We start from the raw sequence: 72,089 nt of genomic DNA, 5'->3' as shown, positions 1-72,089 counted from the left end.
CTTACCTTGAAGTGAACCGTTGAGTGTAAAAGGGGCCCAAGGACCAGCACAATAAAGGTTAAGCCCAGTCTCTGGTCCCTGCTCGTCCTTCCCTGGGGCTCATCTGGCCTCCAGACCCCTGAGCTAGCCTGTTTTTAAATGTCCTGTAGCCTCTTGCATCCCATGTAAACGTATTCTTTATTCCTGAAGTGTATAAACTGTACTAAAGTGTAAAAATGTGTTTGTGTACAATATAAAGCATACAGGACACCTGCAAGCTCATATTGAACCCCCAAAATAACCACAACATATAAGCATATAAGTGTCACCGAGGAGTGCTACTGAGCATGGCGATATATATTTAAAACCAGAGACAGAACATGAAACACAGACAGAGCTCAGTGCACATCCAGTGAAACTTATACACGGTACAGTGCCTAAATATATATGTATAGATATCTATTTAAAAAATGGTCTTTTAGTTTAACATTTTGTCCAAAGTGTTGTAAGCCCCTGAGCCACTACACGGCAGACCACATCTCAAGGGTCCTTAACACTAATATAAATTCTTAATAACCTGTGTATTACCAGGAAGAATGATTTATAATAAATCTGTCAAAATTAGTTGCATAGTTCTAAGTCTGATTGAAGCTTTTATTAACCTGTACATTACCAGAACCATGCAGCTAATTTTAACAGATTTATTGTAAATAATTCTTCCTGGTAATACACAGGTTATTAAGAATTTATATTAGTGTTAGGGACCCTTGAGATGTGGCCTGCCGTGTAGTGGCTCAGGGGCTTACAACACTTTGGCCAAAATGTTAAACTAAAAGACCATTTTTTAAAATAGATATCTATACATATATATTTAGGCACTGTACCGTGTAAAAGTTTCACTGGATGTGCACTGAGCTCTGTCTGTGTTTCATGTTCGGTCTCTGGTTTTAAATATATATCGCCATGCTCAGTAGCACTCCTCTGTGACACTTATATGCATATATATATATATATATATATATATATATATATATATATATATATATATATATATATTTATATATATATATATATATATATATATATATATATATATATATATATATATATATATATGTTGTGGTTATTTTGGGGGTTCAATATGAGCTTTCAGGTGTCCTGTATGTTTTACAATTCTTGTTCAGCTGGTCTTAGCTGATTGGAGAGTGGCTCTTCCTATCTTGTTGAAGCTCACCCCCTCCCACATTTAAATGGTTAAAAGCTCAATTATAGCATCTCCCACTCTCAGGGGAAATTGCTTGCTTGCAGTATGATTGTGACAAATCTAAGACAGAGTGCTTTTCCTGGTAATGTACAGGTTAATAAAAGCTTCAATCAGACTTAGAACTATGCAACTAATTTTGACAGATTTATTATAAATCATTCTTCCTGGTAATACACAGGTTATTAAGAATTTATATTAGTGTTAGGGACCCTTGAGATGTGGTCTGCCGTGTAGTGGCTCAGGGGCTTACAACACTTTGGCCAAAATGTTAAACTAAAAGACCATTTTTTTTAATAGATATCTATATATATATATTTAGGCACTGTACCGTGTATGTTTCACTCGATGCGCACTGAGCTCTGTCTGTGTTTCATGTTCTGTCTCTGGTTTTAAATGTATAATATAAAGCACAGATAAGGTCTCTGTACATGTGGGGCTGAGAAACCCTTTGTGCAGCGCACATGTCCGGAGAACTGGCAAGTGCAGGTGCTGGAGGGCGAGGTGGAGGGACAAAGAAGAGAGTGGCTGGGGGTCGAGGTCGGTAGAGGGAGCCATCAACCCAAAAATCAGAGCATTTGCAGGTTGCAAGCCAGTGGGAGATATCCTGTTACCTCGGGGAAGCCATTGCCAAGCTCCCTCTGCTAGGCGCTGCTCCCATTGACCTGTTTGTATTTACCTCCAAAGCGTTTAACTCTCTCAGCTCCAACTCCATCCCAGATTGGCCAATGCAGAAATGCCCTTGCATCCGAATTGGTTCCTGAGCAGCATCCATGCTGTAATTGGTCGCCATCCTTTCTACCATGATTTCCTATGATAGTGGGGAATCTATGTAAGGGAAACCTGAGCAGCATATCGGAGCTCTTTCTGATCCTGACGTGGAGGTTAACTAAGCAGTGTGCTCCGAGGATGTGCTAAGACACCTGAAAATGGGGCTGGGAGACTAACGAAGCAGGAAATTCAAAAGTGCTTTTGTGCTATGGACTGTGTATTGCCGGAGAAACGGAGAGCAGGATTGAAGCGGGAGATTTGAAAGGGCTCTGGCGTGAAGTGTACCAGAGAGATCTGGACGGTTCCTACCGCAACGTAGTATAGAAGCAATCTCTGGGTAAGCCTTCAATGTGGTGTGCACAAGGGCATAACTACACTACTACAAAACCCTGCAAGGGGGCCCAAGAGTGGAGGGGGGCATGGAGTGGGTGCTGGAAGTTTGGCCCTATAGGTCCGCTCACATTTTTTTAACAAAAACCTTTGCACCAAATCGAATATTACTACAAAAACAGTGAAATGTTTGTGGGCTGAATTTTGACACATACACCCATTTTTAATGCTGTTCCTTAATATTATGTGTTCTATTGTAGTTTCTTTTTAATTACCTGAATTGAGGGTTCCCTAGGAATGGTCAGTTTTGGTAAGGAGACCATTAACTGGTATCTTCTGTTGCTGTCCTGGCATTTTTAAAGTGATAATATGGCTGGCAATGAATAAAGATAATGGGCCTCATGCAGAGAACAGCGCTAATAGCAATCTCGCCATTTTCCGGCGAAAATCGCGCTAAAAACAGCCGAAAATGGCGAGATTTGAAAAAAGCGCCATTTTTTTTTTCCCTTTGAAATTCGCCGCGCGGCTGGAGAGTTTCTAATCTCTCCAGTTTTTTTTTCTGCCGTATGCAGAGAGCCGCGATCGCCATCTAGTGGCTGTTCGCGCCAAAAAAATGGCGCGATTTTCAACATTTTTCCTCTCCACCAAGCAGCTGGCGCTCCGCGGCCGGTGGAGGGGGAAAAAAAAAAAAAAGCGATGTTTTTCCCCACTAGTTTCAACAGCGCTTATAGCGCTGGTTGAAACTCTCCATATGCAGAAAGGCTTGTAAATGCAGTTTTCTGCCCTTTCTGCATATGGAGAAAAAAACTCTCCAAAAAAGCTAAAAATTTTCCCCCTCTCCAATTCTAAAATTCGCTGCTCTCTGCATGAGTCCCAATGTTAGGTACCGAAGCAACCAACATCCTTTCTCATTGGCTCCCATTGCTGGTGGCTATATTATTATGTCCCAGCTATTCATGGAGAACTGGTTAAAAAACTGGTAGTATCCCAGAGTTCAAATTTATACTCATACGCTTTGCAATTCCCTATTGGGTACGACACATTAAATCAATCAGTGCAGTTTTGCACTTTAAAGGATCCAATCGTTTGTAGAAGTGTCCTGAAAAAAAGTGCCTCTCTGACATTGAAAGGGTTAAACAGGGAAACTAGACACCCTTCTCCATATGTTAATGGTATGTGTATGTCAAAACCATTAGAAGTGCAGCAGTTTATAGGAAGCACAAATATACAAGAGATGGATAATCCCACACTGCTTGAAAAAGCCAAAAAACAACAACAAAACAGCTGTTCTGTTGTTTCTATTTTGGAAACTAAAAAGAAGAAGGTTTAGAAGCTCTATAGTATATATGAGTGAAATTGAAAGGCTAAAGTCTGCATTTATTATGTGTGTATTGTGTGTAAGTGGTGAAAGGAAATAGCTTCAGCTTCATTCAAAACTCACCTGCTCAGGCTCGTAGTGAAATGCAGCTGCTGATTGAATAGTATACTAGTAGAGAGTAAAGACAGGTTGGATTGGTGGTTTCTGTATGTCACTGGTGTTAACACAACTGGAAATGACCTACTGGTATACTCTTTGAGAATTGACACAGGTCAGATGGTTGAGTCTGTATTCCAACCTAGTATATACCCAACAGCGCTATCGCCTGCTAGAGATAGATAGTGACTGATTCTGTCTACTCTCACTGCGTGTCTCTTCCAGACTGATGCAGCCCAATAGGACTAACACAATGGCTCCCATTCAGAAGCAGGGACCCCTGCTGTGTTAATTCTGATGGCCAATTCCCCTCTGCTATGCACTTTGTCGTGAACATGCCACGTTTGGTCTGCAGTTCACCAGTACATGTGTTGCGGCAGGTTGCAGGTGAAGCATAGCTATATCTGTAGTATATACCCAACACAGGTAAGTTACAGGTAAGTGTTAAAAAAACTGAAACCAATTTACTGGTATACTAGTTGAGAGCAGACACACTTGTCAGATGGTGGTACAATATCTTTATGCCAACCCAGTAGAGTATATACTCAACTCAGTTAACCTAAAAACGTTAACCCAACTGGAAGCTACTCTAGCCTCGATAAGTGACTCATCGAGCTTTTTGAGCACTTCCAGTACAATTTGGCAAGGTTGCTATTCAGAAAGCTCAGACGACCTGCCAAAGTCGTACGGGAAGTGCTTCTCCCAGAGTGGTCTCGCTCCTGCTCAAACACATCGCGAGAGCTCAAGAAGAAATCCAACTCGAATTTTTGTTTTACAAATTACCCTATTCTATTACCTCCGATGAGATCATTGAGGCACTCACCTTGCGCGCTACTCGCACATTTGATCTCACCTTCCTTGGGGAGAGATTTGTGGTAGGACAGAAGAAAAAAATATTTTTATTGCACCGGATTGAAGCCGGGAATCTCTGGATCGGCTAACTGCAAAGGCAATAAGGGGTTAAATAATAGTGCCCGGTTGATTGTGGGTAGTGGGGTGAAGGTGGTATTTGGCCCATGTTTAGGCCTTGCAGCAGGGTTGCGGGAGTAGTTAACCCCTTCATTACCTTAGCGGTTCCTACCGCTAAGGTAATGAAGGATTTAACTCCTCCCGCTACCCACACGGTAGGCATAAACACCCACCATGGGGCAAATACCACCTTCACCCACCCACGCTACCCACAATAAACATTAAAACACAATACTAGCCAATACGCACATTCATTGCCAGTGTGGTTACCTATGCCCTCAATTTGGAGCAAAGATAACCCCAATAGTTAATGGTATTTATTTCTGTATGGTCCATTCAGTATGCTGGTATTCAGCTAGATAGTAGTCCTCACAGTAGCTGTTCTAAGCCCTAGTCAAATCATGGGAAGGGGATAAGAGGACCCTGCGCTTCTATTCTATTGAAATCCGGTGGCTAATTAGTACACAACATTCAAACACTCAACACAATATTGCTTGTTCTCTGTCGGTAACAAAGCCGATCGAAGGAGCTGGTAGAGTGTTTGAGTGCACTCGAAAATCATATGATACTAACGTAATGACATCAGGGTGATGACCGACGCACGTTCGCGTCAGATGACGCTTTCTCAGAGGTCTATAAATAAATACCTTTGAACACTAACAAGTAACACTAACAATAGTAATGATACTTAGTTACTTGGTGACAATAATACTAACTTTCTACCTATACTGTTTTGCTGAATAATTCCTCATAAATACAGCCCATTACAAACAGCATGGTATGCAGGAACTTTTATATTAACCCTATAACTGTTACCGCCAATTGTGACAACTACTGGACTAAAACATCACAATATATATATATACAGTATATATATATATATATATAGAGAGAGAGAGAGAGAGAGAGAGAGAGAGAGAGAGAGAGAGAGAGAGAGAGAGAGAGAGAGAGAGAGAGAGAGAGAGAGAGAGAGAGAGAGAGAGAGAGAGAGAGAGAGAGAGAGAGAGAGAGAGAGAGAGAGAGCAGACACCATATATAATACAAGATTGAGTAATGCTTAACCAATATCTAAAAAGCAAATATTCAAGATATAATCTAACACAGATTGCTTAATATATATGCTACCTTTATATTGATCCCAACAAGAACAATATAATAAAAGAACTGCTGCATCAATAATTTTATGCTAACCTGATATTAAACTACTTCAGGGATGGCATCTTATGTCTATACAAGCCCTGATTGCTATATAGTATGTACACAGCATTTACGTTTATACACTAAAAAGAAACACAACACTTTAAAGACTACCTTCGTGCTATTCACTATGTATATATTATTGTCACTAATTTGTTTGTGTTTTTTTTATAAAACTTCTGACTATATTTTAAAACATACCTAATAAAGGATACATATTAATAAATCTATCATTACAAATGTATTGTAAAAGAGAGTGCAGCATACAGAGATCTGTGTTCTTTTTGCGGAATACCGTGATAACACAAATAACAAACCGTTCGAGGTGGCAGTGATTTTATGAAAGCTACTAGAATAGGCCCCATTGACTGGCACTGTATACAGGTTGAGAGTTGACCCAGAAAAAAATGTGTGTGGTGCTCTCAAGACAATCCGTGTTGTAGAAAAATATAGATTTGAATGGAAAACAACCCTTAGTACATAATGTAATGAAATGTCTTAAAGGATGCAGCCCGGTTGAAATTTTATCCCACAAAGCAAGGCAGTAAGGATAATATCAATAACACCTGCAAAACATCCTTTTTGGCAGACACAATAAGTATAGACAGCATGGAATAAACTCACTTGGGAATCTTCATCCACCATAAGCAGCAAGTCCAAATGTATCCAGTGTCCCAGAGTTGAATGTGCATCCGTTGAAGGAAGATCTTCAAACAGAAATGGAGGGAGGAAAAACGAAGCACTGATATCCAGCTATGAAAGCAGCAATGAAACCAGCAGGAGTACGTTCCCAAATAAAAGCTATTTAATGGATCAGAAAAGGATACAAGACACACCAACGCGTTTCAGACCTCTACAGTCTAGAGGTCCGAAACGCGTTGGTGTGTCTTGTAACCTTTTCTGGTCCATTAAATAGCTTTTATTTGGGAACGTACTCCTGCTGGTTTCATTGCTGCTTTCATAGCTGGATATCAGTGCTTCGTTTTTTCCTCCCTCCATTTCTGTTTGAGAGTTGACCCAGGGCAGAACGCGTCATCTCTCTGTTCACCTTATATTAGCAATAAATACACTATAAAGGGTTAATCGCAATTGGAACTGATTGACTTGTGTACTCTAGGTAGGACAATAATAGAGACGGAGTGACTTGTGTGTGTGTCTCTCTCTCTGCCCTTCTGCAATTTGCTCTGTATTTCTCTCACTGCCCCTCTACATTCTTGCAATATCTTGCAATTCTCTGTCTTTGTCGCTTTCTGCTCCTGCTGTCTCTTTAATTAGTTTTATTTAAGGTTTAGCTACTGTAAGGAATCCACTACTGGCTTTGACTATTGCCTTGCAGACATGTGCAGTTGCAGGCTTCCTCTGGCAATCTATGGCACAGGTGCTGCCTCTCATTGCAGCTTCTGCCCTGTGCTACTTCATTGGAGGAATTCTCACACACCCTCCTCCTGTGATTGGATCTCCGCCCTTTATATTCTAGGCGTTGGCTCTGAACCAGCGCCGAGCATAAATTATTCCTACCTCTATGTTACTGTCTCTGCCACAAACCACCCCAGGCCTCTCTCCTAGCGTTCTTACCTTCCAAGTTCCTGAGTATCCAGAGGCCTGGTCCTGGACGTCTGTGCTGAAGCGTTGTTGCCAGCACTGGCCTGCTGCTATCTCCTTGCAGTGGCCTACCCTGGACGTCTGTGCTGAAGCGTTGATGCCAGCACTGGTACTGCTGCATTCCCTCCTAGCAGTAGCTACCCTTCCTGTCCTGTGGCCTGCCGCTATTCTCCTGTAGTGGCCTATCCTGGACGTCTGTGCTGAAGCGTGTTGCCAGCACCGGTACCTGCTGCATTCCCTCCTAGCAGTGGCTACCCTTCCTTTCCTGCGGCCTGCTGCTATCTCCTTGCAGTGGCCTGCCCTGGACGTCTGTGCTGAAGCGTTGATGCCAGCACTGGCCTGCTGCTATTCTCCTGCAGTGGCCTACCCGGGACGTCTGTGCTGAAGCGTGTTGCCAGCACCGGTACCTGCTGCATTCCCTCCTAGCAGTGGCTACCCTTCCTTTCCTGCGGCTTGCTGCGATCCTCTTGCAGTGACCTGCCTTGGACTTCTGCGCTGAAGCGTTGGTTCTACCCGACGCTGCCCTGCGGTGAACTTCGGCCAGCCTGCTGTCTCCTCCTGCTGAGATCGGCGTCATGGGCCGAGGCCGCTCCTCGCGCAGAAGCCACCCCCGCGCTCACGCTCCTAAGCTGAAGCGGGGAAATCCTGACTACCTGTTGCCGAACTCCTGCTTCCATAACGACGATGCTGCCTTCTCCAATCCTGACCCTGCGATGTACGACTACGAACTGCGCACTCCGGATCAGTCTGCGTGGACTCAGGTCGGTGATTATATAACCCCACCTCAGCCCCGCGGTCCGGTCCCGGTTTGTGGCGAGCATCGGCGTAACAGTATGCTCGGCCCGTTAAAACCGGACCGCGCCGTGGCGGGGTATGGCAATTTTCCAACTGAAGTTATGTCCCGTCCTGCGTATCAGTCCCACTATGAAGGCCAGTATTTGTGTGAAGTACTACCCCTGGTTGATGAACTGTGGACGTATGAAGGTTTAACCCCTTTGCAAAGACAATGCCGTTGTGATCTCTTTATTAAGGCTTACTGCATCCTGAACTTAAAACAGTCTCTAGCTGCTTGTATTCGCTCTCCTGATTCCCCTTTAACCTGGGATAACGTGTACCCTTTGGAACTGGCCGACGCCCAAGAGGCAATCTATGCCCTGGCCTCATCACTGGACATTCATCTAGTAGAACAGAGCGCCCTCCTCATGTTGGCTCAGTCTCAAGATACACTCCATGTATTTTCCTCAACACTAGACACTCACATAATAGAACAGGATCCCCTCCTTGCCAGCTATGCTGCTGCTTGGCAGATTCTCTGTGCTACCAGTCCTGTTACTAAACCTGTGGGGTTACCTCTCTCTCCTAAGAATGGTCAAACCATTTCTCTGTCGCTGCCCGCTAAGGAAGAAGCTGCCACGCTCCCTAATCCTGAGTTAACCTCCCTAAATTCTGTCCCTGAGGTTATTTCGGTCTTAACCCCTGCTAGTCAGGCTTATGCGTTCCCCACTGTAAATCCCTGCAGTCCCCAGGTCAGTGTGTCTTCCCTAGCACCAGAGAATGAGTCCTGTTTGCCCTCTTTTCCTAAACCAAAAATTCTAAGCTCTGTTTCCGAGGTTTTTTCTGTATTAACCCCTGCTAGTCTGCTCTGTGAGGTTCCTACTGTTAACCCTAGTATTCCGCAGTCTAATGATAGGTCCCTAGGGCAAGAGGCAGAACCCCCTATGACCCCACTCTCGGAGACTAGCTTCTATTTCTCTGATTCTCAGGTACAGAGTAATTTAACCCTTGGGGTTTTTCCTATGTTAACCCCTGCAGGTCAGCCCTGTGAATCTTCCTTGGTAGATCCCTTTAGTTCGTCAGTCAGGGATACCTCCTTAGCCTCAGAGGATCAACCCCTTTTGTCCTCTGACTCGGCTAAAATTCTCGGGGTTATGCCCCCTGAACTTTCGGCAATAATACTGGCTCCAGTAAAAAGTACTCTGGAGCCGTTTGTTTCTCTAAACCTGTTCGCAGAATCCCTACTCCTAGGTATTTCACTCACCCCGTCTGTCACTCAGAGAGCTGAGACCCCTGCTTCTGAGCATAGACGCCTTTTCGTGGAATCTGTTGTCGTTTCTGATGTCCCAGACACTCCTTCCCAAATACCCACTTCAGAGACCAGCACAGGCGTGGTTACCCCACTTGCACTGTCTGAGTTCTCCTCTTCTCAAATCCTAGGGTTTAAAGCGAACAGTATATATTATGCTCCTTTCCAAGTGACCCCTACTGAGATCAGCGTATCTGCTGTTGCTCCCTCAGTACCATTAAAGTTAGGGCCCTTCTTTTTGAAGGATCAGGCTTTCAAGTTTGAGACTCCCTTTATCCCTGACTTTGTAAATCTGCAGTCCCTTCTCACTGTAGTTAAAAGTTCTCCAGCAGCCGCTGAGTTAAGCTTTGCCGCTGCCAAATCTTCTGTTATAGAAGCAACCTTGCCTAGCTTACTTCTGTCTGTCCTATCTGTGATGCCTATCACCTTTACTAAAATTTCTGTTTTGCAAGGTATTTCTCCTATTAAATCTGTGATACCTGCAATTCCTTTAATCAGTTCCAAAACCCCTGTCACTAAGTCTCCCATGGAGTCTGATGCCCTCACTAGGGATTCTCAGGGACCCAATTCTGTAACAAGCAAGATGTCCCTTGTGTCTGTTGGAGAGTTTACCCCAGTTTCTCTCACGGATCATGCCACAGCCTCCGGGATGATTAAAAATGACTTTAAGTCTGGGATGCCCATTCCTGTAATAATACTGTTTCACGCTGATTCGCCCACAGTATTCGGGGTATCCACTACTGACTGTATGTCTACTACCACGCACTCAGGGGTATCGCATTTGGAACGTTGCCTTTTTTCAGAAGATCCCGTCTTTAAAATGGACTTATTTTTCTCTGTGTCTTCCACAATACTTGGGGTACTTGCTATTGACTGTCCTGTCCCAAAACTAGGGTTACCTCTCAAAAAGGTGCCTGGAGCTACCGATGTTAAAGACCCTATGTTTAAAACAGTAACAATTTGCATTGCTTCTCCCACAGTATCATGTGAGACCTGGGTACCTGGGACCTCCACTCCGAAGCCAAGCTCTAGTTCTCTGTCTTCTTTCTCTGTGTTGGAGGCACCCAGCTTTAACCCCAAGACTTTTTTCCCTAAGGTCGATGCACCGCTTAACCGCCTGCCTTGTTTTTTGGATAAAATCTGTTTTCTCACCTTTCAAACAGACTCCTTACTCGCAGGTCTCTGTGCGGTGCCCAAAGTGCCCGTTCTGTATGGCAATTGGCCTCTCCCTAAGACGAAGACACCCTTACTGGACCTCGTCGCTTTACCTGAAGCGTCCGTTCCTGTTCTCTATGGGTCCACTATGGGTATAGACATGCTTATTATGTCCTTCGCCAAGGCCACAATTTCGGATTTGATTCTCTCTAAAGATCACAAACCAAAGGAAGCGGATCCTTCTTCAACTGCCAGTACCATGAGTTGCATACACACTGCTACAGACTCTCGCAAATTGCTTGGGATAGCAACCCTGCTTGGTATCAAAAGTACCGCTGCAATAGTGTGTAGTGAACCCTCCCGCCCCATTCCCTTGCTAACAACCACCCGGAATTCCTTGGAAGCTAAAGACTCTCGCAACTTCCTCCGTGCTGATTTCACCAAAGACATTGCCTTCTCTGAAGGTCCCTCTGCCATTTTTGTCCAACAATCTGTGTCCTGTGTCCCATACTCTTGGACTATTACTATGCACCGGACACCTGGCTACTGTCCTTCCGATGTTCCCATTCCGGAGCCCTCAGGTCCCATTGTCCATGTACCAAGAACTGCAGTACCACCGCTGTCTTTCATGGCACTCGCCAATGTACATCTGGATTGTGGACCTAATTCTCGCCGGAGACACTTCAGGAACAACTCAATGTCTCCCAGACCTATGAATGGTCCTGTTCACCCAGGCTTCTCACCCAGTGGTGGGGGTACTGTAAGGAATCCCAACAAACTATGGGCTTTCAACGCCACCTCTCGCCTAAGGAGGTTTAGGAACAATTCCATGTCCCCCAAATCTGTGATGGATCTTGTTCGTCCGGAGGTCTCACCTGAAGGGGGGGGTACTGTAAGGAATCCACTACTGGCTTTGACTATTGCCTTGCAGACATGTGCAGTTGCAGGCTTCCTCTGGCAATCTATGGCACAGGTGCTGCCTCTCATTGCAGCTTCTGCCCTGTGCTACTTCATTGGAGGAATTCTCACACACCCTCCTCCTGTGATTGGATCTCCGCCCTTTATATTCTAGGCGTTGGCTCTGAACCAGCGCCGAGCATAAATTATTCCTACCTCTATGTTACTGTCTCTGCCACAAACCACCCCAGGCCTCTCTCATAGCGTTCTTACCTTCCAAGTTCCTGAGTATCCAGAGGCCTGGTCCTGGACGTCTGTGCTGAAGCGTTGTTGCCAGCACTGGCCTGCTGCTATCTCCTTGCAGTGGCCTACCCTGGACGTCTGTGCTGAAGCGTTGATGCCAGCACTGGTACTGCTGCATTCCCTCCTAGCAGTAGCTACCCTTCCTGTCCTGTGGCCTGCCGCTATTCTCCTGTAGTGGCCTATCCTGGACGTCTGTGCTGAAGCGTGTTGCCAGCACCGGTACCTGCTGCATTCCCTCCTAGCAGTGGCTACCCTTCCTTTCCTGCGGCCTGCTGCTATCTCCTTGCAGTGGCCTGCCCTGGACGTCTGTGCTGAAGCGTTGATGCCAGCACTGGCCTGCTGCTATTCTCCTGCAGTGGCCTACCCGGGACGTCTGTGCTGAAGCGTGTTGCCAGCACCGGTACCTGCTGCATTCCCTCCTAGCAGTGGCTACCCTTCCTTTCCTGCGGCTTGCTGCGATCCTCTTGCAGTGACCTGCCTTGGACTTCTGCGCTGAAGCGTTGGTTCTACCCGACGCTGCCCTGCGGTGAACTTCGGCCAGCCTGCTGTCTCCTCCTGCTGAGATCGGCGTCATGGGCCGAGGCCGCTCCTCGCGCAGAAGCCACCCCCGCGCTCACGCTCCTAAGCTGAAGCGGGGAAATCCTGACTACCTGTTGCCGAACTCCTGCTTCCATAACGACGATGCTGCCTTCTCCAATCCTGACCCTGCGATGTACGACTACGAACTGCGCACTCCGGATCAGTCTGCGTGGACTCAGGTCGGTGATTATATAACCCCACCTCAGCCCCGCGGTCCGGTCCCGGTTTGTGGCGAGCATCGGCGTAACAGCTACATGTGTAGTCTTTTCTTCAGCAGCAACTCTTTCTGCCTAAGTACCACCTTCCCTCCCGATGTAGCATGGAGGGGTAAAGGGATGCTGTGTGTGGGGAGTGGGGGTGAGAGGGTGAAAGGTGTTGATAAGAACATTGGCGGGAGAGGCAGCAGGATAATTATAAACAATTGTGATAGTGTGTGAGAAACCCCAAATCCGCATTAAGTCCTCTTGTTTTGGTATCAAAGAGTCTTATCATTCCCAAGAACAGAAAACATTTGAACTCAGAATGATAAGACTCTTTGACACCAAAACAAGAGGACTTAATGCGGATATGGGGTTTCTCACACACTATCACAATTGTTTGTAATTATCCTGCTTGCCTCTCTGCCAATGTTCTTACCCACAACTCCCCCACCCATCCACACACACAGCATCCCCTTCCCCCTCCATGCTGTTCCTTGTCACCATTTTATTACCCTTCCAATGTCTTCAAACACCATTTTCTCACCCTACCATATCAACAGTACATCTCTGTTGTTTTTTTTTTCTGCTCTCCTAACTCCTGTTTTAGCCATAGATTCCTTTGTTAATCAGTATTGCTGACCTGACGAAGAGAGAACTCTCGAAAGCTTGTCCTATGACATAAATTGTTAGTCCAAATAAAAAAGATACCGCTCAACCTTGTTATAGCGCGATCCGCTATAACGCGGATCGCTTATAACGCGGTTTGAGTGTGGACCCAGAATATTAAAACAAAAACACTGCACACACTGCACACACTCACAGCACACACAGCACACTCACAGCACACACACACTGCACAACACTCACAGCACACTGCACACACTCACAGCACACTGCACACAGCCCCCCATACCCCCTACCTTTGGTGTCAGCTGCTGGGGCGTCGTGGGGCTGCTGGTGGGGATCCGTGCGGGGCTGGGTAGGGGGGAATGGTGCGGGGCTGGGGATAAATCGGTGTGGGGCTGGGGGATTGGTGCGAGGCTGGGGGATTGGTGCGAGGCTGGGGGATTGGTGCGGGGCTTGGGGTGGGATTGGTGTGGAGCTGGGGGCGGGATTTGTGCATAGCTGGGGGGGTTTGGTGCGGGGCTGGGGGGATCGGTAGGAGGATCTGTGTGGAGCTGCTGGGGGAAGTGAGGCTGCTTATGGGAGTGCTGGGAATGCTGGGATAAGTACGGTGGCTGCTGGAGGAAGTGTAGGGCTGCCGGCACCTCACTCCACCTCTTCCCTCCTCCCCATCGGGCGCGCAGTGGCAATTTTTTTTTTAAATTAGCGTTGCCCCGTTTATATCGCGGTCGGATCGGATGGCCCCCGAGGACCGTGCTATAATGGGGTTGAGCTGTATCACCTAATACTGAAGTACTCATTTATATATATATATATATATATATATGTATTTATAATATATATATATATATACACACACAGTGGCGACAAAAAGTTCTGCTTAAACGTGCATTGGGTTTCTGTGACATCAGCCAATGTTGTGTCACCAGCTCGACTGAGACATAGGTCTCAAAGACATAGCAAACTAGTTAGATGCTGCAGTAAATGCTAACAGTGTACTGTATGACAGGGATACTATTACTGTAGCTACTACAGCGTAGCTAAACTACGATATTTTGAACAGCTATTAGGGAGTTCCTCTGATTGAGACAGCTTCAGTGTGGTATTCAGTAGGAGTTATAGCTACTGACAGAGTATAGTGGTCTGTGGGTATCCTCCACGGGAGCACACTTTTAGAAAGTATCACTGCGAGTGTTAAATGTATTCACTTTCTGACATTACTGTCTATATACTCACCATGTTATCCTTACACAGCTTTCACTAACCCCATGGGGGTTTAGCATCAAAGTTTTCACACCTACATGTGTTTTTGCATTTTGACCCAGACCTTTACACATTACCAGTGACAATGACAGCTTGTCTTTAATGTATTGTATAATTATATGTTAAATCTCTAAGGATCTCAGAAAAGCCGTTATTGATGCTCATCAGTCTAGAAAGGGTTACAAAGCCATTTATAAGGATTTAAGGCTCCCCCAATCGACTGTCAGACTAATGGAGATAGTTCAAGACCACAGTCACTCTACCTAGTCCTACCAACATTTATCAAAAAACAAACCGGCAAATCATCCAGAAAGTCACAAAAGAACCCCAGAGTAACACTGAAGGATCTACAGGCCACTCTCAGCTTGGCTAATGTGAGTGTTCAGGACTCCACTATCAGAAAAAGACTGAACAAGAATGGTGTTCATGGAACGATATCCAGGAGGAAACTACTGCTCTCTAAAAAGAAAATTGCTGCCATCTGAAGCTCGCCAAAGAGCACATAGATGATCCACAAGACTCTGGACAGACAAGTCAAAGGTAGAACTTTTTGGCCTCAATGAGAAATGTTATGTTTGGCGAAAGCCAAAACTGCGTTTGAATAGGAGAACCTCATCCCAACCATCAAGCATGGTGCCTCAGGACCAGGGCGGCTTACCATCATTGACACAACCATGAACTCTGCATTGAATCAGAAGATTCTAGAGGAAAATGCTAGGCTATCCATCGTGAGCTGAAATAAACGAAAGTGGGTCATGGAGCAAGATAATAATTGTAAACATACAAGCAGATCTACAAAAAAATGGCTGCAGAAGAAGAAATTCCACATTTTACAATGGCCTAGTCAAAGTCCGAACCTAAACCCCATTGAAATGTTGTAGCAAGACCTGAAGCGAGCTGTCCATGCAAGGAAGTCCTCAAATGTCGCTGAGTTTAAGCAATTTTGTAAGGAGGAATGGGCCAAAATGCCTTTAAACCAAATTGAGAGACTGACCAGCAGGTACACGAATTGCTTAGTTGAAGTAATTGCTGCTCAAAGGGGGTATACTGAAACTTAAGGTTCACATAATTTTTCACACCTAGATATTGATTGTTTAATCACTGGTGGATACATAAATGTTGAACAGCAGCACATTTTTGTGTCATTTGTTTGGTCAGCTTATCTTTATCTATTATTAGGAATTAGATTAAGATCTAATAAGATTTTTGGTTTGAAATACAGTATGTGAAAATCGTAAGTAGTTCACAAACTTTTTCTCGCCACTGTACATACATATGTAGTCCCCTCTCTGAGAACTACTAGTTCTGGGTTAATGTCTTAAGGGGTAAACTGGGTGGAATCACTCAGGGTTCCCCCCTCTGCTTTCTACCTTGTGACCAGTGATGTTATGATTGGGAGTACAAAGGGTATATATAGCCCCACCCTTTGTTCTAGAAGCAGGTTCTTCAGAGTTCTGATGGAGTCATCGCTGTGAGTCCTTTAAACAGGTTTTTGTGTATAGTCATGCGTATTAAGATGTGTCCTGTCGCCATTTGTTGTTTTCAGTTAGGACTGTTCCCTTTAAGAGAAATAGATATATTTCAGACAGAACTAACTAAATAATGTAATAGAATGTTGTAATAGCAATCGGATCAAGAAAAGAGGCCCTATCCTCTTACAATATCAAACATACATACAAGATGTTCCCAGCACTCAAAAGAAGCAAATAAAGTCAGCAAGGATTAAGCCAACATAGATTAATTTACTGGTGAATCAAGATAAGGACAAGAATACACAGTGGCAAAGTGCATATACAATGCGAATGTGGACAAAAGTGTTTAAACATGGCCTCTATTTGCACTGAAATACTGCAAACCTTCTAGAATTGTGTATCCAGAATTTTGCTCCCTCCCACTTGTTCAAAAAGATTGTGCTGTTTGGCATTCAAGAACCGTACCACTAGTTTTTTTTCCCCCTAAAGACTCTTGAAGAACTGCATCGTTTATGTGATTGCTACATCGAACTTTATTTGCACCTTTTTTCTCTATTAAACAATGATATTTGTACTTGGTATGGTTCAGATTTAAAATTCAATAGAATAAGAGGTTACGCATTTTTATGTGTTCCAAAAAGGGCTTACAATATGTCTACTTTATTTATTATTATTATTTGTTTTTACAACAGTCTTCTCCAATATTATTTACCAGTAAACTTATTTTTGCCATTAGATCACTTTGGGCAGAAGTGGGACTGCATCTTTTACAACTCTACTTAAATTCATCATTTACCATGTTACTCTTTAATGTTTTCATTACACGCTGAAATATTTCAGACCTTTTCAAATGAATGAAATTAATTTAACTGCAGCTAAAATATTTCTTAAAAAGGGGGGAACATATTGCATAGGAACCATTAGGTAATGAAAAGATGAGACCCAAAGCGCTTCACAATGACAGTATAGTGTGCATCACGCAGCAAATAGGAAGTTCTACAGACACAGACCCTTCCCCACACAGCTTACAATCTATGTTTTTGGTGCCCGAGGCACAGGGAGATAAAGTGACTCGCCCAAGGTCACAAAGAGCTGTTATTGTTTACAGAATTAGTGTTTTTACTTACTGAGCCATTTCTTCGTATTAACACAAGCCAACAATAAAGTTAACATCTAATATATACAATAACTGTGGACTTGTAATTAATTGGGAACCATTAGTCTTTTTTGATAACTTAAAAAGTATGTACTTGTGTAAAACAATTACTACACATTTTTTATTATTTTCTATTTCACTTTTCATAAATTGGTGTACAAATATTTATTGATACACTGAGGTTTATCTAGGTCTGTTGCATGCATTATATTACTGGTTGAATTTCTGTGTTGATGTGGTCAACTCAAACGCACATTCATTTGGATTAATTACAGTGTGTGTTACCTACAGCGTGTGTCTCTGCTACTGCAGGATCAGTCTGATCAATTAACACAATAAGGATGCTTTGAAATATCTAATCTGGAGACCAACATGAAATTGATATGTCAGGCTGAAACATTATTCGTCTTAACATTTACTAAACTGTAGAAATCAATTATGTTTTCAACACAATTACTTTCTGTATGTCTCTTGTACTGTTACTTCAAATGTATTGATCCCCTTCCAGTTGTTGAAGCTGTCTATTCACATTCTTATAATAAAGAAACCATCTGTAACACTAGTTACTTATGAATCATGCAGCTAATCTTTACATCACATTCCAATTTTTATGTAGTGCTGTCACTATGGTTGGAAAAAAATCTCTATCTCCAGACACTACAAGCTGTGTTTTCAATACAAAATAGTGTTTATTTTACATAAAGAAAAACAACATTTTACCCTGGTGAAAGCTTTTATGGCCAAACGTTGTTTTTTTTCTAAATGTAAAATAATCCCTATTTTGTATTGAAAATACAGCTTGTAGTGTCTGGAGATTTTTTCCAACTACAGTATATCAATTCGATCGGGACAGGTGGCTGCTTGTCTCTCTGGACGCACCCGGTAACCTTTTTTTAATATATTATTTCTATGTGCATTATCTTTATGTTTTGATGTGCTGCCAGTATGTACAAACAGTAGCTTTACAAGATTGAACAGTGTAGGCTCTATGGCCCCTATCAATATTATGTGAAGATATCCCCATACCGGGGCCTGTATTTCTGGAAGAAGGGGCTTCCCGGACCTGAAATGAATTCGGTTCTGCTCCGGAGACCCCCTGCTACAGTACACTGTTATTAAAATAAAAACAGCGCGATCGCCTGCGAGAGCTGTGCAAGGAGATGCAGCTCTCTGTGGGCAGCCCTCTATGCAGCTCTTACACACTGTGGACAGATCGCACGGGGGAGAACTTAGAAAAAGACTGATGATACCATCGTTGCTGTCCCGTACGGTATTGTCATTTTCATACCTCACGGTTTGTGACGTGCGGTAATGCTTTCTGATTCTTTCTGAATACCGTGATAACACAAATCACAAACTGTTCGGCGGGAACATGCCACATCGTTCGAGATGGCAGCAAAGTTATCAAAGCTACTAGAATAGGCCCCAGTGTCTTTATTCTCTGACTCACTTCTTGGCCCGTACTACAGTTTTGTTTCATAAATGTACTCATATTTAACAGCCTTTTCAAATTTAGATACAAAAGCCCTTGCCCAAGATGTCAGTATAACAAATATCATAGAGTAAGCAATACAGGCGGCTTTTGCTGAAAGTGTGTTATTTGTTATTAGAAAATTATCCTACATACAGTATATTATTGCCCAGAGCATTTAACTAATGAGAAGTGCATGATCAGGAGGAACATAGTTAAGGTGATTTATTTGTAATTAAATCTACCGCCTAATTCAATAAGGTTAAAAGTTAATTCATTCCCACACCAGGCTATTCAGTAGTAAAAAAAAAAAACTATATCTCAAAGCACCCATAGTTTGAGTATGTCAGCACAAGAGGTGGCAGGTTGCACTAGTTCACACTTTCCTTGAGAAGAGTAATCTACTCAGACAAGCAGTTCTTATGGTCACTGTTGTCTGTCCATTTTAATGTAGTGTGACATAGTAATGCAGGGACAGAAGACACCTACTTACTTTTGAGGCCATTTATTCCATTACCGATTGAGCTAGTGACACAGAGTCAGAGGCAATGGAGACTTTCCCTTTCATTGATGGTTGGCAGCAATACAGAGACAAAACAGACAGCATGTGTGCACCAAACGTCATTTTAGGCTGGGATTATGGTGCCGGCGTCGCTGTGTGTGCGCGCTCGCAAGCACTCTGCTGTATTTTGTTATGGGAGCTACCCCAGTGCCTGCGCAACTGTTGGCAAAGTAGCGCGTTGAAGCTGCAGCGTTCTCAGAATACAAGAAAAGCTGTGTTTACAGACGGCTGCCGCGTGACGTCAGCGCACGTGAGCTGGTTCAGCCAATGAGGGCAAACCAGCTTCGTGATACGTCCGCCACGCCCCTGCCACACGTCTACAATCTACTTCAGCCAAGTTCACAAATTGCTTGGGCTGCAGGAGTGCACGCGGTGGCACGCTCATTCGCACGCCGCCGCGCAGGGACCATAATCCCAGCCTTACACATACAATGACAATTTACCCATAATATATTTTTTTACTGTCCAGGATGGCATGCAGTTAGATAAGTAAATAAAAATTGCATTTATGCTCTTGAATTTGTCTCCCCAACCACACCACTATAGGAGTCGGAAGAAGGGAATGCATTATCCCATTAAAACACCCATTTACTGTAAGTCAATGGGAGTTTCTGTGTGATACCAAAGTAAGTGTGCGCAGCGCACAACAAGAGAGAGAAGCAGGTCTGACAAAAAATAGTTACTTTATTGGGAACACATAAAATCGAGGGTAGGAGCCCTTCTACGCGTTTCGTGCAGGCTATGCACTTTATCAAGTACATTTGGTACTATCACCGCAAGGTATATTATTTTAGGTGGAGCGCTTTTTTCTATGCTTGATTAGTAGTTTTGTATAACTAATAACATAACATACATAACATGTATAACATAACCCTTAGGTATGATGCTTATAATAACATCAGTTGACTTAATTTATTCGTAATGCTTTTGATAAAAGCAAAATAAATTACATATACAAGTACAACTAGATTAATGTGGTTTTTAAGTGCCTCTTTTCCAAAAGTTTATTGTTTGTTGCTTTAAAAAAATATATGTTTTGAGTGCTTTATATCTGAATGCAGTTTGAATAGGATGTAAGCCTTTGTGGGCTTCTAGTTCTGTATAGGACACTTTAAGGTTATCAGACCAAAACATCCACAGCTGTTTCCACTCAGCCCTTCCACCGCCTCTTTCCTTTATGCTGAGTATTCTAATTGGAACCTGCACAGATGGTTCAAGCTCTTCTTCATTGGAATCATGCTCATTCTTAGGAACTATTAACACCTTTGCTGCTGCCGGGACTTGAAAAACATTGCTGAGCTTTAAGAGATTAAGTTGCCTACACCAGTGAAGGGATACAGCATGAGGCCAATTGTATCCTTGTACATAAGTAAAAGGGAAAATGAGACGGTAGAAAAAGTCGGTGATACTTTTGCATATTAGAATGCACTGAATATTGTAGAAGATGGTACATTGATTTGCATATCTCTGTGTTGTACAGTAAGTTGTTTTGCGGGAATTCACCAAGCTGCCCCAATAATTTATATATGTCCAAATACATACATTCTATAGGTTGGGCAGATCTTTTACTCGAGGTAAGATTTGTTGAAGGGTGTGATACCTATTAGGGCACCAGCATGGGAGTTTTTCATAGATAGTCAAAATGGCTTTTGAAACATTATAGGTCTCTTCTACAGATGTACAGGCATAACCCGCACTAACGTACACAATGGGTCCAGAGCATGTATGTAAAGTGAAAATGTACTTAAAGTGAAGCACAACCTTATTTCCACTTATGTAGAAATCCTCAGAGAGGTTGGAGCGGAGCACAGCAGAATGGATGCAGGGGCTAGACACCAAGGTAAGTAAAAATCCTTTATTCCACGATCAACATCATGGTAGTGGATAAATGAAACTCTCTTACGCGTTTCAGGCTTGCCCCCTTTATCAAAGAGAATGTAAATAATGCATTTGTAACAGCCTCTATAGCAGGGGTGGGCAACCAATTTTTCAATGTAGCCACAGGTGTGGCAAATTAGATGTGAAAATAGCCACATCATGTAAGAATTTAGGTATTATGTTGCGCATGTGAAAATTTAAAACACACATTGTTTGAACAAGTTTATTGAAAACATGAACACTTTGACTACTCAGTAACAACTGCGTCAGACGCAAATGATGAAAACACACACACACACACACACACACACAGTCGGTGGGGTGGTATGTTATTTATATATTCTCTGTCCCCCCCCACCCCCATCATCTCATTTCACCCCCCTCATCTCATTCCCTCCCAAATCCATGATCAGGGGCACAGACAGGATGTGACTGGGTACATAACAAAGATACAAGCAGCCATTGCCAGCTGCCCACACGCAGCCACACACACACGCCCAGCCAGCCACACACACACACAACCAGCCAGCCACACACATGCCCAGCCAGCCACACACACGTCCAGCCAGCCACACACACGTCCAGCCACACACACGTCCAGCCAGCCACACACATGTCCAGCCAGCCACACAAACGCCCAGCCACGCACACGCGCACACCCAGCCACACATACACACCCACACCTAGCCACACATACACACCCACACCCAGCCACACATACACACCCACACCCAGCCACACATACACACCCACACCCAGCCACATATACACACACACACCGAGCCACACATACACACACCCTGCACCCTTCATCTCCCATCAGCACCCTTCATCTCCCCTCAGCACCCTTCATCTCCCCTCAGCGCCCTTCATCTCCCATCAGCTCCCTTCATCTCCCATCAGCACCCTTCATCTCCCCCCTGCACCCTTCATCTCCCCACTGCACCCTTCATCTCCCCTCAGCACCCTTCATCTCCCCTCAGCACCCTTCATCTCCCATCAGCACCCTTCATCTCCCCTCAGCACCCTTCATCTCCCCTCAGCACCCTTCATCTCCCCTCAGCACCCTTCATCTCCCCTCAGCACCCTTCATCTCCCCTCAGCACCATTCATCTCCCCCCAGCACCCTTCATCTCCCCTCAGCACCCTTCATCTCCCCTCAGCACCCTTCATCTCCCCTCAGCACCCTTCATCTCCCCCCAGCACCCTTGAAAGCACCCCCCCCCCATCCCCGTCCCCCACCAATGCCTACCAGATCGCGGCGGCAGCAGCGGGCAGCAGTGGTGGCGAGCGGGCAGTGGCGGCAGGCGGGCGGCTGTCAGCGCGTCATGCTGGAGTGTGCTCGGGGGGGGAGCGCGTCATGGAGCTGCATCGCAGGGGAGGGAACGCGCGTCATGCGCCTGCTGGAGCGGGTTGGGGTGTTGGAGGGAGAGGAGCGCGTCACACCGCTGGAGCGCGCTCCTTACCACGGAAGGGGAAATGGGGGGGGGGTTGAGTGTCCCGGCGGCCCTGTTTGCCACAGTTTTACAGCCAATTCGCCACAAGTTGCGAATGGCGACAGGGTTGCCCACCCTGGCTCTATTGTCTTCCGCTTGCTCACAGGTAGGGAGCCGGAATTGCTGTTCAGGGCGTGCTGACGGGTGCATGCGCGAGCTGCCGTTTGCCTATTGGGCGATATGTCCTTACTCGCGAGTGTACTTAAAGTGAGTGTCCTTTAACCGGGGTATGCCTGTACTGTAGTAGCAGCACAGTGAGAAAGATGCATATATCCCCAAAGGCAATCCAACTCATATCTTATATTGATATACAACGTTCTTGTGATATGTCTTCTTACTTTTTTAGTTTCTTAAACTTATACATTATAACTTCATCTATGAAGTACTCTGATGTATATCCTCTAAAAAGCAACACAACTTTAAAATTGAATCTACACTTCTCCAGGACCAATACTGCTGGTAGAAATTGGAACTGATTTGGTAGTACAAACATTTTCAAAGTGTTCGATTGCATGCAGTGTTACACGATAAAATGTATTTTTAAAATGCTATTTACATCTACTTCAACCCCCTAGAAGCAATATTAATAACAATTTTATCATGGAATTCATGTATTGTAATTGTGAGAGGTGTGAGTTGTAATGTTAAGGATTTCTTATAAATAAGGGGACACGATAGAACAGATTATGCTTAATGTCCTTTGGACAACTTTCTTGAAAATGAATTATTATTAGTGTAAGAAAAAAAAAAGATGCCTGAGGATTGCTTCTGTTAACAGTCTACAAACTTACTGTGATATACAATGGTGACAAATGTCAAGTACATATTGCCTTGGTTGCAGGGCAGTATGTTCAATAGTATACTTTCTGTCACAAATAACTTGATCATCATTGTGTTGCACAAACAACAGCAATATAAAGAGTTGGACACTTTCAGCCAAGTGTCTCTTGGTTGTAATACTATTGTTCTTTTGCTTTAAATGTGCCCAAGTCTCATGTGTAAATGGCTTTTGTCTTAATTTAGATGTACAAAAACAAAGAAAGAATAAACTGCTCACTAACAAATTATTCTGTGATATGTAAATATGAATTGTCCCACAAATGCCTGGAATGGCATTGGGTGCACCATAGAAACTATAGACAACCATAGAAACTATAAAGAGTAGGTCCCACCTTGACTGTCACTCATCCGCCCCTGACGAAGCTCCGTTCAGGAGGGGAACGCGTAGGTCATTAGACGCAGTGACGTCATCTGGGAGGAGACAGGTAACTGTATCCCCCACGAGACTGCTACAAGCTTGATGTGTGCGGTTTGGCACTCTGTGCTTTCAGAGACTTCAATCCTGTTAATCACCGCCGTGTGCATTCTCTGTATTCACCCTGTTGCTGGCTCATTAGTGCCATACTTGATTATACTTTATCTGATATGTTATATGGAGTGGGGAATATACAATCAGTACAATGAGATATGGGCATGTCTGCATAGATATTGGTTTAATGCTACTAGCATACAAGCATAATTCATGACCAATTGAGCAGACCCACTTACCATATCATTGCATACTGTGCAGCATCAGGCTATATTTCCCTGTGGATATACTACTACTACCATACACTAGCACTGTGGTCACCACCACCCTATATTGTATCATTACAGTGAGGAGATTGTTACCCTACCTGTTCAGCTACAGCTATGGTAACAATTATAATACCATACAGAGTACCACACTATACACTTTAATGTATATTTTATTCACAGATTGATATTGATGCATCATACCATCACAAGTGTATAGATGTTGTCCTGCGCAGGCTCAATCTACATACCACCAACCTATGATTGTGTTGAATCAAACCTGTATCAATTGTGATCATTATAAATCAGCAGTTAGGAGTTATATCTATCATTAGGTTAGAGCGAAATTATGGCCTTGTTGACCCTTATATCATACTTAGGTCTTAGATTACAACCATATCTGCAGTAGATAGCCTTACATCAGATCTAGCAGGTTGATTCTACATTTTGCAATCATAGGTTGGCTTGATGTGTATGCTGTGTCAGTGATCACATTCTATTACAGCACCATCAGGCTGTATATTAGTTATACAACTGTAGAGGCACCCATAAGGTTCAGTTACCCTATTAATAGTTATGTCCCCCTAGGTGGTTACATTGCATTTTTTACCGTTAGCATTTTGTCTAATATACAATACTATTTGGTAATGAGTTAATAATTGGCAATACACCTTGGGTTCAACCTTACCACACCTGTCCTACTCCCACTCTATTTTTACTACACCATACACATATTTGTCATATATGTATTTTCATGTGTAGACTTTTTTAGCATTATACCTAATAAATGTTATGTTTTAATAGTCCCGGAGTGCATCTACAAATGGGCTTCTATCTAGAGAGAGAGTGACAACACACCTTCCTCTCTAATTTTGGAAAAATTAATTTAAATGTAGTTGCACACTGAGATTCAAAGTTTGGCAAGTCTATCGTCAGCTTCTTATCCCGGGGATTAGAGTTGTTACCTTGTTTTAAGCAAGGAATTATCAAAAACAATATCTGCAATACTTTCACTCACCACTGGAGACTACTTGTTTCAGTACCTTGGTCAACTACAATCAGAACTAACTATTTAATGAGCTACTATATTCATTATGGTGTGCAGCTATCTTCCTTTTGAGTTAACGTCTTCTTAAGCATCTTAATAAATAGGGGCTGTGGTAGTGATATTGCTCTCCCACTGCAGCACACTTGCTTTACGCAGTTTATCCTCTGTTCTGCACCTACAGAGCAGAAACCTAAATTATTTTACACACTTTGGTTGCTGTTTCAATGGTTGCCATTGCAACCTTCTATGTACTCTTTTTCAAACCATGACACTTAAGATAATTTTCAAAGGAATATGTGAGACAATTAGTAGCATTTTTTAAAACTAGCATGCACATTAGGAGGGCTTGGAGGGGGGTACAGGTATAGTCAGAAGAAAGAAAAATTCCACTCGGGTTTTCAAACATCTTTCTACTTTCATACGCACACATCAGTCAGATGTCATACTTAGTCTCCTTCCTCCCTCACACATCCTGTCCAGGTATGCAATCCCAGCTGATTTCAATATGCACACATGGTAGCTTGTGAGGTACTGTACATTCTTTTCATTTCAGATTTTGCGGAATACCTTTTTGAAGCCAAAGCAAATCAAATATTCCATTTAATTTTTGGCTGTATTAATAATAGAGTAAGGCAGCAGTCAACTTTTGAAGGCCACCAGCTGTTCTTCACACCTCAATCCCTATAGCTCACCAGTGACAGGGATAGCTATAGATTTCTATAAACATGGGGGAGAGAAGAGTGCACGGAGACAAGACAACACACCATGTTATTGGCCATCTGGTGTTTCCTGTTTTCCCCTCAGACACATTTCTGCAAAGCTATCTTTTCCTTCACATTTCTCATCATAGAACTAAGTAATGGGATAGCGTTGGTTTTTTTGTTGTTTGTTTTTTACTGTTGTGCTATGTTATCTTTACCTTACTGATGGGCGTGAATCCATCACTTCCAATTACCTTAATTACTCTGTTATTTTCTCTGTAGCTGGCAGAATGCAAACGGCCAGTGCTGTGTGTATTCCCAGGTTGGGCATGGTAGACTGAAACTAAGATTTGAACATTATTCATGGTCTCCTTTTCTGCATTCTCTGCATTTTACTGGAATCCATAATCCCCCTGCAAACAAGATTTGATTATTCTTCTTCTGACTTCAAGAAGCAGATGGGAGAAGGGCTTGCTGTGCTAATGCATGATTTAAAGGTCGTGTTTGCTGTCTCAGTGTGACATACCCCAGAGTCTGCAGTTCTAGAAGCTCAGATATGGTCTCATAATGTTATTGTATGTCTTAAGCAATTAAGTGTATCATAAACTATGTCTGATAAGTATTTCAGTAAGTTTATGTCCTAGGCATTAATGTCACTTTCACTCCTAATATCTTAAAGCTGTGTATTGTATTTAGTGACAGTCTCCCATACTTGAACTTGCCAACTGTGTGTAGATCCCCAGGTTAGCAACACATATTGGATGGGCTGTAAAGTGAAAGCACTCAGCCATGTTTACCTTGTGTAACATGCAAGTTTCATAGCTTAAACATTAGGGTGCCCTCAGTGAATATCATAAAGGCCAGCAATCTAAGGACTTTGTGATTAAAACAGAAGTGGAGGGGCACCACTACCGCTCGCATCGGGATGGTCAAGACCATGTGATTCTTACGTGAAGAGATCATATGATCTCAACTCCAGAGCACTGACAGAACTCAGGGGCTGGCAGTCTTCCGGCACCCGAAAGCATTAAGGCATGTTTAATAGCTTCTCAAGTTTAGCACACAAGGTCTAACTACAAAATGTATAACAATAAAATCTTATGAAATATACAATCTATACTGATTTTATTTAGGTATAATTAATTGTTTGAGTGCCAGCACCTTTGGCACATTGTAATCCCGGCCAGATTGTTTGTGCAGCGCTGAACATGATCTCCTCTAGAAAACAAGCAGAAAGCCTATAATGTAGCTACTACATAAAGTATACCCAAGTTCGAGACCCTATGTTGGGGTCACTGCCTCATGGGGCCCCCAAGGGGCTAAAAGATCATGCCTATACTATATTAATTAGGAATACTGCAGTTATTTCTTCTCAAACTCACAATGGAAGCCACGAGCAAATTATTTTGCATCAATATTTCTGAGGAATTGCTGAAAGCCTTGATATATGTGACCGGTAAGAAAATGAAAAGTATTTGGGGAAAAAATATCTTTCACTTGTGTGAGACGTAGACTTAAAAACAGTCCGGAGTAGCAAATTCCACTGACGTTTCAAAAAGTTAAATCATATACACTGCCATTTTTAATGCATATAGATTTGCATATGTAGGCCTGCAAGTCAGACTCTAGAGAGATCCATTGCAAAGACCATGAAATATGTGCTGTATACGGTTTCTCCCAGAGAGGAAAACAAATTGTACAACTGTCAATAAAGCATTGACCAAGGCAAGTTTGAAAGCAGTTTTAAAGAAATGTACATTCGCAACCATGTTTATTAAGCCCTGAGAGTATACTTTACTTTTGTACGGCTTTGGAAAAGACTGGGAGTTCAACTGCTGAAGGTTTTTATAATAAAATATGTGAACAAGGGAAAATGGGAATAGCAGGAACATTTACACCAACCATTTTTAGACAGGGTCAGTGAGCCCATGCAGCTTATGTACATCAGTCAAACAGCAAGACTCTTTCAGCTTATATAATGGTCCCCACATAGGTGACTTATTGAGACCCTTCCCCAGAACTTGCCTCACATTGCAGCATCGAAGGTGTTAACTGCTGGAAAGAGAAGCAGAACTTCACACTGCTCTTCACTTTTTCCACCACCTGGAATTTAAAACTTCACACCTATTCCCAATCAGTACAACAACAAGACTCTTCGTCTTACATCATGGTCTCCCAAAGGTGACAGCCAAGGTTGGCTGGCAAAGAGTGTTAGCTGTTTGCTGCCAGTTGCAATATACAGTAAGTACAATTTCCTCTATTATAAAGTTAAGGGCATCCACGCTTCATGGTAATCAGCATTTAACAACACACAAAACACCTTCTTCCACTGTACCTTCCACTCTCCCTTCTTTTTAGACTATATGCTCCTTGAAACTCCAGTGTTTGCTCATATTATTTGTTTGTTGTTATTCTCTTCACACCCATTTTTTCTGCGTGGTGGATAATGTTGGTATTTTGTTTATAAATTGTAGTAACAAGTCCCCATAATTTGGATATATTACATTTACATATAAACAATGTGTCCTCCGAAGCAGCACCACCCAATTTAGTACAGCAATATTCCTTTCACTCATTGGCTCTCTGGCATGAAGTTGCAATATTAGAGTTCCCAGAACAGGGATTCACCTGGTGCTAAGACTATTGCAGTCCTGATGGAAGATAACCACAGTTCACTTACTGTATATTTAAAAAACAAAACCATTGGGAACTGGTTTATCCATGATTTACAATAACTGCTCTGAAGCATTTAAACTCTTCACCAGAACATTTATTTCCATTTTGACCATGGAGTGCACTCTTACTATTCCTTCTGTTTATGCCACACTATGCTGACAATGCTATGTAAAATGAGAAAATAGTGCTCCCATGTAGTTTGGGATGGTTGTTTAACTTCCCAAATACCATATTATATTTTTAAGGCTCTCACCATGCTTTGATTTCAGCAGGAACCCTCCTTGCCCCCTGTTGTCCCTACAGCTGTTCCTTTAGGTTTACACTTGACTTAGCATCCTATTTTTTTTAATATTTGTGCTTTGCAGTTGAAAACTTTCAATCAGCAATTCTATTTCTGTATTTCTACCTACATTGTAAGTCTGAAATCGTCTCCCCAGTGTTCATCCATCACCATGTTAACATTGTTCCTTTTACCTTTGACAAAGTTATTCTTCATATGTTATGTGCAATAGATACATTATTTCTCATGTACAATATCTTTCAAATGCAAAATTGGGGCAATGGTATTAAACGAATACATGGGATATTTTCCCTTTGTTAAATGCGGTGTTGGTTTCTTTTGCACCAGTTTTGCAGACTTTAACAACTCGTTCCTGTGTGTTTGTTGAATTAATGCATTGTGTACCAACATCCACCTATAAAAAATAATCCATAATATTCATTTACATCTAGATTTAGATTCATTTAGAATCAAGAAAGGGTTACCGGTCGGTACATCTTGGAAGTACAGACAGCCTTGCAGAATTATACACAATGAAGAAATCCAGATTACAAACAAAGATTGCAAAAAATAAAGTGTATTGAATAACATTTCGGTACACAATGACCTTCATGATATCAAATATACAACACATAGGCAGTCTTACCATAAATATCTGTGCTATAAGCCACTAATATATCATAGCATAGACCATATAGGTTTCCTCTTTGTCATAAACTACTAAAATACAGACGTTGCAAATGTTATTGCAACCCGTGGTGCAATGGCGAAGTAGCCCCGTCCAATTCTTGCATGCGGCTGATTAAAAAAAATACCGGCTTTTCTCCCATGGTGCGTTGTGTGCGTCCTGCTGCAGCGTGACACAGGTTGCAATAACATTGACTATAGGGCCTATGCAGAAAGGGGCAAAAAATTGCATTCGCCAGGGTTTCAATTTGCCAGGTTTTTGGCGTGTTAACCTCGCTGTATGTAGAGAGGGCCGAATCCCTGGCGAATGAATGCACCACCACCATTTGATATAATGGCGAGTAACCGGTGGTGAGACGGCTGCCTGGCGAGAAACTGCCAAGAAGCCGTCCCCTGGCGAGTTGTGTTTGCAGCAGAGAGAGATCGCTGCTCTCTCTGCGCAAACATCAGCACATTAAAAATTATTTAAAATACATTTTTATTCATAGTGTACATGTGCAGGGGGTCTCCGGAGCTGAACCGCATTGGTTTCAGGTCCGGGGCCCTGCTTCCCGAGATACAGACCCCTTTATGAGGTGCCGGTATCCCTCTGCATTTTAAGGTCCCGATCACGTGACCGCGGAATGTAAACAAAGCAGAGGGATACCGGCACCCCATAAAGGGGCCTGTATCTCGGGAAGCAGGGGGTCCCCGGACCTAAAACCAAAGAGGTTCAGCTCCGGAGACCCCCTGCACATGTACACTATGAATAAAAATGTATTTTAAATAATTTTTAATGTGCTGATGTTTGCGCAGAGAGAGCATATAGTGATATAACAGCATTCATAAATTTGCCTTTTACCCCAAATGCTCAAAGTGTCTCAAACATATATCCCCAATCAATGTGATCAAAAGCCTTTTCGGCGTCTAAAGATAGTAGCATTGAAGGCGTTTTATTGTGTTTGGCTATCTGGATTAAGTCAATTGTTCTTCGTGTATTATCCACGGCCTGACGACCTCGTATGAATCCTGCCTGATCTGCGTCTATCAGTTGCGGAAGATACTTATTCAGTCTTGTGGCCAATATTTTGGAAAATATTTTGAGATCGTTATTGATCAAGGATATCGGTCTGTACTTTTGCATTGGGTGGGGTCTTTTCCCTCTTTATGTATTAGTATTATTTTTGATTCCAGCATCGTTTGAGGAAACTGCTCTCCCTCAAGAGCTTTATTAAATATCTTTAGTAATTGGGGGACTAATATGTGAGCTAATTTTTTATAGTAAATATTGGATAGACCATCTGGTCCCGGGGCCTTGGAGTTCTTCAACCCCTTTATTGTTTCTAATACCTCTGTCAACGTAATTGGCTGGGATAGTGTTGTTATATCCTGTACTGTGAGTTTAGGCAAATTCATTTTTCTGAGAAATTCTCTCTGTTTTTTCTTGGTGGTGTTCTCTTTATCTACTTTATTTCCATTGTATAGCTCTTTGTAATATGTGGTGAATTCATTCACTATTGTCTGTGGGTTTGTTGTACACACCCCATCTTTTCTTCTAATGCTATGTATTCTATATTGCATTCTATCCTTCCTCAATCTTGTGGCCAGCATTGTGTCAGCCTTATTGGCCTTCTCGTAGAATTTTTGTCTTGTCCATGCTATGGCTTTTTCAGCCTTGTCAGTAAGTAGTAAATGTAATTTCCCTCTGAGGTCCCACAAATCAGTCTCCATGGCTATACTGTGATTTATTTTATGTGCCTCTTCTAGGGTCTTTATCTTTTCTTGCAGGCTTGCAGTTTGTTTCTGTCTCTCCCTCTTTCTATGTGATGCGACACTGATAAGCTTTCCTCTCACCACGGCCTTATGGGCCTCCCATAGGATATAGGGTGAGTTCACGCTACCTTCGTTTATTTGGAAGTAGTTGGTGGCCTCATTACTGATCTCAGCTATGACTTCTGGCATCTTTAGTAGAAACTCGTTAAGTCTCCATGTCCCTTTACTTGGTTTCTTGTGTATGTTGTCAATGTGCACTTCAACTGGGCCATGATCTGACCAGGTATTATTATTATTATTGTGGCCTTGGTAATTTTTGGGATCAGTAAGGAATCTACAAATATGTAGTCAATCCTTGTGTATACTTTGTGGGGAGCTGAATAGAAAGAGAAGTCCCTTTTCTGCGAATTCATCTCCTTCCATGCATCCCTTAAATCAAACTCTTTAAGTCCCTCTCTTAGCGTTTTTCTCTCCCCCTTTCTGGCAGACATTGTCTTAGCTAGGGCAGGTTTAGATCTGTCTTGTTTTTCATTTAAGGCTATATTAAAATCTCCCGCCATGACTAAGCGGCCCCGGGAGGTTGTGCCCAGCAGTCGAAACGATTTCGTGAAAAATATTCGCTTATTTTCATTTGGTGCGTACACATTAACTAGGGTGATTTGTGTATCTTCTATGCTCCCCGTGATTATTAGGGATCGTCCTTCTGGGTCCCTTCTTACCCTGTCTACCTTAAATGGAGAGTTCCTTGCTAGGAGTATGGCCACCCCTCTTTTCTTTTCGTCCTTTGCCGAAGCTGTGTATATCTGGGGGTATAATGTGTCCCAATACGTGGGGGTGGAGCCAGCAGTGAAGTGTGTTTCTTGTAGGAATATTATGTCCCCTGATAGTCTTTTATATTCTGTCATGGCTAGCTTCCTTTTTACCACATTGTTCAGTCCCTTGGTGTTATGTGATATTAGTGTTAGTGTCATTTGTATTTACCTGGGTGTGAGGTCTTCTTCTCTAGTGGATTCGTTTTCTGGATTCCCTTGAGTGTTGGCCTGGAGGGTATCCCCGCACCTCGTACAGTAATGAAAACATTCAAACATGTAAAAATCAAAAATAAAACAACATATATAGGATAGTCCAGGTGATTAACATAGCCTGGATTTGTGTGTTCACTGGACGTGAACGAACTTTCTCTGCGATTGCGCAGTAGCGCTAATCCCACACCCATAACCTTGGGTGTGTACGGACCGTACTGCGGTCCCAGGCGGCGGGCCCGCTCAACAAATCAACTTTTTTTTTTTTTAACATTTAACATTTCTATCCCTTTTTGTTTATTTTACTTAATATAGTAGACCTTCATTGCCAAATGTGTAACTCTATACCATTGTGACCAGCTTTATATAGAACAAGCATGATTCAACAGCTGGAGTCATACGTTGACCCTTTCTTGTCTACAACCCCCCCCATACATTTTTTTCTTTTTGATTTATTTTTTTTGCTTAGCTACATGTATTCTGCGTACTGTCACCAGTACTTCTACCTTACGGATTACCCACACAACCATGGGGGGTGGGGGGGGAATGATGCTGGCCCCTTGTTATTTCTTATCTGGATCTATATAACACATCTCAGTCTATCATTTAGGCATAGTTCCTTATATCGGGATTTACGGGTCTTCTCCACTCTAGCAGGTTTTGCATAGACCTAAAATGTAATATTTGTGGGTTTCCTTTGGATTTCTTCTATGTGGAGTGGCTCCTCTGCCCACTTCTTTCCATACGGGTCTGACGGGAGGCGGTCTGTGTTCTTCGCTGGACATGGAGTCTGGTGGTTGCAATCCCAGTCTTTCTAGGAAGTCCACTCCCTCCTCTGGATCCCTCATGTAGGCTTGCGTTCCATTCCTGGTGGCAATAAGGCGGAATGGGAACCCCCATTTGTATCGATTTTCGTTGTCTCTCAGGACTTTTGTGATATGTCTCAGAGCCATCCTCTTCAACAGCGTTGATGGGGCTAGGTCATTGTACACGTCTATTGTCACATCTCCCCATTTCAGCCCTCCTTTTTCCCGTGCCAGGTTAAAAATCGCTTCCTTAGTTTTAAAGTAGTGCATCCTCACCACTAGAACTCGAGCTCTATCTCCGGCTTGTGGTCGCGGTCTGAGCACTCTGTGCACCCTGTCCAAGATCAGTAATGCTGGGGGCATTTCCAGGAGAAGGGTCTGTAGCCATTCAGTTGTTGCTCTCTCCAGATCTGTGACCGTCTCTGGAATGTTTTTGAACCTGAGGTTGTTCCTTCTTACCCTGTTTACTTGATCCTCCTGTTTTCCTCCACGGCAGCCATTCTGGCTCTTAGGGCCAGGATCTCCGTATCCATAGTGGTCTGGTTGTTAATGGTTTCATCCACTTTATGTTCCAGCATATCTGTGCGTTCTCCTATAGAGCTGACCTCTGGTCTGAGGTCTTTGAGAGCGCTTTGGAGCTCTTGGTGGAGTAAGGTTTTTAGGCTTGCATATAAGTTCTCAATGTCTTTTTTTGGTTGATGTTTGTTCACATACCTCAGGTTCATGTTAAGTGTCTGACTGAGTGGGAGATGGCGCTCTGCTGACTGACCTGCCCGCTTTACTTTTCTCTTTTGTCTTGAAGAAGTCTTGCGGAGTTGTTTTTTCGGAGCCATTCTGGGGCGTACTATATCCAACGCCTCCAATCTATGCATTTCCTACTTCTTTTGTTTTGTTAGATGCTTTGGTATGCCTGCCGCCTCATGGAGCCCGCTTCAGGCGGCCATTGTGGACTGCGCCACGTGCGCACCCCAGAGGAACATATTAGTGTTAGTTACTCTTATTTTGGTAGTTCTCACTTACGTAGGGTGCTCAGGGACGTACCCCACCAACTATAGGCGTGCAGGTGGGATTTAGTTATTAGCTTTGGTTACTTTATCTGTCGATTTTTGTGATGTTGTTAAATAGCCCGCCCGGCTCGTGTGTAAGCTCTGACTATGACTGCGGCTTTTCTTTATTTTTTTAATCGTAGGTGGCCATGCATTGGGGAGCTCCAACATCAGGGGAGGCATTTCTGCTCAGTGGCTGTATGATTCAAACAGCAGTTTAGTGAGGCAAGGTGATCTCTCCCCTCCGCCCCCAGTTGCAGCACTCAGCTCCTCTAATCTGCCTCTCTTGATTTTAGGGAACCAATTTGTTGTTGCAGGCAATGTAGTGTCTTGTAATCCAGATTTTGCAAGTGATTTTACAGTCTCTACAGTCCCTTGGCTTGGCTAGGCTGCTTTTTTTTTTTTGTATATTTATTTATTTATTGGCCTGTGGGGAGCTGTTTCTTTAAATCAGCCCTGCGGTGGCCATTTTGGATTTGGCCGACACGCAGGCTGGAATGCAGGGAGCCCGGCGGCTCCAGTCCCTGCCGCAGCTCTGCCCAGACTTCACCTCGGAGGCACAGGAAGGCGGAGGGAAGCGGAGGGGGCGCTGGTATGCAGGGGGTAGACCGGCACGGCCCACGGCTCACCCCGAGCGGCCGCTGGCCCGGAGGGGATAGATCCGGTACTCAGCCCCCTCTCCTTTACTGAGCGGTCATTTTAGGCAGCCAGCAGCCGCATCAGAGCCCCTCACCACCTCAGCAAGCACCGCCGATAGCCCCAATCCCCCCCCTCCCAGAGCAGAGTGGGGTGAACAGATGAAGGGAGGAACAGAGGTGCTCTCCGGCTGGAGGCAGGTATGCCTGGAGCTCCGCTCACCCTCCGCTACAGGGCAGTGGCGGCCATTTTAGATGTTACCCAGCCGCTCCTAAGCCTCGTGCTGCCTCAAGCTGAAAGTTTATGGGCTACTCACCCAATTCTCCCTCCTGCGAGTTTGCCCTTATGATAGTTCTTGCTCTCTACGGGCAGGGGAAGCCAGAGGAAGCCAGGGGAGAGCTGATACCGAGCCACGATCCTTGAGGGAGCTCTGCTCTGGGGCTGGAGCTGCTGCTCTGCCCAGTAGGCCTCAGTACACCAGGTTATTCTTGAAATGTCCAATTAATGTCATATGTATGTATTTATGGCCTCGAAATAATCAGCGCTTCGTGGGTTATTCGGATTTGAACAAGATTAATTAGTTTGGTGTAATATGAGCCAGGATGGATATAGATGTTTGATCACTCTTTGTGGAGCTACAGCATCACACAGCCATCTTGTTTCGGCTCCAAGCCACGCCCCTCGGCCATGTTTCTTTTAATGACGTCATCTTAAAGGCAATTGAAGCAAAGCCATTCTGATTGGCTGTGCTTTCATTGCCTTTAAGTGATGTCATTATTTTTTTTTTTATTGGCCAAAACACATGGTTTTCACGGCCCAATCAGGGCCGTGGGAACCATATGACGAAAATGTGACGTCATAGGCCTTTAAAAGCCTACAACAGCGGCAGCTTTTATTCGAGTAAAAGCCGCCGGCTGCATGCGTCTGGGAAGCGGGTAGCCGCGGCGCGTGGCGGCGCACTGTGACGTCACAGTCACATGCGCGCCTGGCTTCCCCGTCTTCCCCGGCTTCCCCAGGCTTCCCCGACACCCCTGGAGATCAAATTAAGGTAAGCGGGGGTGGGGGAAGCAGAGGGGCAGAGCAGGAGCCGGGTTTGGGGTCGGGAAGGGGAGTAAATTGCGCGCGAAGTGGAGGGGGGGTGCGTGGGGGAAATGCGGCGGTGCGCGGCTATTACTGGCGGCAGCTGGGGTAGATCCCGGCATGCCGCCGGCATTTAGTTCAATAAAAGATGTCGCTACTGTATGTCGTCTCATTTTGCAGCCAGCCGCTGAGGAGGAAGGACCTCCTACAGAAGAAGGCGAGGGCGTGGCCGAAGACGGGAAGAAGACCCCGGAAGAAGGTAGAAGAAAGAAGAATACAGATGAAGATGGATTAAAATTAGAAGACACGTGGATTGATTTGGATTTTTAGTTTAATGTTTATTTGTTTATGGTTTGTTATTTTATGGGTTCCTGTGCCTGGTGGTTTTGAACGTGAGTAACCAGTTCAACGGGAGTCGGTGGGGGCAAATAATGGTAAGTGAACTAAATAAATCTATTTAATTGAACTTGTTAATTGTTTAAAATTCTTTTCTTTACATGTTTATTTAATTATCTGTGGTATATCATTTCTTGCCACTGTATGAATGTATGTATGTCTAGAGAGATATATACATACAGGGTAAGAAATGATAGTGTTTTAAACGCTTGATTTGATGTGTTTTTAATTATTTTGACTATGCATCTATGCTTAAATGTGTGTTTAAAGTCTTTTAAAATTACATAGATGTAATCGTTGCTATTGTATGTTGTATTAGAGGTCAGGGTTCGCCTTGGTTGTCAATTTTTTATGCTTGTTGGTACTTATATATTTTCACAGGCTACATTACTCAGTTGCAGGTTTGAATTAGTTAATTGTTTAATTGTTAGGGATGGAATGTAAATTGTTTAGGGATGGAATGTAAATTGTTTAGGGATGTCATTAATGAATGGTAATTGATTTATGTTTACCGGATTGGTTACAATAGTATATTTGTTTGGAGTTATCTGTATTTTGCTTGCAATGTTATTGTTAACATTCATTTGCAGATTGTATATGGTGCATAGATTGTATGCATCATATATACAATGTAAATGCAATGTGTTGATTGTGATTTGAGGTTTTTGATTGCCATTTGATCTTTTTGATTGTAATATCAGTTAGGATTATGAAAGGTAATTTATTGTATTGTAGTGTGTATTTATGGAGAACTGTTATTTTGAGTACAGTATGGTTTTGATAACCCTTCTACATTTATTTGTATATTGGTTCATCATGTGTGTGTGTGTATATATATATATATATATATATATATATATATATATATATATATATATATATATATTTGCATGATGAAGCCAATGTACAAATTCATGGGTGAAGGGTGGGTATCGGGCCAGTGTGGCTTAACCTCTTAATTACCTTTGCGGTTATTATCCGATATGGTATTTAAGGGGTTAATTGATATCTGAATGTAATTGCAATGTATTGACTTTGTATTGGCTATGTTTTTTGTGGGCAAGACAAGGATGTTGCTGGCGACTGAGATTTCTTATTGATAAGGTCAGTAATACTTAATATATTTGAATATGCTAGTTAATGTTTTTAACAATGGGCAAATAATCTATTATCCCTATCTGGATAATAGTTATTTTGCACATTATTGTACTGTAGGTGTTGGGGGGTGGGGGGGTTCCCCAACGGTATGTGGGTAGGCCTTTCTTGTGGGTAGTGGGTGAGGGTTGTTAGGCCTCATGGGGTGGGGGGTTACTGTGGGAGGGTATGTAGGTGTCCCGAGTGGTGGGTGAGGGTGGGTTAACCCCTTAATGACTGTAGCGGTTAATAACCGCTATGGTGATTAAGGGGTTAGGGGACATTACATTGGATGTTTTCATTCTTCTGTCTGTTTTGCAGCAGCGGAGGGGGCATGGGCAGGATGAAGATGAGGATGGCCTTCATCGTGGCAACCGGTAATGGGTACGTGCTATATGTATTTAATGTATTTATTGCTGTTTATGTATTTAAAATGGGCACATTCACTATTATCCCTTTGTGGATAATAGTAATTGTGGCCATAACTATACTGTATGTGTTAGGGGGGGGGGGGTTATTTCTTTAAAAGTATGTATGTGTTTATTCATTAATTTGGGGGGGGCACATAATTGGTACTGCAGGCCTGCGGGTAACACCCGAGGGCCCCGCCGGCCTATAGTATCATTGATGTGCATATATGTGTATGTTAGGGGGGTATAGAGGTTGTTGTTATATATATATATATTTATTTAATGTATAGGCCATCACCTTTTGCCCCTAAATCGATATACTTCCCCTATCATTCAAAGGGGAACTTTATCGATACTTTTTATACATTGGTTCTTGGGGACCTTGAGAAGTTGTGCCAAAACAATCTAGAAATAAAACATAGCAATCTAACCAAAGAAGAGACTATAACCATGTTGGATATAAAGAACAATTTTGACCTTATAGTCCGCCAAGCAGACAAGGGTGGTGCTATTGTTTTACAGGATCGCGTTGATTACATATGCGAAGCCCATCGCCTTTTACATGATTCTGTATCCTATACCACACTAGATGAAGACCCAGTTATGGGCTATCAGATAGAATTTCAGAATCTCCTCCGGGAAGCACTCAGTAAAGGGATTATCACTAATTTAGAGGAAAAATTTTTATTCACTAAACACCCTAGGACACCTATATTTTATCACCTGCCAAAATTGCACAAAGATAAAGTTAATCCACCAGGGAGGCCTATAATATCGGGGGTGGGATCGATGACGTCAAACTTGTCCCAATACATTGACTATTATTTACAACCGTATGTCATAAATCTAAAATCATATATTAGGGACACGTTGCATGTCATCGATTCCACCTCTGATATTATTTGGAAGGATACCTTTCACTGGATTACATGCGATGTATCCTCACTTTACACTTGTATTGATCACACCAAAGGTATCCAGGCAATTAATCACTTTTTTGAATTAGACACCAATCTTCACCCTTCACAAAAAACTTTTCTCTTGGCATGCATTCAATTTATTTTAAGTCACAACTACTTTTTATTTGAAGAAACATATTATTTACAAATCTGTGGAACGGCTATGGGTACCAGATTTGCCCCCAGCTATGCTAATCTCTACATGGGTCTGTGGGAGAGAACCCATGTTTGGGAGAATGCTAGTCTGAGGGGTGGTCTGGTATACTATGGCCGTTTCATAGATGATATTATCTTTATTTGGGATGGTGATAGGGATATCCTGGAGGAGATTCTGTCATCCTTTAACATCAATGAGATGGGCCTTAAATTTACACATACTGTACACCCTAGCACAATTGTCTTTCTGGATTTAGAACTTTTCATTGGCACAGAAAATCAGATTCAAACAAGAACACACTTCAAATCAGTGTCAGCCAACAGCTATTTACATTATGGCAGTAACCACTATAAAAAGTGGCTAAATAACGTGCCCAAGAGCCAGTTTTACAGAATCAGGCGCAACTGCTCAGAGGACTCTGACTTTGCATCACAGGGAAAAGATCTATCAAATAAGTTTTTGGAAAAGGGATATGATGCCTCTGTTGTTAACAAAGCTTTTCAGGATGCAGGTCTTATTAAAAGAGAGACACTTTTGGAAAAATCAAAAAATAAATCTGAATCATTGTGTATAAGCAGAAAAAAGGAATATAAATCAAATAATGCACCAAAATTCATTACACAATTCAATCAATCTGCTCACCAAATTAGAAATATTTTAAATTGTCATTGGAAAATTATACGCAATGATCCTGTTATTGGTCACCTAGTACCAGAATATGCTCCAACTGTATTCAGAAAGGCGAGGAGCATTAAAACAATACTGGCACCAAGTAAACTTAAAACCAAGAAGATTACCAATCAGAATATGGCTCTAAGGGAGGGAAATGTTAGTTGTGGAAGAGGCCGGTGTTTAACCTGCAAACATTTGACAAAATCTAACAAGTTCACATCACATTCAAATGGTACATCATATGAAATAAAAGACCATATAAATTGTTTAACAGAATACGTTGTGTATCTTATCTCATGTGAATGTGGCACCCAATATATAGGCCGTACATCTAGAGCCCTTAGTACACGGTTCCTAGAGCACCGGCGGAACATTATTAATGGGTGTCAAACACACAGCCTCTCCCGTCACTTTTGTACTAGTCACAACAAAAATCCCAAATCCCTTTCTGTCATGGGTATTGAATTCATCCCCCCCTCATATATGGGAGGTGATCGCTTTCAGAAGCTATGTACCCGAGAAACATATTGGATGTACATTTTGGATACAACCTATCCCAAGGGACACAATGACCACATTGACATTAGTACCATAGTTTGAACACCTCTAATGGGTGTTCTCCAGAGGTCTGGTCTGAATGCTTAGCATTCCCTCTGGGCTATGGTCTGGTCATTGTGTTCCTATTCACTTATTCAAGGGGTCAGTCAGCTTTCGTGTCTGTCACGATTCATCTCCACAAATGGTCAATATTCTATATTAGTTTTGATTCATTTTAATCTTTATTTATTTTTATTTTTATTTTATTTTATTTATACATTTTTTACAATTTTTATTCACTTTTTATATTTATTTTTATTTTTATTTTGATTTTTAGTTTCATTTTCATTTTCATTTTCAATTACATTTATTCTTCATTTTTCTTTTCTTTTCTTTTATATATTCATATATTTATTTCATTATTTTCAATTCAATACATATATTTTAGTATATACATAATTCACTATTTACATTATTTTGTTTTTCACATCACTTACATACACTTTATTATCTATCATTCACATTGATGCACACAACACATAATCCATTTTCATATTTATTAGAACACAGCACCCATATTAAATTGCTTAATACTTTCATATTAGTTTAAGTCACTGTCGCCTTCGTTTGATCTGTCCTTGCTTTTGGTTCCATCTCATCTACTTCCTCTGACTCCCCACTGACATTCCAATAATGGGTTAATACCCTGATAACATACCAGGTAACTACTTGCTATTTTGTTGGGTGTCATTGATTTAATTGAAAATGTTTATTGTTAATTTATATAGCTGTCCATATACTATGGTTCATTCATTTGTGTTCTCCCTAGTTGAGATGTCACTAATAATCAAGTGCAATAGACCTGACTCTACTAAACATATAAATAGTTCTATTCAAATATACTCTCTAGAATGTCTGAATGCAATTAATCCTTATATTTAATTACTATGCACCTTGTAGTGCGGTTTGTCTATTGATTCAGCCTGTCACATTCCACTTATTAATTGTATTCATATCATCAATAATATCAAGCACATTCAGAACATCAGTTATGTTGTTTCAATATATAGTTTGCATGTTACTCTTTGGACATCGATGGGGTCCTCAAAATATTTAGAAATTGATTTTACTTGTTCTAATTATACATATGTGTAATTGATTTAATTGATTGCTTCAAATTCAATTAAGCTTTATTGGCTACTTGCTGTTAACCTCCCTATAAATACTAAGGACATATGCTTGAAGGGTACCCCTGAAGAAGTCGCCATTTGATGACGAAACGCGTAGGGCGTGGCTAGAGTCCGGCCGCCATTTGCCCACAAACACTGATGCAGGTTGACTGAGAACTCTTGGCTCCCGTGTGCTGCTCTCCTGGCTTGCTACCTTGTACTATTATACATCTGGGGTGCCTGTTTCCCGGAGGGACCGATTTGGTGGAGCACTGAAGGTGAAACACCCCTCTTCCGGTTCCGGTTCGCGAGGCTGATCCACGTGACGACGCCACTGATTGCGGACGGACGCTGGTGATTGAGCTGCAAGGCACATGAGAGCCTATCTCATACATGCTTTTATTTGCTGTATCCTTGTGAGTGGCCATTTGTTAGATTTTATGTTCATCCAATACATTTTTATTGTGGTAATGCACTAGGTGTGCACCTGTTTCTTTTTTGTTCTTTTTTCCAGATATCACTAGGGACTGGTGATCCCTTTGAAACGGGCTGCAAGAAACCAAGGACATTTCCACTGGAACAGGACTTTATGTATTGAAGGTTTTTTATTATATATTTTTATCTTTTGACAATTTTTTCTATATATTTTTTATTAATAAATACATTTTTTATATTTTTTATATTTTTTCCTTTAGGGTTTTTTGTCAGGAGATTGCATTGCCATTTGTTTATTTTAAAAGTTTTATCATAGTGTACTAGCCCTATCTAGCTGCCCCTTCAAGCCTATCCAATTAGCTATTGTCTCTCCCACTAGTAATTTATAATTAATATTTATAATTAACTGGTTATTTAGCGGCGCTACTTCATATTGTTTTTTTGTTGTCTATTTTCACTTAGAAGTTAGCAGCCATTTATTTCCCTGTTATATATATATGCACATTTTCATTTTAATATTAATTGTCATTATTTGATTATTTTGTTTTTATATTTGTATATTCCTTTTGTGATTTGTGAAAATGATGCAATCCAGTGAGGAACGTTTAGCTAGGAGGAACAGATTTGCCAATATTGTTGATGAGGACCCCATTGTAGTTCAAGAGAACTATGTTGATTTGAAAAATAATTTCCAAGAGTTGGAAAATTATACCAAAGATGAGATGAAAAACTGGCTGGATCTGCTCTCACTCCAAAATTATTTGGATATCAAATTGGTCCCGAGAGGACTTAGGATAACAAAAAAACCAACTTTTGAGGCAAATGAGACATTTACAGCAAGTTGGAATACCATATTGGAAGACTGCTCTATCTCTCTCATCAAGCTTCTAATCTCCTATAGAGAAGAGAGATTGGAGGTCTTGGGGAGAGAGATAGCCCAGGTTCAGACAACTATTAAGCCATTTGAAGGCAAGGAAGAATTCATCTCATTAGACGAACAAGTACATAAAAGAGTAGTTTCATTTGAAAAAGAAATTATAGAGAGAAAAACAAACAAACTCAAACGTGATAAGGATGACTATGCTAATAACAGAGTTAGAAATTGGAAAAGAAACAAAGATTTCAATAAACACCATAGATATGGTCGTTCCCATTCCGGTTATAGAGAAGAAAATAGAGGGAACAAACATTACAAGAAACCAATTTCTAATGAAAAAGAGAAAAATGAAATAATTACACTGATAAAAGAAGCACGGTTGGATAAGAAAGATACACGTGATAGATCTTGCCCCCTACCAGAAACGCCCACCGCTAACTGCTCCACTTCCAATCAATACTCTGTATTAAGAGTTGATTGTGAGGACAATTTAGACATCAAAGAGCAGGGTGCGGGGGCGTTGAGGGAGGGGGCAAGATCCAAAACATCTCACAAGGGATCCAACAGCAATACTGGTAATACAATTTCACCCAATAAAACACACAAAACTGCCTCTTTTTTAGAACAAAGAGAAAGGGAGAAGAAATACCCACTTTGGGAAAAACAAGCCCAACCACTACCCCGAAGAAAACGAGATTCAGGGGAGTCAGAGGAGGAGCAAAAAAGCAAGGACAGAAGAAAATGAAGTTGATGGAGGCTGCACCTACCAATTACGGTATTTATAACTTATCTTCACACTCACTAACCCCATATCACATATCATTATTAGCCAAAGGTTTATCTTTTTCTCCTAGTAGCACTCCCAATAGGTTTGATTTATTTGTGGATTTGAATCGGTACATCCGTAAGCTGACACTTATGCGACACTTTACACTCAAAGGGGAACAGACACAACAACCCATTTTCAATACCCAAGAAATAGAGTGTATTAATGCCCTTACGTCTTTCTTGGTAGAATCAGGAAATAATACCAGTGACAATAGTACACAAATACCAGTCAAATTTAATACATTGGTAGACCCTCTAAATAAAAGATTAGTACATGATGACCAACTATTTGAGAATCCATTATTGGACATCACTACTCATGAGGAGGATATGAGCTTACTTATAGATCATAATCCATCCTCACAAACTGACCCTGTGAGCAACACAATGTATAGGCCATCACCTTTTGCCCCTAAATCGATATACTTCCCCTATCATTCAAAGGGGAACTTTATCGATACTTTTTATACATTGGTTCTTGGGGACCTTGAGAAGTTGTGCCAAAACAATCTAGAAATAAAACATAGCAATCTAACCAAAGAAGAGACTATAACCATGTTGGATATAAAGAACAATTTTGACCTTATAGTCCGCCAAGCAGACAAGGGTGGTGCTATTGTTTTACAGGATCGCGTTGATTACATATGCGAAGCCCATCGCCTTTTACATGATTCTGTATCCTATACCACACTAGATGAAGACCCAGTTATGGGCTATCAGATAGAATTTCAGAATCTCCTCCGGGAAGCACTCAGTAAAGGGATTATCACTAATTTAGAGGAAAATTTTTTATTCACTAAACACCCTAGGACACCTATATTTTATCACCTGCCAAAATTGCACAAAGATAAAGTTAATCCACCAGGGAGGCCTATAATATCGGGGGTGGGATCGATGACGTCAAACTTGTCCCAATACATTGACTATTATTTACAACCGTATGTCATAAATCTAAAATCATATATTAGGGACACGTTGCATGTCATCGATTCCACCTCTGATATTATTTGGAAGGATACCTTTCACTGGATTACATGCGATGTATCCTCACTTTACACTTGTATTGATCACACCAAAGGTATCCAGGCAATTAATCACTTTTTTGAATTAGACACCAATCTTCACCCTTCACAAAAAACTTTTCTCTTGGCATGCATTCAATTTATTTTAAGTCACAACTACTTTTTATTTGAAGAAACATATTATTTACAAATCTGTGGAACGGCTATGGGTACCAGATTTGCCCCCAGCTATGCTAATCTCTACATGGGTCTGTGGGAGAGAACCCATGTTTGGGAGAATGCTAGTCTGAGGGGTGGTCTGGTATACTATGGCCGTTTCATAGATGATATTATCTTTATTTGGGATGGTGATAGGGATATCCTGGAGGAGATTCTGTCATCCTTTAACATCAATGAGATGGGCCTTAAATTTACACATACTGTACACCCTAGCACAATTGTCTTTCTGGATTTAGAACTTTTCATTGGCACAGAAAATCAGATTCAAACAAGAACACACTTCAAATCAGTGTCAGCCAACAGCTATTTACATTATGGCAGTAACCACTATAAAAAGTGGCTAAATAACGTGCCCAAGAGCCAGTTTTACAGAATCAGGCGCAACTGCTCAGAGGACTCTGACTTTGCATCACAGGGAAAAGATCTATCAAATAAGTTTTTGGAAAAGGGATATGATGCCTCTGTTGTTAACAAAGCTTTTCAGGATGCAGGTCTTATTAAAAGAGAGACACTTTTGGAAAAATCAAAAAATAAATCTGAATCATTGTGTATAAGCAGAAAAAAGGAATATAAATCAAATAATGCACCAAAATTCATTACACAATTCAATCAATCTGCTCACCAAATTAGAAATATTTTAAATTGTCATTGGAAAATTATACGCAATGATCCTGTTATTGGTCACCTAGTACCAGAATATGCTCCAACTGTATTCAGAAAGGCGAGGAGCATTAAAACAATACTGGCACCAAGTAAACTTAAAACCAAGAAGATTACCAATCAGAATATGGCTCTAAGGGAGGGAAATGTTAGTTGTGGAAGAGGCCGGTGTTTAACCTGCAAACATTTGACAAAATCTAACAAGTTCACATCACATTCAAATGGTACATCATATGAAATAAAAGACCATATAAATTGTTTAACAGAATACGTTGTGTATCTTATCTCATGTGAATGTGGCACCCAATATATAGGCCGTACATCTAGAGCCCTTAGTACACGGTTCCTAGAGCACCGGCGGAACATTATTAATGGGTGTCAAACACACAGCCTCTCCCGTCACTTTTGTACTAGTCACAACAAAAATCCCAAATCCCTTTCTGTCATGGGTATTGAATTCATCCCCCCCTCATATATGGGAGGTGATCGCTTTCAGAAGCTATGTACCCGAGAAACATATTGGATGTACATTTTGGATACAACCTATCCCAAGGGACACAATGACCACATTGACATTAGTACCATAGTTTGAACACCTCTAATGGGTGTTCTCCAGAGGTCTGGTCTGAATGCTTAGCATTCCCTCTGGGCTATGGTCTGGTCATTGTGTTCCTATTCACTTATTCAAGGGGTCAGTCAGCTTTCGTGTCTGTCACGATTAATCTCCACAAATGGTCAATATTCTATATTAGTTTTGATTCATTTTAATCTTTATTTATTTTTATTTTTATTTTATTTTATTTATACATTTTTTACAATTTTTATTCACTTTTTATATTTATTTTTATTTTTATTTTGATTTTTAGTTTCATTTTCATTTTCATTTTCAATTACATTTATTCTTCATTTTTATTTTATTTTATTTTATATATTCATATATTTATTTCATTATTTTCAATTCAATACATATATTTTAGTATATACATAATTCACTATTTACATTATTTTGTTTTTCACATCACTTACATACACTTTATTATCTATCATTCACATTGATGCACACAATACATAATCCATTTTCATATTTATTAGAACACAGCACCCATATTAAATTGCTTAATACTTTCATATTAGTTTAAGTCACTGTCGCCTTCGTTTGATCTGTCCTTGCTTTTGGTTCCATCTCATCTACTTCCTCTGACTCCCCACTGACATTCCAATAATGGGTTAATACCCTGATAACATACCAGGTAACTACTTGCTATTTTGTTGGGTGTCATTGATTTAATTGAAAATGTTTATTGTTAATTTATATAGCTGTCCATATACTATGGTTCATTCATTTGTGTTCTCCCTAGTTGAGATGTCACTAATAATCAAGTGCAATAGACCTGACTCTACTAAACATATAAATAGTTCTATTCAAATATACTCTCTAGAATGTCTGAATGCAATTAATCCTTATATTTAATTACTATGCACCTTGTAGTGCGGTTTGTCTATTGATTCAGCCTGTCACATTCCACTTATTAATTGTATTCATATCATCAATAATATCAAGCACATTCAGAACATCAGTTATGTTGTTTCAATATATAGTTTGCATGTTACTCTTTGGACATCGATGGGGTCCTCAAAATATTTAGAAATTGATTTTACTTGTTCTAATTATACATATGTGTAATTGATTTAATTGATTGCTTCAAATTCAATTAAGCTTTATTGGCTACTTGCTGTTAACCTCCCTATAAATACTAAGGACATATGCTTGAAGGGTACCCCTGAAGAAGTCGCCATTTGATGATGAAACGCGTAGGGCGTGGCTAGAGTCCGGCCGCCATTTGCCCACAAACACTGATGCAGGTTGACTGAGAACTCTTGGCTCCCGTGTGCTGCTCTCCCGGCTTGCTACCTTGTACTATTATACATCTGGGGTGCCTGTTTCCCGGAGGGACCGATTTGGTGGAGCACTGAAGGTGAAACACCCCTCTTCCGGTTCCGGTTCGCGAGGCTGATCCACGTGACGACGCCACTGATTGCGGACGGACGCTGGTGATTGAGCTGCAAGGCACATGAGAGCCTATCTCATACATGCTTTTATTTGCTGTATCCTTGTGAGTGGCCATTTGTTAGATTTTATGTTCATCCAATACATTTTTATTGTGGTAATGCACTAGGTGTGCGCCTGTTTCTTTTTTGTTCTTTTTTCCATATATATATTTATATTCATTTACTTATTTATTCATTTAGTTTTATTTATTTAGTGTGGGGCTGCTGTGTGTAATTATTCTTCATTGTGGGTAGCGGGTGTGGGTGAAGGGGGTATTATCCCCAACGGTGGTTGTTTAGGGCTTGTGGGGGGGTAGCGGGAGGGGTTAACCCCTTCACGACCGTAGCGGTATTAACTGATACGGTCGTGAAGGGGTTAAGTGCACCCGCAAACCCCCCGCAAGCCCTAAACTCACACCAAGGGCCAAATACCCCCTTCACCCACACCCGCTACCCACAGTAAAGCTAGCACGGTGGGTTAACCCCTTCATTGCCTTAGCGGTTAGCCGCTAAGGTAATGAAGTGGCCTGTACATGCATTTTTCCTGCCTCGGATGCATGCTGGGGGGCTCCGGTGCTGGTATTAATGGGTATCAGCTCTGGAGCCCCCCAGCATCAATCCCAGCCAGGAAAAGGGCTGATTTTTTTTTTATGGCCCCTATCGCTGCTCAGCTCCAGCTTCTTGCCAACTTTTTTTGGCGGGGCGATTTGGAGAACATCTCTCCAAATTATTGGCGCGAACAGCAGCGAGATGCTGATCGGGGCTACCTGCATACGGCGGGTTTTAAAACTGGCGAGATATTGGTTCTTGCCACCCGCGCGGCGAGTTTTTAAAACAAAAAAAAACCTGGCGGATTTTACTCATCTCGGCAGTTTCTCGCCATTAACTAATTTGCTATAGCCATATTTCGCCAAAACCTGGCGAGATTGCGGTTCTCGCTGCTCTCTGCATAGGCCCCTATATCTGTATCACCAATTATAATGCAAGTTATAATGTAGTGCGCGTGAAAAGAATGGCATTTAATGCATCACCTTGTGCATTATTCCATATCAATAGGGATAATACCGCCTGCTACATCTGTACAGATGTTATATTGCCATATTCCTATGATACGTTTATACCATGCGTGTGTTATTTATGCTATAAACCTCTTTGGTATTACAATGTACTGTGTACCATACATATGTTATTCATGGTATAATAACATATTGCACACTATAATCTATAGGTTCAACATCAGTACAAGGCAAAATGTGGGTTTTAGACTATTGCTCGTGCAATGTAGTCTCTCTTGTTTTCCTGGCTTTCTGTGTCAAAGGGTGGGCGTCATGATAAATTCACAGCTATAGTGAATAAGGGAGATTTAAACTGGGTGGAGTGGGAGGAAACACAAGAGCAAACATTTTAGTTCACATGAAGCTTGTGATTTACTGAGAAGAAATGCTGATTACACAATGTTCCTAATCCTATGGTAGGGATTCATAGTGCTATAGGTATGCTTGTATGGCTTAATTTCAAGTCGCTCTATCAGCTAGTACAAAAACAAACCATTAAACAGGTTGCAATCAAACTCTTGCAGTTGAGAATTAATAAAAAAGCAATAGTCCAACCTCTGTGACCTTTATAAATCACAATTACTAGCCCACTCTGTCTGTGGTCACATTGTTCATTGATAAGTCTCCTAAAACAGTATATAAAACTGGTTACCCATTTTGTAAAGAGGGCGTGCAGGCAGTGCACTGCTTGTAGAATGACCCTTTGACAAAGGGCAGGGAGCCCGAAACGCATCAGAGTACTTCTCACAGTACTATATGTGTATTCTGTGATGTGTTGATCCTAATAAAGCAGCATATTTTTTACCATTACTGATCCAGACACCGTCAGATTTTTTTAATTCATTCTACAAGCAGTGCACTGTCTGCACGCCCTCTTCACGGACACAGCCTTCTAGACTTATGCTGCAGTTGCACGCTGAGTACAGGACAACACGGGACTACTTGCAAGTGTGAGTACTTTTTATTTCATAGTACTTTACTACCCTCTAGTCTAGCTCCAGGGGAGTGATTGTTATATACAGTTGGGGTTCCTTTGTGTATTCATTTGCACTGCAGGATCAACACATGTATGTTACTTAATTACTCCTCCCCTTACTCGGAGCATTATTTGACTAGCTCTACAAGCAAGCCCCTATTAGATTGGAAACCTGGTATTATGTGGATTTGATGTTATGTTTGGACTCACATTATGCTGATGTATTTTTCTGAGCACAGATATAGAACTTGTCTCTTATGCGAACCCGTTTTGTACCGCGCTGCGTAATATGTTGGTACTTTACAAATAAATGATAATAACTAATGATTTGAGGGTTTTGTGCTGTTCAGCAAGCAAATAAAAAAATAAAGCATGGGACTGAATTAACTCTAGGGAGCTATTTTACCACCAGAACTCTTTACAGTAAAAAAAATGAAATTCCACTAAAAGTAATATAAATCCATGCTGTTTTTTTGTTCATGATTTGGTCTATGTACTAATGACAATCTCTCATTCAACTGCTTTTGTGTCTGTCTACGTAGTTGAGCCTGCGTCAAAATAATCTGCCAAAATAAACCTGGCATAAACCCCAAAAAGTCTGTTTATATTGTTAGCGCAGAATTAAGTTGATATGTATCAACCAAGAATGTATTTGATGCAACACAGATGTTTCATTATGTAATTTAGATTACTAATTATTTTCACAGTATGGCTATGATAAATAATATGAAACAAATAATTTATATTTACTTATACTAGTTATACATGTTTAAAATACACAGATTTTGGTGCAATTTAAATTGTATCAATCAGGTACTCAACATGATGCAAAGCGCAAAACTTAATTTCAACTAACATCTGTGCGTCGTAGCACATCATCTTCATCTTCAGACCTTGTTAATCTACTGCAGGATGAAGAATTCCCTGATAATCTTCCAGGTGTTGCGGTTGCAAGTCTCTCTTCTCCATGTTTCTCCAACACATTTTCTGATTGCATCCTCCCATCCTACTTTTGGTTGTATTTGTGGTCTTTTAATCTCTCTTGGAATCTAGTCAAGTACCATCTTTGACCAATGATGGTCATTTCATCTTGTGGTATGTCCAGTCCACTGCCATTTTAAATTCTTCACCCTTGGGATGAGGTCACAGACTTTTGTTTAGTTTCAAACCCATTCATTCCTTTTCCTGTCTCTTCGGGTAATACGCAGCATACATCTCTTCATACTTCTTTGCGTTGTATGAAGCTTCTGTAGCCAGGTATCCTCTTGGCTACTAATCTGCCCTGCCTAACACATAAGCCCTGGTACCAGAGCTGGCAGTGTTAGGGCTATTCTGGTTTTCCCCTGCAGTCAGCAGCTCCTTTGAGTGACAGGTGTGGGGTGGGCTTAGGACCTGTGTTCTACCCTATCAAGAGCTCAGACCTAAGACCTTCCCCGGGTACTAAAGGGTCTGCAGAGCCTAACTTTAGTGGTTCTGGATCTGATAGTGTTCCTGAAGAGTTCTGAGTGTTGGAGAGACCCTCTCCCTTAGGGGAGTGGGTACTACCCCTTATTCCGCCAGGGAATAAGGGAGTTAAGGATAGACCCTTGGGGCCTCAAGCTCCCTGGGTTGAGTCCAGGGACCAATGGAAGAAGTGTACCCATTGAATGCTGTTTATACTCCTGCCTGAGAGTGCAGTTCATTAGGGGGAGTACCGAAGCATTTTCCTGCAGGGACTGCACCCAGTTGTGCTGGGGCCTGCGGGGAATGGAGGCGCTGCACCAAGTAAAGAACTGAGAAGAACGCTAAAGCCTGTCTTGTTCTACCCCACTATCACCGGCGGACCCTCAGTATCCTGTAAGTCTAGCAGGTGAGCAGCACAAGAACTCTAGGTAAAAGTGAAATCTGCCAGAGGGTAGGGGAAAACCTGTTACATTTGGAGGCGCTGCTGAGATCTTCTATCAGGACAGGCTTTTACAAGTGTAGTGTCCAGGGGACACTTGCCCAGCAAGGGACCAACTTCCCCGCCAGTGGAACTGCAGCCTATGCTGCTCCCTGGTGTGTGCTAGTTCATGCAATCCTAAGGACTGATGTGTAGGGCACCTGGGTGTGTTTTGGGATCCAGAGAACTCAGAAACCTAACTGTAAGGAAGGGGACTATGGCATCACGGTCCAAATGGTTGGTGTTCTCAGTATGTGTGGGTATTGTCCGAGGGTGGGCTCTTGAAAGTCAGTAGTCCAGAACCTCCGTTTGACGAGCTACAACAATACTATTAGCGGTCCCCAGCACAGGGAACCGCAGTGTGCCTTAATTGAGCTGTCAACGTGTGCAGCATCCTAGGGGACTCTAGCCTTGCAAGGGCCACATTCCCTGCCAGAGGAGTTTCAGCACGTGGAAATGGAGCGACAAACGGGAGGATCGCGTGGAGGAGTTTGCAAGAAGCAAACTTTTCCTTTGCAACATTGTGCAGGACTTGGCATAAAGCGAAGCCACGCCCTAAAAAGTGTTTGGTTCAACGCAAAAGCTGAAGCCGCGCCAACCTGCTGTGAGTGGCTTGGTGCAAAAGCAAAGCAGCGCCCACCTGCTGTGAGTGGCTTGGCACAAAAGCAAAGCCGCGCCCATCCATAGTGTGCCTGTACTCCTGGATCCACCAGGCGGAGGAGGCACTGTGCTACTGAAGTGAGTGTCACCATTAGGGGTGTAGCCGGACGTGGTTACTGCACCCTCGGTTGCGCGTGGTGAGTCTGCAGAACAGGAGCTAATCACCACAATTCCCGCACAATACTCTACTATGGCTGAGTGTATTTTCTCCCACTACCACTTGCACTACTATTGCAAGTTAAAGGGGAGAGTTACCAGCACTGCATCTGCCCCTGCTGTGACTTCCCGGACGGAGAGGTGAGCCTAACATCCAAGTGGCAGCAGTGTGGTACTTCCCACCTAAAGCCCAAGGTGTCGACGCCACCCCTGTCAGCCCAAAGGAAAGACCTTTGACTATACATACAGAGACTAGACCATACCTACAGAGGCGGGCGAACTGGACTGCAGCTTCAGGAGCGGATGCTCCAAGGGACCATGTGTTCATGTCCAAGACCCTAAAAAGGACTTACCTGGTGAGGGGACCGCTGGGAGGAGACTGAGGCACTTCCGCTGGTGGTGCAGGAGCGGTACCACTGCCTGTAAGCTGCCGCCAGCTATAGCAAGGTGTCCCAGTCCTCTTCCCAGGGGGTATGTCCACCGCGATGTCAGACAACAGTGAAGGTGGGTGCTCTATCATGATGCTCCAGTCAGAGTGTCACCCAAGTGCTGCTGTTGTGGAGACGCCCATCCCCAAGACCGAATGGAATGGAGTCCTGTAATTATGACATCATCAAAGGCGATGGTGCATCCGGAACGGAGGAGCACCAAGGCCTTGGCAGTTCCTCGAGAAGCAGCGTCGGACATGCCTGCTCCCAGCTGGGAGAACCATGTGGATGCCAAGGACCAACGGAGCATTGAGAATGTGTTTCCTTCCCAGGTTCCAGCGGAAGGATCCATCGGAGGTACCGGCCAGTACTTCGTTCCACATCACAGACGTCAAAACCTTTCCGTTGCAATCAGATGTCATCCTCGCGTAGGTGACCGCCGTGGCAGAGGATATTGCTTTGCCCGCTCCAGTGAGTAAGGCAAGACTAACCTATTTTTTACAGAGATACCACGATCGTTCCAAGGGCTGAGCGCGTAAAGCCTCTGCGGACCCTGATAAACATAAGGTACTGGCAGTAACAGGCCGTGGTAGACATACAAAGACTAACACACCCAGAGACCTTGTGGAGCTTAAGGCCTTCACAGACATTGCCCAGTATAATCAGGATGTAACTAAATCTGTAAGAATTGTAAAACATACAGAACACCTACAAGCTCATATTGAGAGGAATGCTACTGAGCATGGCAATATATATATTTAAAACCAGAGACATAACAAAACACAGACAGAGCTCAGTGCACATACAGTAAAACTTAGCCACGGTACAGTGCCTAAATATACATTTATAGATAACTATTAAATAAAATGGTCTTTTAGTTTAACATTTTGGCCAAATTGTTGTAAGCCCCTGAGCCACTGCATGGCAGACCACATCTCAAGGGTCCCTAACACTAATATAGATTCTTAATAACCTGTGCATTACCAGGAATAATGATTTATAATAAATCTGTCAAAATTAGTTGCAAAGTTCTAAGTCTGATTGAAGCTTTTATTAACCTGTACATTACCAGGAAAAGCACTCTGTATTAGATTTGTCACAATCACACTGCAAGCAAGCAAGTTCCCCTGAGAGTGGGAGATGCTATGGAGTGAGCTTTTAACCATTTAAATGTGGGAGGGAGTGAGCTTCAATTAGGTAGGAGGTTGCCACCCTCCATCAGCTAAGACTAGCTGAACAAGAATTGTAAAACATACAGAACACCTACAAGCTCATATTGAACCCCCAAAATAACCACAACATATATTTAAGCATATAAGTTTCACAGAGGAGTGCTACTGAGCATGGCAATATATATATTTAAAACCAGAGACATAACATAAAACACAGACAGAGCTCAGTGCACATCCAGTAAAACTTATACACGGTACAGTGCCTAAATATACATGTATAGATAACTATCTGTATGTTTTACAATTCTTGTTCAGCTAGGAGGATCTTATTTATCCCAGACTGCACATCTCAGCACTTAACTATTGCTGTGATGCCGCCTTTACTATTTATATTTGCTATGGCCTCACTTCTTTTCAAATTATGCACTTATTTCTACCAGCCTCATGTCTCCAACACTATTCATATATCTCCATCTCTCCTTTCTTCTCCACTTCTCAGTTCACATGAAATACTTTTCTACCTGCACCCTCTGTCTCTACACAGATAAACCACCTAAACTAAAACACACCCTTACAAATCATCCTCATGCATTCTCTTTCTACCCATGCTTCTCCTCCTTGATTCTGGGGATATCTCTCCCAATCCTGGTCCCTGCCTTATTTCTACATGCTGTTGTCCTCGCCTGCCAAATGCAACTTCTACTCCTCCAACCTCATACCCATCCCCTGCCACCCTCCCTCCTCTCTCCCTTTCTCCGGTGCCCTTTGGAATGCTGGCTTCCTTTCTAACAAGTTCCTCTCTGTCCATGACTTCTTTCTCTCTCACTCTCTGCTCTTAATTGCTATAACTGAGACCTGGCTAACTCAGTCTAATTCTGCTCTGGAAGCTGCCCTCTCTTATGGTGGCCTTTCTTTCTCCCACACTCCGCGCCCTGATGGCAGGGGTGGAGATGTGGGGCTCCTCTCCTCCTCTCTATGCCATTACCAAACCCTTCCTATTCCTCACTCTCTTGCTTTTCCCTCCTTTGAGGCTCACATTGTCCAGATCTTCTCTCCTCTCCCTGTCCATGTGGCAGTCATCTATCGCCCACCTACCACTACTCATCCCCCTTCTGCCTTTCTCTCTCACTTTGAATCCTGGCTCTCTTTCTTTCTCTACTCAGACTCCCCTGTTCTTCTTCTTGGGAACTTCAACTGCCACATTGATGACCCCTCTCTCCCTTGGGCTTCCCACTTTCTCTCTCTAACCTCTTCTTTTGGCTTTCAACAGTGGACTGTAGCCAGCACCCACAAGGATGGCCACCACCTAGACCTGGTTTTCGCTAAAAAACCTATCTCTCTCTGATTTCTCAATTTCCCCCTTTCCTCTCTCTGACCATCACCTCATCCATTTTTTCTCTCTCGCTTCTCTCTTCTGCTGGGGCCTGTGGGGAATGGAGGCGCTGCACCAAGTAAAAAACTGAGAAGAACGCTAAAGCCTGTCCTGTTCATCCCCAATACCACCGGTGGACCTTCAGTATCCTGTAAGCCTAGCAGGTGAGTAGCACAAGAACACAGGTAACAGTGAAATCTCCCAGTGGGTGTGGGAAAACCTGTTACACTTCTTTATTATTTTCATATTTAGGTTCTATGTTTAACATCCATTTGTGCGCATGGACAGGATACAGTGATCAAAATTTTTATTCTTGAGACACATTGGAAGGTTTCCTTGACATATTGTCGTGTTTCTTCCAAATGTGCTCTGTCCCATCTTAATTCTGCTACTGATTTTCTTTTAAAAGGTTCCCATCCATTGTCATTTGCTGGCTAAGGTAGACATAGTCTTCGACTTGTTCTATCCCATTTATTTCGATCTTTGCAAACATGACACATTTGTTGACCATCATTTAGGGCTTGATGATATTCATACAGATGCCCATATTCTTACTTCCTTCGGTGAGTTCTCCAACCATAACTCACTGATTTGTCCTATTTTTTTTTTTCATTTTTAAATATGGGGAAAGGCATATAAAGAAAACGGAAGTGGTAAATAACATTGTGTTGTTACAATACTGTACATCATCTCACTTTATATACAGAAAATCTTGGTTACATGTACACAAGTCATAATCAAACATTATTACATAGAGGTCAAACTCTATAAGGTGTATAGGCCATACTTATTTAATGAAAAAATTAAATCATACCTGTAATATCCCTTTTTGGATATTATCATTTCCCACAGCTGTTATCCAAGATTTCCACACTTAGACATTTGGATAAAGAGCCAGACTGAAAACTGGTCAGCTTCTCCATCATAAAGGCCCTCCATATCCAACTGATGAACAATTGGGTTTCTTAAAAACCATTGTGATCTGACACCTAAACACTGTATATACATGTACAATTAATTTATTTTCAGATCTATTACAATTATTAAGTGGTTTACATAGAAGTGCTGCGCAGGGATCTAGACGGAAATCAAAGTCAAGAATATTCTAGAGTAGATCATAAAGGTCTACCCATAGCCCTGAAATCACTGGACACTGCCACGACATGTGTAGGAAAGACCCCAGCTGCCCATAAACTTGTGTGCACAAGGGTGAAGAATTTTCGATAAAACTTTGATAGTTTGACTGAGAGGAAACAAATGGAGCTTTCGCTATTCTCTCGAACATGTCTTCCCAATCTTCAACATTTAGTATCTTGCCCAAATCCTTTTCCCATTGGGCCATAAATATTGATTTCACAGGGGAGTCACAGATCACAATCATATTGTACAATGAAGAAATTGTCCCTCTGTGGTCGCTTCTTCCGAGGCATAGACTTTCAAGGGGCGTGGGTCTGACAAATGGAGCCTTTGAGTTCACAAATCCCCCTAATCTGACAATATCTAAAGAGTTAGGTATATTTGGTAACCTCAAGTCTGCCCAGACATTCACGATCCTGGGAATCCCTACCAAGGTCCACGTCCGAAAGTCCCGAGCAGACCGGCACAAGAAAATTCCTGCTTATCAAGGAGCCTATCCATTGCTGAGTTTGAATTAGATAAGCCATTCTTCAACTTGTTGGAATCCCATAATCATAGGGAGTGGCTAACTGATGTTAGAGGAAATCCCATTGACCCTCTATGTTGTTTAGGTAACCATAATATTGTGTCCAGCATACATGGGATAACGGCAGCATATTATTTGAGGCATGCCAGTATATAAATTGGCTTAGGTGGGCTGCTTATAGTAGGATATAACTATGACAAACCTAAACCACTGCTAGCTACTGCTTGGTTTAATTGTCTCCTACTGACACTTGGTTTCATGTTATTCCAAATAAATTGTACTATCTGTATTTGGAGATATTCTGAATATCTTTAACTTTGATGGGAGTGTGTGAAATAGATATAGAATCATTGGTAATAGATACATCTTTATGGCATTGACCCTGGCTATCCATAATAAGTGATACCTGGAGCACTGCTCTTGATCCTTTTACAGGGTTTGTATCCAAACTGGGATCAGTGGCAGAGTATATTGAGTCTGAGGACATTGTCAGAAATACACCTCGGTATTTGAGGGATTCAGATTTTAACTTAAAGCTAAAATGTAAGCATAGTAGTTTGACTTGGGTCTGTGAGATGTTCATGTTTAATGCATCTGATTGGTATTTATTAATTTTACAGCCGGAAATGCGTTGTAAAAATATTGAATCCATCGTGGAGATTTGATAGGGAGGCTAGTGAGTTGGCTATCATAAGCAGAATGGTATCTGCAAAGAGTGACGTTTGTACTTATCGAAACTGGATACCTTTTATGTCCCTATTTAACCTGATGTGGGTGCCAATGGTTTGAGTGCTAAGGTAAAGAGGATTGAAGAGAGCGGCCATCCCTGGCGTGTGCCGTTTTTGATTGATATACTACAGTATCAGTAGGAATGTTTAAATAATTAACTTTGGCCATGGGATGCTTGTAAAAGGAAGCAATAGTTCTCAGAAATTTGCTTTTTATCTAAATTATTTTATGGCCTCAAACATGTATACCCAATCAACTCGGTCAAAGGCTTTCTCTGTATCCAAAGAGAGTAGCATTGACGGGACATTGAAGCTTGTTGCTATTTGTATTAAGTTGATTGACCTGCTTGTATTATCTGCTGTTTGTCTACGCAGGATGAAACGCACCTGATCAGAGCTAATCAGCCTGGGCAGGAAGACATTCAATCTAGTAGCAAGGATCTTAGAAAATATTTTTAGATCTGAATTAATAAGTGAGATGGGCCTATAGCTCTTGCAGCTGGTGGAATCTTTGCTCTCTTTATGTATCAAGATCGTCCTAGATTTCACCATTCAGCAGGTGGTGGGAAGTACCCATCTCTAAGATATTGTTAAACAGGCCACACAGAAATTACGACAGGAGATGATAGAACTTCTACCTGTAAATATTCATAAAACCAGCTGGGCCCCGTATCTTTTGAGCTCTTCGAGCCCTTTATGGTTTCCGTGAGAAGGGTTGTGCTAGTGCTACAGTATAATGTGAAAGTGGGTGGGGGAGTGAGGGATGTGGGTGGACTGGGCGCTTCCCAAGTGATATTAGATTGGTGTAATTAGTGACACACCTAAAGTACACAAAAATAAACTTAACACCACACAGTGATAATCAAAAATAATAGTGTACAAGTGCAGCTCAACTTCCTCTGGTGGGACAGTTCCAAGTCCCAGGATGTGGAATGCTCTTTTCTTGGGGTTGAGGAGGAGCGCAGGATAAGCTCGTGATATGTAAAAAATAAAAGTATATATAGTGCAGATGGTAGATCACTGCTATAGAAATAATCAGTATAGGAAATGAACTCACAAAAATCGTAGAATGTTACTGCATGTCAGAGATCCATCTCTCTCTGACTGGAGCCCTTTGTGTATCTGGGGTCAGGATGCCTCTCAGTGGAGTGGATGATATGTAAATGAAAGAAACCACAAATAGTGCATACTGTATAAACCATAAATATGTATTAATCACAAATGTTCAGGAAACTCACATTTTCCATGAATAAGATGGGTGGTGGAGAGAACCGCCGATAGAAGGGTGGTGGAATGTGAAGCTGCTGCCCGGTGCTTCACTTTGACTTGCACCTCACAGTGTAGTTCCGCATCAGTCTCTGCCGTCGCGTCACTTCCGGTTTCGCGTCACAGGTGAGGGCGGGAAGCCAGAATGGGTCTGGTGTCAGCAATAGATTGCCAGTCCTTCAGTGCGCAATTTCTCTCCCCAAAAGCTCTAACTCTACGCGTTTCGCACACTGCTTCGTCAGGAGTATCATGTCAGGAATAGCCAACCTTGGCAGATCTGCTTGTTTTAGACAGTTTTAAAGTTTAATATTATATTATATAATTCTTTATAGAAGATTGTAAAAGCCTCAGCAATGAGAAGTGGGTAAGAGGTTAGGGTGCCATCTTTCTGATAAAAATAGATTGAATTATACTTCTGCTTGCCTGCTATGCAGTCTGACCGCTAGAAGTGATTCACATCTACTGGCTTGCTTAAGCCATGTCATTCATTTATTTGCTGTGTCTGAAAGGCAGAGACCCCGTTCATTCCTTAATGTTATTAACTCCTCTGGACAATTTCAGAATGTGTCTATTTATGTATTTTTTCCAGGTGCCCTATTTTAGATTGGAGTTGTGTGACTTGGGCCCATCTAGATTTTTTGCTGTGGGCGACAATGCTGAATATGTTGCCTTTTTTAACTGCCTTATGAGCTTCCCAAAGTGTAAAAGGGGAATCTACACTATTGTTTTTATTAGTAAAGTATGTGTTGATTTCTCGGTCAATTACTGAGAGAATCGCTGGGATTTTTAAGAGATATGCATTCAGTCTCCAAGAATTCCTGCTTATTTGCATATACAAATCTTCTATTACAATTTTTTCTGGTGCGCGGTCAGACCTGGTTATGGGATATACAGTGGCCCCAGAGACCTGAAGAAATATAGCTAAATCAACTAATACAGGCATACCCCTCTTTAAGTACACTCACTTTAAGTACACTCGCGAGTAAGTACATATCGCCCAATAGGCAAACGGCAGCTCACGCATGCGCCTGTCATCACGTCCTGAACAGCAATACCGGCTCCCTACCTGTACCGAAGCTGTGCGCAAGCGGGGAGACTATAGAGCCTGTTACAAATGCGTTATTTACATCAGTTATGCATGTAAATAACGATTGCAGTACAGTACATGCATCGAAAAGTGGGAAAAAGGGAGTGCTTCACTTTAAGTACATTTTCGCTTTACATACATGCTCCGGTCCGATTGCGTGCGTTAATGCGGGGTATGCCTGTATGTAGTTGATTCTTGTATAGAGCTGATGGGGTCTCTTTGGCAGGGATGAAGTTCTCTCCAGTTGTCTGCTAGCGAGGTTTAGACCAATCTAAAGAGGTGTCCATGGTGATGTTAAAATCTCCTGCAAGGATCAGTTGTCCTATGGTGTGATTAAAAACATGGAGAATAGGTTCTTAAAGAAGTGCCCTCTGTTTTCATTGGACACATAAACATTTACTAATGTTTTCTCTTTTTCATTTAAATCACCAGATAAGAGAAATATTCTACCATTTTGGTCTTTTTTTAAATCGTAAATAGGTGAAATGAGCAAGTTCTGGGCATTAGGTTGGCTACCCCGGCTTCAAAGTATGTCAGATTGAATTATTTTTGCAGCAAGTCTCTTGTCAGAATAGTATATTTCCCGAGAGTTTTTTAGAATGGGATATGGCTGTACGGCACTTAATCAGGCTGTTTAACCCCTAGTGTTATGATAAATAAGTCTTACTGTCATTGGGCAGATGAGATGAGGGATTCTGCTAACAGACAACTGAAAATGCTATAATTGTCAGTGTCATTTTAGGCCATACGGGGGAGCTGCTATTCGACCTCAGATAAATACAGGACCAGCATATCCAAATGATCTGAACTAAAGAAAGAAAAAAGGTAAGTTAATAATGTTAACATAAATAATCCCGGAATTATCCATGGCCTGGACAAAACCGTTCAGTAATTGTGAAGACAAATAGCAAGGTGGCGTCACCTAGACCCACACAGATCTAACTGTGCTCGGTCACAAAAGGGAATCTGAAACAGCGGAGCACCACAGCGGGTTTATTAAGAAAATATCCAATATGTGGCATTGGGTCTAATGCATAGATTCTGATTTCACAAGCCCAATAAAGTACAGGATATACATATTTACTACTTTCTTTATATTGTTGTGGGGGTGTTGTGTCTTTAGTGTGCAGCCTACCTATACCAGACAGTGTAAAGCGTAAGGTGTTAATCGAGGGGGTTGTAGTTTGGCAGAAACCTTTACTGAACCTTCTCGTCACCGTATTGCGACTATTGTTAGGGCGTACAACAATCGGTACTTTCTAGGTTTATTTTTTTATTATATATGCACATATAAACACAAACTAATGAAATTATATGTTACCTGTATGTGCTCAGAAACCACCCAGGGCAATCGGAAACAGTCCAAAAGTGTATATTTTTTATGTGCCACCTGAGAGTGGTGTTTCACTTCAGAAGAGATCACCTATAGTAAATGTAGTAATCTTGTATTCCTGCTTATGTGTGTCGTAGTTGCACATATATAGTATAATGTTAAACTTGTATTATTAATGTAACCATGCTGTAAAATGGCTACAGTCATCTCTCCTGCTGACAGTAAGGCCTGGTAAGTTATGGGCATGCCAGCAGTAATTATGGAGGTTTGCCCTCACACCCTGGTGAGGTGCCCTATGTATGGATGGGAGTGGTCACATGCTCTGAATCCATGATTAGTGATGTCAGAGTTGTGCTAGCCCCCAGAGGATACATAAGGCACAGCACTGCTCAAAAGTTGGTAGTGGGAGTGGAGTTCAGAAGTTGTTGCTAAGCTGTTGGAAGATTATGTAAGAGGTTATGAGAGAAGGAGCAAGTCTGAGTGCAGGCTCGGGAGGAGACAGCTTATAAGACTGTGACCAGGGACCTTGCCCAGGGACTATCTCCTTAAGGGGAGATAGGGAATCCACCAATTTGGGGAAAGGACACCTTTCAAAGGGAAGTGCGGTGAACATGAGAGGCTAAGTACACCCACTGTGAGGGGCAGCTGGCCCGCCGCAAGTCAATAAAGATGATCCTGTTAAACCATACCCTCGTGTGTAAGTGTGGAATGATTACACAGAGGAATGCACCACAGAGGAGTTCCTCACCAGGACCATCCACAAGCGGACGCTGGGATCCTGATGAGGTGGAGGCGCTGCACTGGATATAGGTAGGACTCAAGCACACTACCTCAGCTGCCTATCTGGGTTGGCAATCCCCACACAACATCATGCGGGAGACTCAGGAGTCCTGTTTCCAACAGGTGCACCACCAGACACCACACTGTAATGGGGGCTGGTTAGACCACAGGGGCCAATGTGAGATTGGGTGGGTCAGGCTAGGCCAGAAAATCCGTTACATTTGGAGGCGCTGCTTAGAGACCTGTCAACAGGACAGGCTTTTGCTAGGTCACTTGGAAATAAGGCGAGTGTCTGCTGCCACTTTGTGCTGCGTTGGGACGGACCTAGGGGTAGTCAGGGGGCTGATGGAGAATAGTCAGTTCGCAGGGACGACCTAGGGGCCTGAAAGGAGTTGGGGGTTTGGAGCCAGGCTATAGCTGTCCTAGTCACCTTGAGGCTGTGCTAGTTGATAGGATGCCTAAAGGGATAGCCTGTTAACGTGGTCAGGAATTCTGGAGAGGGTCTGCGCTAGACTAGCCAACAGTAGGTAGACGCCCAAGTACTGCATGGAAGAGCCAGAGTACTCTAGCCCATTCCAGACCACTTACCGAAGGGAACACAGACTGGGAGGAAGGAGATACAGCAGACACAGAGAGAGTGAGCCTAGCCTGAGGTAGTCCATACACGAGTCCAGCCTACATTAGGTACACAAGGTGGTGCATCAAGGTAATCTTTATTGTACCGGTGTGGTAGCTGCCCCGCAGAGAGGAGCTCCATGTACAATAATTTTAAGTACAGTGAAAGAATGGCAACCTCAAGAATGGAGAATCCGCGCGGTGCGGAAGGTCCAAGATAGCAGACGGAGGACAATAAAGAGAGCGCACATGGCGTGTGTGCGGGTGCAGAGCAAGCGGCAGAAGGAACTTTTGCAAGCATGCTGTGGAGTGGCACTAAAGCAGTAGCTGCGCCATTTTTGTCCTGTCTAGGGTTTAGGGGCATGATCCCCGAGGACATAGAGGAGGATATTGTGATTGTGTGCGATAAAAATGGTGACAAAGAAGGATTTGCTTGCCAGCCGGTGAGCGCTATACAGAATGCTAACCAAGATGGCGGCTCCCACTTCCCTGGGAGACTGTGTGGGCTTGCTGAGGAGAAAGCTGCATTTGCAAAAGTTGCAAAGAGTTGGCCAGGAGTGGCGCCAACAGGAAAACCCCGCCCTGATGGGGGGTATGGCGCGAAAGCTGCAGCCGCGCCCTCATGGACAGTGACTAATTCAGCCCCAGTGCTGGGTCACCCGATAAATCTATGGGACCTCCCCCTAATCTCAACCAGGGGGAGTGGTTTCCAATTATGCCCCGTGGGCATGAATCCAGCGGAGCAAGGAGCTGGTGAGTCGGCGGTGCTGTTACAGAAAGTAGTTCCTGCAAACAGTGCTGCCTGCGGAGAAGAAGACAAGGATTTTGCAAGCCAAGTGGCTGCAAGAAATTGGCCGGGATCGGCGCCAAATAAGGAGTTGCGCTCAGGGGGTAGTGGCGCGAAAACGGAGGCCGCGCCCCCCAGGACTGTGAAAAATTCAGCCCCTGTGCCGGGGCATCCAATTAACTTGTGGGACCCTCCCCAAATATTCACCAGGGGGAGAGATCTCTATCTCTGCCAGGCAAGACCCGAGTTGTCTGAGGGAGGAGCTGGATGTGAGCTTCCTGTCCCACAGTTGCGAGGAGCTGGTGAACAGGAGAGACCACTGTGCAAAGTGTCTCCCGTAACCAGCACTACCAAGAGCGAGATGGACATATATCCCTATTTATTGCCAGGAGGCTTCCTGGTAGTCAAGGCTGGGGACAAAGAGACATTGCGGTGCCTGTGCACGCAGTGCAGGTTACCCGGCGGAGAAGCTAGCACCACGACAAGGTGTCCCCAATGTGGCATCCACTACCTAGGGGCCAGGCAGCCCTTCGTACCAGGGCAGACCGAGGAGGCGGGAGCGGACACAGCCATGCTGACGGCTGAAGCCCCGCGTGCGGCCTGCACCGAACCAGTTGATCCCGGAGAATGGGGATCGCTCCTAATGATCGCAACGGAGCCTAGAGAGAAAGGGGTCTACAACCGCGGTGAGAACCCGGAACCTCACAGTCAGTCCCCTGCGGAAGTGCCACTACTAGCGTCGGAGTCTGCTTCATCGGACGAGGAGCAGGCAAGCCCGACATCGGTGGTGATGCGCCTACCGGCGGACCACTACAGCGGTGCTGCAAAAGATCCAGCACTTACCTGTGTCGCAGCGGAGCGGAGTCTCGAGGTGCCGAGATCGCCTGTGCGGTCGTGGTGACTTACAGCGCAGAAGGAGGAGAAGATTCCATCCCGAGCCGACGGAGCGGTGAGATACATCCTTACCCTCCCAAGGTGCCGATGGTGGCAACGGCGGAAGAAGGCCTAGCCCAGGCCCGAGCGGAGCGGAGAGCAGAACCATCACTTCCGGCGGCGGATGTCGTTGTGGAGGAAGAGATCCCGCATGGGGATCCATCGCAAGATGGCGGAGTATCCGGTTCCGGTGATGACGTCACTTCCGGCGGAGGTAGCGGAGCGACCAGAGAGAGAACCACAATGCCTCGGCGATCGGGCAGCGCTTCCCGATCACCTGTGACCACCAAGAGCTGGCAGGCTGCGAGGAGAGCCGAGAAGGGTGAGGCTCAGCCAGCGGAGGGTCCTCGCAGTGATCCGGGACAATCCAAAGGTAGAGAGCGGGTCGGAACCCCGCGGATACCAATTGCCCGTCCTTACGCCCAAACCCATGCCCTAGATAAAGCCCCTGTCCCAGTCACCTTTTCCCGTGGGTCCACGTCCAGTTTGGGGATGTCGGGAGGGTCCCAGGGAACCAGTGAGGAACGGACTGGGGAGAGACTGGCAAGTTACACCTCCGACGATGGGTCAGTGGGTGGAGGATATTCGGGGGAGGCATCTGAGTCCAGTTGGAGACCTAGCGTGGCTATAGTAAAGTTGGAAGTAAGGCCAAAGAGTGTGGGGTGGCCTAAGTCCCGATCTACTGGGACATCAGGAATGTCATCCAGCACTAATGATACTGTTAGTGTAAGGTGTAAGACTAAGAGCCTTGGGTCAAATCCTAAATCAGGGATTGTGGGTTCCCTGGATGAGGATAGGGGATATGGCACTGATGAGGAGGAAGGATCAGGGGAAGAAGGTTGGGATCCTGGCGGGTTAGATGAGAAGTGGTGTAATCAAGAAAAGAGGACTTACATTTCCAGGGAGTGCCTTAAGGAAGTGTATGGGCATGATCCTCTAAGTTCACTAGCATCCATGCCAGAGTTATGGGCTGATTGTGGGTGTCCCGTATGTCATCCAGAGTGTTACTGCATTGCTGCCCTAAACCCAGTGGACCGTGCTGTGCGCAGGCCACCTTAAGAGGGTATGGTAGTACCACTAATGGATACTCCATCAGGGAGTAATCCTGGTTGTTATACATCTACGTTAGGATGTATCTGTTATTATGTATGATGAAGATATGTATTGTGAAATCTGTCAATGTTGTGACTAATTATGTGTGTCATTCATTTTACAGTGCTTCCTGAAGAAAGGTACTTCAAATTTAGGTCCCAGCCGGGGACAGTGGGATTCACCAGGGGGAGAATGTAACCATGCTGTAAAATGGCTACAGTCATCTCTCCTGCTGACAGTAAGGCCTGGTAAGTTATGGGCATGCCAGCAGTAATTATGGAGGTTTGCCCTCACACCCTGGTGAGGTGCCCTATGTATGGATGGGAGTGGTCACATGCTCTGAATCCATGATTAGTGATGTCAGAGTTGTGCTAGCCCCCAGAGGATACATAAGGCACAGCACTGCTCAAAAGTTGGTAGTGGGAGTGGAGTTCAGAAGTTGTTGCTAAGCTGTTGGAAGATTATGTAAGAGGTTATGAGAGAAGGAGCAAGTCTGAGTGCAGGCTTGGGAGGAGACAGCTTATAAGACTGTGACCAGGGACCTGGCCCAGGTACTATCTCCCTCAGGGGAGATAGGGAATCCACCAATTTGGGGAAAGGACACCTTTCAAAGGGAAGTGCGGTGAACATGAGAGGCTAAGTACACCCACTGTGAGGGGCAGCTGGCCCGACGCAAGTCAATAAAGATGATCCTGTTAAACCATACCCTCGTGTGTAAGTGTGGAATGATTACACAGAGGAATGCACCACAGAGGAGTTCCTCACCAGGACCATCCACAAGCGGACGCTGGGATCCTGATGAGGTGGAGGCGCTGCACTGGATATAGGTAGGACTCAAGCACACTACCTCAGCTGCCTGTCTGGGTTGGCAATCCCCACACAACATCATGCGGGAGACTCAGGAGTCCTGTTACCAACAGGTGCACCACCAGACACCACACTGTAATGGGGGCTGGTTAGACCACAGGGGCCAATGTGAGATTGGGTGGGTCAGGCTACGCCAGAAAATCCGTTACATTAACAATCTTACATTTTAATATGACAGGTCGCGATTAATGTCCCTGTGTGGAACAAAACATTGGTTATAAATTTGTTGCATTAAATCCTTCTGTAATCACTTATCTTGCAGTGCTGTGTATTTCTTCCCGCCGTTGTGGTTGAGTGAAGTACTTTTGAAATACTTTATTTGATTATACTACTTCTACTTGGCAAAATATTTACCTTTATGTTGTACCTGAGGTATTCCAACACACACACACACTTGAACTCCACCTGTATCAGGTTATACAAACTACGTTTTAAACGACTACACTTGTGAGTGTGAATTTTTATTGTTTTCTCCAAAACCACTATTGTAATAAATTGAATTACGCTATGGGTCATGCGTTTCTGTTTATTGTCTTTTAGAATCTTCCTGGAACTAGTCATTCTATCTGAAGCAGCTGAGACCCCTGGGGTATGTCCCAATCCATCCATTATATCCTTTTTACATGTGTTTCTGGTTATCTGGACAATATATGGATTATTCACAGTTTATATTTGCAAGAATTGTGTTGATTTAGCGCTGATATTTTCTGTTCTGAATCCGCGGAATGGATTCTACAAATCCATCCATGGGTTGCATCACATGTTGTTTTTTGATGATTCCGCGCGGATAAAAACGGCCAAATCCTTTTTTCAGTTTTTACACCGCAAAATAGATTTTGGGGGGAAAATGCAAGAAAATCCAGGAAACGGATTTGGGTGGATTGCCCATCTCTACATCTTTGGACAGGTTGTCCCGTGGTCCACTTGTTGGTGGTCCACTTGTTGGTGGCCCCACGGATACTCTCTTCTTTTCTCAATTTAGACCAACTATGTGCAGAACTCCCATGGTTACCATTTTAGATCGCATAACACATGCTCCCCCTCGCTTCTCCAAGCTTTTGTTATATTCAATAGTCTTCTTTAACATATCACAGTTACATTTCTTATATCTTCATTTATACTGTACCTTTGCAGATTGTCTTGTACAGCTCTGCATATTCCGTTGATATTCTTGCGTCTTGGGATTACTTCAATTCTTCTCATCTCGTCATTAATGGTTTTGTCTCATCAGATGTTTATCCAGATTTTTGTTAGCGATTCCTGCAGTTTTTTCTACACTTTCAACTACAATCTTCATAATCATTTGTTAAAGTGTCCTCATGCATTTAGAGCATGCTAAAGCAATTTTTCAGTTCTGGTTTAAATTCTCTGCTGTTATTCTTGAGGTTCTTGATGTTGATTGTTGTTGTCTTCTTTTTAATCAGTTTTCTTCTTTCCAACTTTGCATTCAGATATAATCTTCAGCAAACCAATCAGTGATCACTTCTTATGTCAAAACGGTTAAGGACTGTGCAGTCTTCAATCATGTATTTCTTGTTAGTTAGGATATAGTCCATTTCATTCTTGACTCCATTGGTCAATTCCATGTCCATTTTATATTTGGATTCTTCATGATGTATGTTTTGCAAATTCTACCAATCTGACTCCACATTCATTCTTGTTAAAATGATCTTGAGGTGACAATTTCCTTTTGTTGTTAAATTGTTTGATTTCATGGCAGAACTCCGCCACGGAGACTAGCTTGATAGTGCCGCCAGTCCTACACTTCCTGGTTGCATCCCACCAGAGGAACTCGGCATGCAGGAGACTGGCGTGTGTTCAGGAGTCTCCATAAGGCATGCGCCAGACACTGATTATTAATCAGCTGTGCCATGACCGCTACACGTTTCAAATATTTACGTTCTTTATCAGGAGTTGATTACAGGTATTTGAAGCCTGTTTCTCTTTGTCAACTGAATGATGATTCTAACTGCTCTTTTTGATGAGCTTTCATAGTCCAATCTGTTGTTTCTCTATCTCTTGTTAATGATGGATTCGATTAACCTCCAGGGATTCCTAGCACCCTCTGCCATCATGCCTTCTTCCTGAACCCTGTCTAACCCAGGGACATTTTAGCCTCCAGAAAATGAGGTTCATTGCTTTGTGGTGTGTTTCATATTTGAAGGCTGAGACCTTATAGTATAATTTTCTTTAACTGTGCATGCAATGTCTTGTATATAATGTATACCCCGTTTATTTATGTAACTGTATTTGTAACCATGTATTATTTGTCTTAACTCTGTGCCCAGGACATACTTGAAATGAGAGGTAACTCTCAATGTATTAATTCCTGGTAAAATATTTTATAAATAAATAATAAATAAATTACTTGCAATGCCAGCCTTATTTGCATGCTGGCAAGTACCTTTCCCACTTTAGCCGGGTATATTGTTCAAGGTTTCCATAGTATGGTTAAATCTACCAGCTCAAGTGTCACTATACTGTACATCTTCATGAACACCCGTTTCCACCTGGCGCATAGCGACCTACCTTTCTTAAAGTCCCCGGCACTGCGGACAAACAAGCAAAAGTCTGTGGCACTGGGGAGAGTGTCAATTGCAGCCAGGGAAAATGAACGCCGTGGGGGGTCCATGCTTCTGAATGGAACCTGTAAGAAGGACATATCCCTATTTAAATAAAGCAGCCTCAGAGCTCTGAGAATCCAGCAGAGAGATAGTTAATTGCAGCCACTCAATGAACTAGTTTCCACCTGGACTAATGTGAGCACTGTAAAACGCCTCATGTGAGACACAGGAGAGAGATTCCTTAGCTCACATTTGGGCTGACAGTATGAGAGCAGAGAAGCCTGCACACAGACACTGTCTTTAGCACAAAGGCTGTGCTGAGATCAAGGTAAATAGACACCCAGAGACCTATATTTCCTAGACACAGAGGACCCAGGAACCTGCCAGAGACTGACATGGAGAGCCACCTGCTTAAGGTACTTCCTGAGACTTTGGGGTGATAGGCTGGTAATGGGAATATCCCTCCAGTTCTGCAGATAGGGTCTGGGGATGTAAGTTAGCCCTTACAAAGGGATAGGGGTTTGTTATTTTGTTGTTTTGTATGTTTTGCCCGGATAAAGGAATAAGGCTCAATAAAGCCAAGATATAATTTCACCCAAAACCAGCACAATGCTCGGCTGCCGCACTAAAATACAAAAATCTTGTCTTTTGGCCAAGGAGATTGTGCATTGCGCCTTGTGTGTGCACGCACACACGCTGACTGGGGCCTGCCCCATAGAGGACTGTGCCTTGTGCGCAGCCATGGTCACTGGGGACCTAACTTAAGATGTAGGCAGTGGTTGAAATGCACCCCAACTTTTTAATTTTCAAACTTGATTTTAGAAAGTTTCTGTCACTTCTTATTTTTACAGCATAATATTGCTTCAAGATGCAATTTGAGCACAAATTTATAAAAAAAATTAATTCAACAATCGAATTTGCTTCCTTAAACTAATTTAAATATGCTAAAAGCCATGATTTGGCTTCCTTTGTTTCTCCAGAAATTACTCACACCGTGCTTTTTTTGGAGCCTCTGGATGGAGAACCATTTGTCAGTCAAATGTTATCTTTATGCTTAGCTCACCCTGTCCTAATTGGAGTGTCAATAAAGGATAATGGAAGGGGAGAAGGGGGAGTGGTGGCTGCACATGTTCTTGTTGGACACACAATGACAGTGACATCAGGTTAAAGGAGTAGCCAGAGGAAATCACACCCTTTCCACCAGTGGGGCGTTGCACCAAGCTCCATTAAATCAGGGAACATAACGTGACGTTACCTAAAACAGGAATGGATGTTATTGAGCTTAGTGCATCTAGACCCATATTTATTAACAAATTATAAAAAATATACTTAGAGTTGTCCGATTTTGGTACAAAAAGGTATCAATCACCCAGATGCAAGCCCTTAGACTAGTGGTTCCCAACTCCAGTGCTCAATTCCCCCCAAACGGGTCAGAATTTAAGGATATCCCTACTTCAGCACAGATGGCACAATCAGTGGCTCAGTCATTTTCATTGAGCCACCCGTAATAAAGCAGGGATATCCTTAAAACCTAACTTGTTAGGGGTACTTGAGGACTGGTATTGGGAACCATTGCCTTGGACATGTAACCGCCATTAGTATACAATGGTCTTACTGTAGGAGAGACTGCCACTTCAAGTCTTTCTATAACAGAGTTTTGCCCCAATGTTTAATAAATGTAGATTCTTTTTTATAAATCTGGCACAATACAACTGGGATCACTGGGTGTAGGAGATTGGTCAGAATCTGGGGGTGCAGTGACACAGTGCTGAGTACGTAAAAATGATATATATACAGTATATACATATTCAGTGCTACCCGTCTGGCCTTACCTAGAATAGGAGTTCACTTCTGAATACTGCTCCATTCCAGCTGCCATTAAAAGAGTTATATTATACACAATAAGTAATGAGGATATTTATCTCTACTAAAGCTGTCTCAGGTGGATGCTAAAATAGTACATTTTCTGCAAAATCCACAGTCAATGAGAATTTAAAGAAAATGTTTTTTTTCCAGTGAATGCTTGCAGTTAGCACTTTTTGGAGCATAAATAAATGTTATTGCCTCTAATCAGAATGTTGCTTAACCTATTTGCTGCCACATGGGTCTGTATCATTCTTAAGCCAGTACAATGCTAATCTCTCTTTTTTGCTGCTATTATGGCCTGTTTTGAGAGCATTAAAAAACCTGTTGGCAAAGTATAAGTTTACAGAAACAGACATGTTTCTTAAGCTATGACCTTTTACTGGTGAGCAATTATGGGGGACATATAGGAACACGTTTTAATAAAGTCTATTGGTCATTCAAGTGGGAAATTTGGAATTCTGTCTAGACCGATATGACCCTCACTATTGACCCCAAAAGCATATGTTGTGTATACACTTCCTGTATATACCAGAATATGTGACTGAATTAAATATACTGTAAGAAGTATGTTAAGTCAAACACAGGTTATTAGAGATGCTTATGCCACCTTGGAGCTTGCAGGGACTCTGATTAAATATATTTTAAAACAATGATCTAAATATATCAGAGAGATAGCAGGTGGATTATCCTGCTGCAACGTACCAGCGGGAGAAGTGGACTTAGATTGTAAGCTCTTCAGGGCAGGAACTCCTTTTCCTAATGTTACCTTTATGTCTGAAGCGCTTATTCCCATTGTGAAATATTACCATGTCACGTGTGTTACTGCTGTGAAGCACTATGTACATAGATGGTACTATATAAATAAAGATATACATACAATGTTTTGAATTAATCATGTTTAAGAAGCATTAGAGCTAACAGTCCACTGCGCTCCAATGGGTACAATAATGGGTGCTGTATCTGTCTGAAAAACAATAAATCCCATCCCTAATTCCTTCTATTTGGGTGAGTTTGGGAAAAAATGTCTAAGATATCCACTGATATAAAAGATCAAGGACCAAGTAGGTGTGTGTTACCTGTATTAGAGTAATTGTGGAGTATTCTGTCATTGCATTTGAACAGTGGAGGTTGACATAGGGGTTCTCAACTGTCTCCAGTCCTCAAGAGCCACCAACAGGTCAGGTTTTAAGGAAATCCCTGCTTCAGCACAGGA

This window comes from Ascaphus truei, chromosome 5 (assembly GCF_040206685.1).
Source record: "Ascaphus truei isolate aAscTru1 chromosome 5, aAscTru1.hap1, whole genome shotgun sequence".
Classification (NCBI taxonomy): domain Eukaryota; kingdom Metazoa; phylum Chordata; class Amphibia; order Anura; family Ascaphidae; genus Ascaphus; species Ascaphus truei.
This window is presented reverse-complemented; position numbering follows the sequence as displayed.